At 42.0% G+C, this 72,089-nt stretch overlaps 1 protein-coding gene across 1 annotated transcript; it reads left to right on the top strand.

Moving 5' to 3' along the window:
- Positions 1 to 27,956: 27,956 nt before the first annotated feature.
- Positions 27,957 to 56,193, top strand: gpr37b (G protein-coupled receptor 37b). The gene is made up of 2 exons (XM_050036014.1): positions 27,957 to 29,855; positions 50,470 to 56,193. The coding sequence occupies exons 1-2, from the start codon at positions 28,809 to 28,811 to the stop codon at positions 51,286 to 51,288; spliced, it is 1,866 nt and encodes a 621-aa protein (XP_049891971.1). The 5' UTR covers positions 27,957 to 28,808; the 3' UTR covers positions 51,289 to 56,193.
- Positions 56,194 to 72,089: the final 15,896 nt, after the last annotated feature.

The following is a 72,089-nucleotide window of genomic DNA, read 5'->3' as shown; positions in this document are numbered from 1 at the left end:
GCCGAAATGAGTTTCCTCAGAAGGGTGTCTAGGCTCAGCTTCAGGGAAAAGGTAAATAAACATCTTTTTAACCTTGTAAAGCACTTTGTGCTACATTTATGTATGAAAAGTGCTTTATAAAGATTGATTGATTGATTGGTTGATTGATTGATACAAAACCCCCTTAACTTTAAAAAAAAGAAGAAAAGGTAAACAATTTCTACACATTTTTATACATTTGAATATGTAGCATGGACTCATGAAGCCATAACATATATAAACAGTATTTTGATGGTAGCGTTTTATATTTATTTTACCAGTGTTTAATTGATGCTCTGTAAGAGATATTCATATGACAGCTGTGTGAACTGTTTTGGCATAAAGAATCAGTTTTGAGAAGAGAGAACATGATTTCGATTGCAGCATTTAATTTCGCAGGAGATTTGTGGAGTTATGACAGAATAGTTAACTTTTCAGTGTTCAGTGTTTTTGAAAAATTTAATTATAATTCCACAAAATGTGTTTAAAAAATTGGGAAAAAATGTTATACCAGCTTTTGGTAACCATCCCTAGTTGGGCCACAGGGAAGTTGCTTCTTGGTCAGATTTGGCCTGCGTGCTGCAAATTCATTTCAATTCAATTCAATAGAACTTTATTTATCCCAAAATGAAACTCGCTTGCTCTAGAGAATGCTTCGAATTACAGTAACACTGAGTACAGCAGCCACAATTATAATGATTCACAACCAGTACCAACCAAACAACCAGTGGGTTCCCTGGGTCCGGGTCACTCACTGGGCCCAGTTTTGGAACAATAGAGTATTAAATTTGGCAAAATATACAAATAAACAGGACAGAAGTGTTTTTAAGGAGCAACAAGTAACAATAAGAGTACGATAAGTACAAGCGTTACTGAAAATGTTTCAAAGATAGTGCCTAAACACTAAGAAACTGTAATCTGTGTTGTGTGCCTGTGCCATCTGTTGATACTTTACATAGTTATGTGCCAAAAAAGGCAAGCAAGTGGAACACCCAGGTTAACGTTCATATATCTACAGGTGAACTTAAACAGCAAAGCCAACAGTCAGTGTGAGTCAAAATGCCATAACAGGTGTTTATTAAATTCGGGGTTCCTAACAGCAACATTATAAAAGCAACTAAAAGGTAGAGCATTTTGCTTCAGGGGCCAGTGCACTGGAAGTATATTATACATGGATAACCAAAACTAGACACAGAATAAATCCCTTTTTCCAACAGAAAAAAACCCAAACTACTACCAGTGACACATCAAACCTTAAAATATAGTACCACAACTCAACAGGTGAACTCCCACTGCACCAGCTGCACCTGTGACAAGAGCCAACACCAACTGCAGCACTAAAAGATAAATGTACTAGTTTACAAGTAAAATAATTTGCAATGAGTCATGGGAAATATAATGGAAAATAAACAGCGAGCAGCACTTTGCCTGTGAATTGAACACATGTTAATCTTTGTCCAACCACAGGCAAATGTTTAATATTAAAAGACACTCATACCTTTCCTCTGCCACCACTCCTGGACTGTAGACTGCAGACTCATATTTTGTAATTGTAATTTTTGCAATTAAAAATACAGCAAATTTAATATTAACACTTAAAAAGCCAATACCTCGAGGTGTGCTTGCATCACTACACTACACTACAAAGTTTGTTTGGCTCACCAGGCAAGCATGTGCACAGGACTGATCACAGATAAAGGATGAGGCTCGCACAGATCTGGTACTAAAAGATGGAGCTGTGAACACTGCAGTCTGTTGATTGGTCAATAGCAGACGGTGACTCTGCTCAGGGCTGAGTTGTGGCTGGTGTTGTAAACACTGTTCATACTGTGGAGAGTTTTACATTAGTAAACTGTAACTGCAAAAATAAAGGATGTTTTGCTGCCGGAGTCGGAGAAAAAACATTACTTGATTCACTGGGCTGACTGCCGGCGACTTTTAAGGTAGAACATTAACATGTAATGTTACTCAATACACGAGTTGATGACGTGAATCCATCAACACACCTTAAATTTCACTGTGACAACTTCGACCATTTCATTAGTTTTTATATGACATACACTTTAGTATTGAGTGGATCTTCACGCGAGTTAATTCATACCATGACAGCACATATCCCAATCCTCACTCACAGAAGAAAAAGCGTCGTGGAGCGTTGTTCCTGTGGGCTACAGCAACACTAAACCCCTGCGCTTGCCTGAGAAGGACTAAATACACAAACCTGCTATTTTTAAATATCCCATGGAGATAGACTCTCACTGCAGCCGGTTTTATTTTGTTCTGAAAATGTCTGTGTGCAAACTCAGTCTGTGGACGATAAACAAGGTGCAGACTTCCATCTGTGTCATCGGTAATGAGGAAATACAGTGAGCGCTGGACTGAGCAGTGAGTGACAACAACCCCGCCCACATTTAAGAGTGTTTGCAGTGGAAACACTAGGGTCTAGGTACCATGTCTGAAGGGTTACTGTTGGTTCCAGAGGTACCATACCGGTAGTGTTTGGTGGAGACCGGGCTAAAGATGACATCTTCTATAGATGGATAAGAACTGATAGCTGATTTAAAGAGTTGTGCAAAGGAGTTTCCCACTGGTGCATTAGAGATTCATAAATGCAGAAGTAATTTTATCAGCTGTGAAGAGATGTTCTTTTGTTTGACACAGTTTATCCACGAGTTTAGTGGGCCAATCCCAGCCACTCAATCAAGGCCAGCATCTTTAAGTGCCCTGCCAGCCTGTCAGTCCGGTTGGTGGCAGCTCGCCTCTTTGTCTGAGAACTTTGTGTTGTGGTAGACAGCCAACTTATAGCATTGTAACTTGTCATAAGCTTTTGTAGATTTTGTGAACCTTTGAAGTGTGGCCAGGTTGTTAGAAATTGTTACCCTCTTGACTGATTCCAAACATTTCCATCCACACTTGGATAATTATTTGTATGAGAGACACTAGGCGCAGGGGTGCTGTTTTTTTGTTGTTTGTTTTGTTTTTTTAAAAATTAGAAAATCAGAATTTGTTTTCCTTTTATTTTTGATTTGTTAGATCATAGGTTAAGCTCCTAGTGAGTCCTCTTTTTGTTATATTTGGTTTTTGAGTTAAACAGCACCCACCAGCCCTTTTCCTTGGTTTGTTCTCCTTTTATTGTTAACCAGTTCTCCTTAATTTGACTTACAATAAACTGCTTTACCTTTTAACATCTGGGTTTTTGTGTTGCTTCCCTTTCCCCTGCGAGCTGGGTTGTAACATCTGCTTTGAAAATGTGTGAAACCAATAAAAAAGTGTTAACAAGAAAAGACTTCTGCTGCACGAGGAGGGTAATAGTGAAGACCGAGTGAATCCCAGTTTCATTAAGCATCTTTTAGTAATTGAGAAAAACTGTAATAATGTGCATGTGCAGTAGGCTGCATGACACAGAATCAAACCAGGAGGCAGCAAAACTTTATTGGCTTATCCACGAGCCAGGCAGTTTTCATTGAAATGAATGGACACCATCTTGGAGTCCAACATCCAGTTTATATATTATATCAATAATCTTGTGCTGGAGGGTATTGGACATATTTTGATGGATGGATGGAGAAAGTTGGTGATGTATTTTCTGTCTGTTGACTGATCCATTAATAGCCTTATTGTAGCAGCTCCAAAATAAAGACCAGGCAGTTAATAAAGGAAAAAATCCCAGGTTAACAATTCACCTTGTTGCATAAAATCTGCTCAAGACCCTGAACAACCCTGTCCCAGAATGTTTGTATTTGTATACATGTGATTGGCACTCTCCTGCTCACACTGTCTCCAGCATTGCTGTTGTGGTTTCCCCAACCTCTAGCATGCATCGGGGCAGTTTGAAGCAGAGTGTGAAACGGTCAGAATGAGTGTCAGTACCTCCAAGTCTGAGGCCATGATTCTCTGCTGGTAAACAGTGGATTGCCCTCTCTGGGTTGGGAGAGAGTTAATGTCCAAAGCAAGGGAGTTCAAGTATCTTGGGGTCTTGTTCAGGAATGAGGGTAAAATGGAGCATGAGATGGTCAGGCAGTTTGGCACGGCATTAGCAGTGATGCAGGCGTATAGTCATGAGCTTTGGGTAGTGACTGAAAGAATGAGATAGAGGATACAAGGGGCCGAAATGAGTTTCCACCATAGGCTAGCTGGGCTCAGCCTCTGAGGTAGCGTCAGGAGCTCAGACAGCCAAAGGAAACTCGGAGTAGAGCTGCTGCTCCTTTGTGTCGTAAGGGGCCGATTGAGGTGGTTGAGGCATCTGTTCAAGATGCCTCCTGGGCTTCTCCTGGGAAAGGTCTTCCAAGCACATCCAACTGGTAGAAGGCCCCAGGGCAGACCCAGAACACACTGGAGGGACGCCTCAGGATCTTCCAGGAGGAGCTGAGGAGAGGGACGTCTGGAGTACCTTCCTCAACCTGCTGCCCCCGCAACTTGGCCCCCTATATGTTGATGAAAATGGATGAATGGATGGGTGGATGGACAGATGGATGATTAGTTTGGTGAAAAATGTTAATCAGTGTCTCCCAAAGCTCAAGATGACATCCTCAAATGACTTGTGTTGTACACAGCCCAGAGATAATCAGTTCACTGTCACAGAGGAGTAAAAAAAAAAAATCACAAAATATTCACATTTAAAAAGCTGGGATCTGAATTGTTTTCAGATCCATTGATTACCAAATTGGTTGGCAATTATTAAGCAGAGAGAAAATGTGTGGCAGACAATTGCAGACCGACTGAATGCGAAAGTAATCTAAAAAATATACACTCGTTGCGCAAATGAATCTGTCATAATTACAATAACGTTCCTTTCACAAATTAACAGTTGCACACTTTGCCTAATATTGTGAATGAATGACTAGCTAGCGTTGGCTGGCCAGCCAGTCATAGGGATAGCTACTAGCATACTCTAATTACCAAGATGGCTAACGTTACCTTACCTTACAAAGCAAAGTTAGCAACCTGCAACTACATAAATAAACTAAAACTAAATGTAATGTTAAGGGTTTATATCGTTGCAATCAACACATTTGCTTTTATAATGTTACTCCACTGGCCAGTAAATACAACGCGGGTAACTTATGTACCGTGACACACTGTTTTCGAGCGACGCAGCAGGCATGAAGCATGGATGTAAACAACATAGACATACTATGAACAGTTTGTAAGAACTGATGTGCAAAAAGACAAAGAGTCAAAAAACTAGAGGTTGGCCTTGATGTCTGTACCACAGAGGAGATAAATAAACAGATGTGTAAATTGTTATAGTTAGTTTTTAGGCAAAGCTGTCACTTTGTGATGGTTCCTGCTTCTAAAATGTGAGAACCTGCTGCTCCTCTTGGTCTCACTTTACGGTAAACTTTTTGGACTGTTAGTCATAAAAAAAACTCAAGATGTTTACGTCCACAGAGCAACAGTGTGTGGCTGTAGCCTCTTACTCCTTTTTTCCATTTTGTATGTGTGTGTGGTCTGCACCCAGGTTTATTCCCTGTTGCAACATCATCATTACTCTCATTCTCTGTTCGTGCCCTAATTTTGAGCTCGACTCTGTTTATTGCAACGTAATGTTTGGTTTTGTCATAAAAAATGACACTAGCACTTTCCCATCTGCAAAACAAACTGTCTCTGTAGCCGTACAGTGCACTACACACTCTGCACGCGCACACTCTGCGCGCACACACACACACACACACACACACACACACACACACACAATTGAGTGTTTCACCTCCTGAATTGCTCCTAACAAATGAGTGTAAATACGGCTGTTTAGGTGTAAGTGTGGTGCTTCATCATTTTTCTGCAGCAATAATTATTGGACTCTTATTTTTTTTGGTTTTTGGGGGGTTGTTTTTTTGTGCTCATTTCCACTCAATGCAGAACTGGCTGGCTGGTTGAATTATGCATGTTTGTTTGTTGGTTTCATTACAGAAGCAGATGTCTCAGCTGAAATAATGGAGGATGTTAGAGTGTTATTATGTTGTTGTGGGTTTTTTCCCCTCCTCGTGCTCTCTGCTTGGAGAGACGATGAGCACTTTGGGGTCTTTTGGCTCAATATGGATGAAAACTTCAGACGCCGCTGTGTAGAGAAGGGGTCAGGAATGGGTTTGTTGTTGTGCTGCCAGTATGGTTCCAGCTTCATTTCCATGTTTCTACTCTTGATTTCTCCGTCATATCATCCCTGAACTTTAGGCCATAATGCTGTTTCATCCAGAATTTAATATCTGAATGGTAGTCCTCATTTCTCCACACTAACGCATAATTTAACAATGTGATGAGGGCTCAAACTCAGATGAAACAACTACTGTACATCACGCATCTCTGAATTACACACACTGCTTCCCATCAGCCACAAACATTACAAAAACAAAGAGCCTGCAGCAGTAATGAACACCAGCACAGACTTCATCCGTATCTATGAGTGAGCAGCGTCGACAGCTACAAACTTATACTTTGTAATAATGCAAGTTATATCATACTTCACAACCCCTGTGGGAATTTTCTCCACTTCCGCCAAACTAATGCAATAAGGCCTTAGTGACCTTTTATAGCCTGCTCTCACTCCTTCAAACCTTGTAAACTGTAATTGTGTTTTCCTCATTGAGGCTGTGAGGCAGTGGCGCCCCTGTTGGGGGGGTCAAAGGGACTCGAAGCCCCTTGCCTCCGAAATAATTAGAGGCTGTTGTCTGTTGCTGTCTTTAAGAGGCTGTGGTGCACTCATTTTTTAATCTAGCACAAAGGTAGTGATATCTTGTGAAACTAGACAACCAAAGGCATCCATTAGTACCAACCATGTGGGCATAGGTTGTTGGACAGGGGGCTACATGATTCCTCAAATTTAAGCTAAACTGGCTTGGCCATTTTTGAAGGGCTACTTTGAACTCTCACCTCAAAATATCTAAATGAAAATGGGTTCTATGGGTACCCATGAGTCTCCCCTAGACTTGAGAAGGCCTGTTGCCAGTAAACGTTTTTTTTCCGCGCAAGCAATTTACTTCTTCAAGTCAAAGCTCTGTCTATTTTTCTCTCATTCAAACATATCAGATTTAAACTCTATTGAAAAATAATTCCATGTAGCTGTTATACAGTGAGGGAGAGAAAATTGCTATGATGTTACATTACATGGAAAGTTATCCTCGGAAGATTATTTTAACAGTTAATTTCATTACACTCACACTCTCTGCCCTTCCACACGCATATGAGGAAAGCCTGAGGCAGAGAGAGCAAACCTCCCTGCCCTTCCATGCGCCTACATGGAAAGCCTAATGCAGGGAGAGCAGCAGCAAAGATGCCCCAGGAACAGAACAGAGCAGCATCAATGACAAACTGAAATGACACTGAGAAGTCAGACACAGCATGAAAAAGAGGAGCTGGGGTGGAGGCGGGTTGCAAAGTGGCTTGCAGAGGAAGCAGCAACAGTAGGCAGGTCAGAGCAGTTTAAAAAGGGCGCCCTGAATGAGATTTGGATGCAGAGAAAAGGAATCATGTGATCTATCAGCTGACTCCCTTCCATCAATCAGCTGCTCCATCAGTTGATTGGACTGTTTAAGATCAGCTGATGCAGCTGGGATGTGAGCTGAGCTTGACATCGTGTCCTGCCTGAACTAATGCTCTGCTCAGTTTATGGCTTTTGGTTTTGGTGTGCCATCCCAAAATTTGCAGAGGTCCCATCTGGCCACCCTTATGAAAAATTTCTGGGGGCACCACTGCTGTAAGGAAATATGTAAGCTACAGCACAAATAAATGATAATTTCACTGAATGTACAAAATCTGCCTTAAATGCCCCAAGCATCAGCCCTGCTTCCATAGTCCAAATCCCAATTGGCTAATAGCATTAAAAAAAAACCCGTCTCTAATATGTCTGCTTCTGTTATCTCCATCTGCACTTTAATTCTAAGTTTCACCTCCTTCTCCACGCTGCCTCAAGGCTTAAAAGACCTTCTTCAGCCCATCTCCTTGATCATCATCATCCCCCTCAGGCCAAGCTTAAGTCCAAAATGTGTTAGACATACTGTGTTGCACATACCTGATTTAAGTAAGATGTCTGATTTCGGGCGGATACGCAGATGCACTTTTACTTTGAAAATAAAAACAAATGATACTCTTAACTAAAAACATGTTTGATAGTGGAAATCTACAAGAATTACTTTGGTGTGTGATCATTACAACCAGTTCCTGCTCACAATAGATGAAAAAAAAAGCCTTTTCTATTCCCCAAATCCTTAAACCAGCAACATTTTTTAAAAAACAACTATTTTGAATATCTGTTTTCATGCCTGACTCACATCTCAGTTTGAACAAACTCTTGAAAGTACAGTATCAAAATTTCTGCCTTTGGTCACATTCTCCTCTCCTCACAGCCGGTTAAGTTCTCATTCCGGCACTCGTCACTTGTCATCTTGATAACTGCCTACTTTGAAATGTCATCTAGCCTGAGGTGAGAGTAATCCTCACAGACACCACAGCTTTTAAAGAGGTAAACAATCAGCATAGCTTATGTGAAGTGCTGATTTTCAACAGTTTTTGTCTGATGTATGTTGGTGTTTTCTGTCACCAGCCATGCTCATGTCTCACTCAGAATAGATTGTGTCTGCCAGAAAGTGTCTCAAAGATCACTAAAAACAACATTACAGCATAATGAAAGTATTCTAACCTGAACACACATGGTTATATAAGCAGAGGCTGATCTTACCAACTAAAAGGAGCCAAGCTATAGACTTGATATTGAAGGAATACTTTGCAGATTTTCAACCACCTTTGTATCAAAAAATGTAGGTGAACTGTAGGACCAACTTCTTCCAACAGGCCCAACTTCACCCCATACCACATTTGTAACCTGCTTGATCTCTGTTTGACCACCACCTACTTTAAAGTACAGCGAGGGTTTCTACCGACAAAAGCCCAGCTGTGCTATGGGCTCACCGGTGTCTCCTATAGTGGCCAACTTTTACATGGAAGATGTAGAGAAGACAGCCCTGACCACCTTCACAAGAACTGCTCCTAGCCACTGGTTCAGATATGTGGATAACACCTGGGTCAAAATAAGGACATGGAAGCTTTCACAGAATACATTAATGCAGTGGACCCCCACATCAAATTCACATGAGAGGATGTCAGAGGAGACAATCTACCCTCCCTAGACTGTGCAGTACACATTGAAGGGGACAGAAGCCTGAACATCGAGGTGTACAGAAAACTGTCACGCATGGACCAATACCTGCTGTTTGACTCTCACCACCCACTGGAGCGCAAGCAGGGAGTCATCAGAACCCTGAACCATCGGGCTGAAAACGTGCCCACAAGGACAGAGGGGAAGGTCAAGAAACAGAAACACATAAGGGAAGCACTTCAAACCTGTGGCTACCCCAACTGGGCCTTTGCAAAAACGTCAAAAAGACCCAGAACGGACAGAGAGGAAGAGACACAAACAGCATCGCCGTTCCTTATGGCACAGGCGTATCTGAGAAACTCAGGAGGACCCTCCCCAGACAGCTGAACACCCATTCACACCTGGTCCCATCTAACCCTAACGACACACATGATGGCCAGGTGGGTCTACGACTCATATGTGACCTTAACGACTCTGTAGGGTTCACATCCACATAAAGTTTAAGGCCTGCGACTCCGCATCAGTCAGTTAGACCTGACGAAGCTTCTTGGATGAGAGGTGAAACGTCTTCAAGAAACACAAACAAGTCAAGTTGCCTACGATATAGCACTTATGTTAACTATAGGTGCTTTGTGCAACCGATATTTCATTTTACTTGATTGAAGTAATATTTTCAGTGCAAGACTTTAAATGTAGTATTTTTACAGGGTGGTATTAAAAGCTGTCTGAGTACTTCTGTCATTGCTGATACCAACATTCTTAATTAGAGAAATGGCGAGGCACTCAGGAGGCCCCATGTCTCTTAAATAACTTAATGCGCCTATGGTCATAGGGTCCATAATGTACTGCGTAGTATTGTTTGTACACATCCTGAAGCCTTACTGTATCGTATGCTGAGGTAACTATCAACATAAGCAACATCTAATATCACAAAATCTGATACTGCTGCTAATTTAATTCACTGAAAACCTATTAAGGAAAGTCACTTCTAAAAGAAGTACAGTATTGCTGCCATTCAATAAAGATACAATATAAGAACTCAAAATGTTCAAAATGTATGATAACTACCTGCTAAAGCCACTCCTACATGAGCACAAAGTAAGGTAGGAGTGCAGGGTGAGCAGTTTGGAGCTGTCACTGTAGTAGATAGTGTGCCCAGCGGGACCCTGGCAGAGTTCGCTTCTCCTTCCCAGCGACTTCCTTCATGTTTGGGTCACGCACTCCTCCTCCTCCTCCTTGCTAGTTGGAGGCCACAGGACTCCCTAGTGGTCTGTAATGAGCTGTGGAGTCAGCAGCTTCTACTGCACACACAGAAATGTGTACACACATTGACATGCACCCGTGTCTCAGGACAGGTTCACAGTAGAGCGGTAACAGAATGAGCAAAGACACACATGCAGTGTGCACGCATCATGCCTAACACATGGATACAGATGGCCTTACCTGTAAAGCAGCATTGTGGCACACAGTGTATGCACGCGTTTGTGCACACAGTTGTGTTGAAGAGCAGCCCTTTGGAGGCAGGATTAATGAAGCAGCAAACAAGGCCACACTGAGCCACCGTCTCCTCAAGCTCCTCTGTTTCTCTGCTTTCCTTTCTCTATCTCTTCATTCATAGGTTGACTCCACATACTCTGTTCCACTGCTTCTCTTCTTCTCTGTCACTCTGTAGCGTATACCTCTCTTTTTAACCACAGTAAAATTATTTCACAACCAGAAACCATGGATTTCAGAAACACAAACCTACAACTGGAAACATGGACAGTTGTAAAGCAGCAGCCTACAGTGAAAGAGCAGGAAGGGAATATATTGCAAAACGCAAATTGAAGGAACTGCAGAGTTTGCATGTCACTGGAATTGTACCTTGTATGATTTGTATTGATTGATTGAATAATTGTAACTTTGCTTGTTTCATCGGCCGTCTGAAGTCCACGGACTATTCAGAAGAACTGTTAACATACAGAAGGAACTCAAAACTTTTAAGTGTTTTGGAGTCTTTTTAGGATCTGTGTTTGTCCTCTGGTGACTGTTACTTTAACAGAAAAGTAGACTGGCTTCCTAGTGTTTCATTTTACATCCTTATCTCAAAATTAGCTGTTGATTGAAAAAGATAGCTAGCCAGACACCTAGCTAGCTAGATTAAAACAAAATTTCAGCAAATCTAACCATACCTAGCTACCTAACTTACTTCCCCCTTCCTTCTTTCTCTTATGCACATACATCAGCAACGCACCCTCATACAACGACATGTATGATATCTAACAAATTAGCACCCCATGATCATGTACTTAACGTGAAGTTACGTACTTTACGTAAAGTGACATTGGTTAGGTTTAGGCAAGTAAAGCTAATTTAGTTAGGTTTAGAAATGAGAAACATGGTGGGACTACTTTAGCTTTAGGAAAATAAAGTTACATACAATAAAACTACAGAGTCCCTTTCACTCGCCCAGTGTGGCTACACTACTACTGCATTTTGACAAATAAAGGCCTGCCTCAATTAGAAGCCTGGTCTGGTTGCCAAGCAGTTAATTTTTTTAGTAGAAGTTCTTGTTGGGCACCTCAAACTATGTGTAAGGGCCCTCAGATCAAAACAATCAAAAGGGCTTTACATAAAAAAATAATGCAAGTTGTGAGTATTGTTTTAACAGGATTCAGTGGGGTTGTGTTGGTATGCCAGGTGCTGTAATCCTTGAGTGCCATAACTCTCTGATGCGCTGTCTGTCAGAGGTAGATCAAATGAATGACTCATAATTGATATATTATCTGAAGTCAAATTTTACAAGTAACATTCATACTGGTTTAAATAAACAATTTTAGTTAGTTTAAGTTTGTTTTGGTAATTTGGTAATTTTGGTAAGTAAGTTAGATTCAAGAGAAGAAACATGGTGACAACGTATCTTAAAATAACTCAAAGTTCACACCATTCTGAACACCAGTCTCCTAGGGGAAAGTCCTGTATTTTGTGACACATCCCACTAGAAGTCCTGACCGAACCCAAGCCAAGTCCGAGACAGTTATAACTGAGCCCGGCCCGCCCCCAACAGAATTTCAGATTTTTTAGTCCAAACCCGACCCGAGCATGACGCAGATTGTTACCTGACATAATTATTTTTAACATGGTTACAGCTTGTCTGTTTACCATGATCATGCATGGACAGTGTGTAAATAACCATCAAAAGGCTGCTGTTATGCACAGTCAAACAAGCTGCACGCACAGTGGCGCAGGACAGCATACACACTCAAATAAAGCGGCGTCTGTGTTGCGTTCAGGCGTTGTCACGTAAGGAATAAATTCCAGCACTTGAATAGGCTATAGCACAACACAGCAGCATGTCAAGCGGTCCTAAACCGAACCCGAGAAAAATGTCTGATTTGTTATCCGAAGCTGGCCCGATACGTCGGAACCCATCAGGTCCCATCGGGACCCATCGGGCTCAGGTCAGGTATCCACACTCTACCGCTTCTTTTTTCACTTTCATCAGTGCTTTGGTCACAGGATTGCAGCCTTACCAAAAACATGGCTTAAACACAAATTTCTGACTCATCATTATGTGGGATACAGGAAAATGTATGAACAGTCTGACAATATCCAGTCCCAATCATCAGAATAAATGTTGGCGCAGTACTTTACTGCAAACTATGGATATGTTACATTTGTAGGTTTCACTTAGGTCAATTTGTACATTTCATATGTAGCAGATATGTTGAATGTTTACATTTCTTTATGTTTAAATTCTAAATTTTATATTGTTGCAACCCTGTGAGTAACATGTGGTGAGGTATAAGCACAAAACCCACCAAAACCACCTAGTTAGGGTTAGGAAAACATGTTTGGCTGGAAATATCCTGAACTCTCATAAACCAATACCCGCTCTTGATGGTCTTGAACAGAAGTCTGCTACTTGGTTGCCATCTCACCTAGGTCCTCTTGATTAAAAATTCAGCACACATGCAGTTAATCTGAACTACATCATGTGTATGAAACATACAAAAGTAACATATCCACGGTTTGCAGAGACGTACAATAACAACATTATATTCTGGAGACGGAGCTGCAGTAAGTAAGAGTGCTGGTATCGACTGAGGCTGCTTATTAGCAGATCCCCTATGGCCAAGCTGAAACTCAGGATATTAGATTTCCCTCCTCTAACCTCTATACTGGTAAAGATAAAACTATAGGAAACACAGATACATAAATAAACTCATTAGAGTATAGGGATGAGCATGGAAAAAGACAGTCATAAAACATAACACACAGAAAGCACACACTTGGGGATATTCCTCAGCCATAACACCTAATCGATTTCCTCTGCAGTCATGACTGTATGCTCTGTCTCTGTCCAGGGAGGGTGGTAAATGGAGTCATAAACATATTACCAAAAAAGTACATATCAGTGTACACATCCTGATCAGCTGCATTTAGCAAGTATTATGTAGAAAACACATGATCAAGCTGTGAAAAATTAGCACTGTGTTGAATGTTTTAATCCAAAATTTCTCGTCTCCTCTGCCTGCCTTTCTTTGCTCTCTCTTTCTATGACACAGTGACACCTGCTGGCCAACTGAGGAACTACATGCAGGTTGTTTAAAGAAACATTAATCATGCTGCAGACAATACATTCCAGCAATTCCCCATTTGCACACACTCAGGCGCACTCATATGCAAATGCACACAGACCCACTGCGCACACACTTCACACTACCTTAAAAAGACAAAAACAAATTTATCTTTTCTAAGACCTCTATGAGAAAAAAATATGCTGAAGATAAAAACTGGGATTCATTTGGTGCTTCTGTTTACTTTCTCCACCTGAGCAGGAAATGGTATTCCCACTGTGTTTAAATAGGCAGTGTGTGAAATCTCAACCATCTGTGCTATACTGAATTATAACAGAAAAGCTGCCGTGCTCCTTCAGCGTCAGGCAGACCTGTGCAGGGAGGATGAAAAGACAAAGAGAGAGCATCAGGTGGGTGGCACGGTGCCTTGGTGACCTGTCACCTCTGACAAAACTTCAATACCAGCAAAGAAATAATGGAATTCATATAGGAGTGACATCAAATGACTGCACAGTAAAGGCAGCAGCAAAGCAGCAATAAACACTTGCTGTAGGTTTCCCACACATTCATCATCATAGTGCACAACGGGCCATGAGGAAACACACACAGCAACACAAAGCAAGGAGCAAACATTCAATCAAATCGTTCAGCTGGGATCTACACTGCACTTTTTAATAGAGTTCGGGGAGAAACTGAAGAAGATTTTTAGCTTGCAAAGCAGATATTAGACACAGCCACAGCTAAATATGACTATATTAGGTTAAACGAGAGGAGCATCAACATTGTCATCAAGGCAATAAAGTCTGAGATCGAATAAGAATTTCAGTCTGGGGAGAAGAGTTGTAATATTGTTAAGGTTTTCATATTTTAAGTTGTCAAATACACACACTTACACACAGATAGATGCAGCAAGCATGGTCATGATCTAACCAACAGGGGGTGCTGTTGCTCTTATGTGCTAGAAAGTAAATCTAGGCTGCTGCAGAGTATAGCATGATGTAACTGTTTCTGTTTATTTCTCTTGCAAGGGTGAAGGTTTGCATACAGATTACAAATTGCATCTTGTATTGATTCACTAAGGGACAGTGCATTTTCAGTACAGGAAGATTATGCTTAATCAAAAGTACTTTCAGTTAGTTTCTGTATTCCTCCTCTAATGAAGAGCAGCGCACAGCCACTTAAATTCTGCCTCATTCACAGAGTCCCAAACGGGAGTCTGTGTCTCTAAGATGGTCTGATGGGGAAACTACCATATCAGCAGAGTGACAGACCTTTTTAGAGACGACGTCACAATGACATCAGTTTGTTAGCTGGAGCCAAAACATGATTCTCCACCACAGGGCTGTAGGCTACATAGGAGTCTTAAAATGTGGTCTTGTTGTGTTATTGGGAGCCAGAATAGAAGGAGTCATGGCTCAAAACTTAAATTTGATCACATACCAGCCGCCATTGCCCGCCAACAACAACAAAAGACAACTATGGTTAAATGCGATAAGATGAAAGGACTGTACGGAGGTGATCATCAAAAATGCTTGCACTTCATATCAGGTTAGGGAGAAAGTATTTCCTGTTGTAGGAATGAATAACGTTATGTGTATTAAGGGTTATCATGTCCACCTCATCAGAAACTGGGGAGGGATTAAGATGAATATTGGATTTCTCCTTAATGCTAACTTTTTAGCACATTAGCTAACGTTAGCTTCAATAACAAAACAAACTGGAGGAAACCGTTCAAGTGTCGTCCTCCTTTGTAAGATTAGCATAGTAATCAACCACAAAGCTTCCTGTGACATCATCCATCCACTGAGTGAGAGCATACAGGTCGGCCAGTCTGGTCCTGTTGGTCAGTGTTTACTTATTCAAATAACACTCGTGGTCCCAGAGAGTGAGTGACCTGACATGGTGCGTTCGTAAATTCATAACCGAATGGTATATTTCGACAGCGCTCAGAATTTGCGAACAGTCCAGTTACTCCGGCACTCAGAATGAGTATTTTTGAACGCACCACTTGTATCATCATCTTCCTCCATTGTCTTAAACAGGCCAACAGAACTTGGTAGCTAGCACTAGCTAATGTCTGTGGAGAATTGTTTTGCCTCCAGCTGAGCCCTGCCCACCAAAAACATCATACTGTTTACTAATGGTAAAAGGGTATACAGTGTAATGCACAATGGACTATAGGGCAGGTCAATTTTTTTTTAATAATATTATAATATTTTCATTTTATTCTTGACTTATCAGAGAACACCGATATGAGTAATATTTTTTAAATGTGCAGAAAGTTTTGAACATGAGCAGAAATCTTGCTGAAACACATATGAGCTAAAATCTCAGGGGTTATGAATTAATTAAATCAATTCATCATTGATATGAACAGGTGCCACATGCACATATAAAGAGATTACTTCCCCAAATGAAAGACACAAAGGAGGGAGGAAAAGTAAACTACAGGTGTGTTGACTCAGCATGGATGACATTAAATGAGAAGTTGATCTGCAGGAGAACAAATATCTGAAAGCAAAAAAGAACGCCTGAGAGCCTTTGTGTATTATATTTAATTCTATTTTCAACTGCCACCATGGCACCTGAATTACGTGTTTTATTTTAAATAAATAAAGACATTTAGGAAGGCGGAGGAAAGAGACTCAACAATCAACTGTCTGTCTCCAGAGTTACATGCAGCACCGTTAATGTTCAGTCCGCTACCAAAGCACCCCATGCAGGTATTGTTATGGTGTGTGTGTCGGTGTGTGTGTGAGCACTCCAAGCCGTCAAGGCTTTTTACACTCCCTAAATCTTGGTCGGTTACTGTGTATGAGTGTATATGCATGAGCACAGACGTTCAAGTAAATCCATTTGCACATATCTACTTATTTTGATTTTGGATCACTGCTAAATGAGAAAAACACTCAACTGGAAGATCGAGAGAGAAAAAACCCAATTATGATGAAATAATGATCATAATAAGATTGCTGAATACCATTTAAATACTTAATAACCACGCACTTAACCCCAATCTGCTCCAGCGAAGCTACTCCAATGACAAAATACAAGACTGTGGGAGTTCTGGGTAGCTTCCAAGTGTATACAAAAGATGTGCAGAAAGGTTCAACTTGCTAATTAGATACAGCATAACAAATATCACAAACACAAGGAGAAAAGTAAGAGGGATGATAAGAAAAACATCTCTGCAAAACAACTTATCTAATTTAAAGCTGTTTTCAACATCATTTGACCACCTGCCACTACAGTCCTGTAAACACTACAGTTTACCTACAAGAGAACAAAAGAGGCACAGATGACGCAGTGGCTTCTCTCCCGCATTCACTCAGACTCTCTATAACAGACCACTTCTCATTGATTTCTGCTCTGCTTTCAATGCCATCCAGTGGCATCCAATGATAAAGCACTTAAGCATTTTAAAGTTCTCAGCAGTTTCCTTTAACGCACTCGGAGCAGTAAAGGTTGATAACACGCTGTCAACCACCGAAGTCACTGTCATTACCCAGGAATGTGTGCTCAGCCCTTTCTTTTTACTCTCTATACAAAGGACAGTCACCTGTTGCATCTAACACTCATGAAATGCAGTTACACCTATCAACAGTTTTTCTTTTTCAAGTTAGTGTTTCAGAGCTGCCTCATCCATTTGTGTGGTGTTGAACCAGATCATCCACACTTAGGCCCCGTTCACGCCTGGTATTAACATGGGTCTCAGGTGATCAGATCACAGGTGGACAGCTCTAAGTACAGCAGGTGTGAATGCACCTAATGTGTCCTTAATGCATATAAAGATCCAATTGCCCAGACCACATTCAGAGGTGGTAATGGCAGTGTGTTTGTTGATGTGTCCTGGGAGGTGGTAATGGCAGTGTGTTTGTTGATGTGTCCTGGGCCACATCTACTTAGCTGACATTTTCTGCGTAGGCGGAAGTACACCCTTCTGAGGAAACTCGTTTTGGCCTCTTGTACCCACGATCTCATTCTTTTAGTCATTACCCAGAGCTCATGACCATAGGTGAGGGTTGGGACGTAGATGGACCAGTAAATCCAAAGCTTTGCCTTCTGGCTCAGTTCCCTCTTCACTATGATGGTCAGGCAAGCACCTGCATCACTACAGAGGTCATCTAACACTTCATTATACCCTCACTTGTGAACAAGACCAGCAAAAGGTCACTATTTATGTTAATCATCTAGTGATGAGCAGGTCAAACCAACAAACCGCAACATACACAAACCTTGGGGAGGTGCTCCTTGTCTCTGCCCTGAGACATAAAGTTAAAGTCAAAAGGGACCTAATGTGCAATCAAGTTTTCACCATCTTAGAAATATTTAAAAAAAAAAATACAATCCCTTTAAACACTTAAAGACACAGAGACAATTTTATTACATTCACAGGACAGAATGTTACATGAATAACTTGCATTTATCTGTAGGGATATGTGTATTTTGTACATATCAGCCTGTATGATTTACGCCTAGAATGTGATTACTTTTTCCTGTTTTCCTGTTATTATATTTCCCAGGAACCAGGAAATTGTTTGAATCCTGTTTCCTGGGATTGAACCCTAGTCCATCAGTAGCATCTGAAAGCAGGTGATTGTTGCTTTTGCGTCGGTAACATGTCCGTACAGCCATGTCTTCTTCTTGTTCTTCTCTTCTTCTGTTAATTTCTGGCAGACTGGTCACTGGAAGTTCATTGCTGATTTTAGCTGGTTAAAAACAAGCTGTGAACAAGCATTTGGTATTTGCAAACAGAAATGATGTACTGTATGTGTTTATTTTCATATAGAGTGACAAGTTGTGAGAGAGTTACAGCCTCAAGCAAGGGAACCCACAAAGTATCTCGGGGAAGGTGAAGCTTTTGATTTACTGGTCCATCTACGTCCCAGTTCTCACCTATGGTCATGAGCTCTGGGTAGTGATCGAAAGAGTAAGATTGCAGATACATGCGGCAGAAATGAGTTTCCTCTGTGGGGTGTCTGGGCTCAGCCTTAGAGATAGGGTGAGGAGCTCAGACATGCAGAGGGAGCTCAAGAGTAGAGTACTGCTCCTTCACATTGAAAGGGGTCAGTTGAGGTGGTTCAGGCATCTGATCAGGATGCCTCCTAGGCTCCTCCCGTTGGAGGTGTTCCAGGCATGTCCCCATCATAGGAGGCCCCGGGGCAGACCCAGAACATGCTGGAGGGATTACATATCTCATCTGGCCCGTGAACACCTTGGGGTCCCCCAGGAGGAGCTGGAAAGTGTTGCTGGGGAGAGGGACCCAGGAGGAGCTGGAAAGTGTTGCTGGGGAGAGGGACGTCTGGGGGGCTTTGCTTGGCCTGCTGCCACTGCTGATGGATGGAGCGAGAAGAGAGATTCGATCACAAGTGGTCATTCGAGACACGTGTGGAGACACATTCTAATCCCAGGTGTCAACAGACAGACATAGAACAGCCCACTTCATCGGATCACTTGATTAAGTGTAAACCAGCTGTGAACAGGGCCACAGACTACTTCATTGCTTCTTCTCTCTTCTCCCTATTATGCACTGAGCTTAATATCCAAAACTCAACCCTAAATTCACATCAACCAATAAGTGTAAAACTGTCACTTCTTGCTTAAAAAGCATTCTTCTCATTAAACCATTGTAACTCTATCGTAAGAGTACATTTATTTTGCAGTCAATAAAAAGCACGGTAAACACACAGTTAAATATAAAACATGATGACATACATTAAACACCCACCAGTTTTATATGGAAGTCTCATTAACAGCATAATCACAACAGCTAACAAGAACAGTTACACAATGTATTTAGCACTGCTTTATATTTTGTGTCTCCTGACTCTTTTATTTAGCTGACCTTAATTTGGCAGCCACATAAACGTATGTTAGTTAATTAAATGTCAGGATCAGGAAGTCAAGTGTTTCTGTGTCGGTAAGACCGTAAGATTAGAAAAAAATGACTGTGATTGTATCTCTGTAAAGGCCATTCACTGCAATCATATAGTCTTTGGCTAACGTAGCTAACACAGCTATATATGCAAACAGCTGTGAGAAGAAAACAGTGTCCCTCCAACAACCACTTCACAGTCTCTTGCGGTAAGGTTGGGTTTGGTGACCTCAGTTTTGTAAGGTGTATATAAAAGGGTGTGTGAGCTTTTGGGTTCATCATGGTGCTTTATTTTATATGAGTGAGCTGTTTCATTCAAGAACACTCAAAGTCACCTCTCCACTGCTACATCTCCTTTCTTTTCTTGTACAATATCACTTTAAATGCTAAATAAAACCACCTTTCCACCTTTAACGGTTGAATAATTATGCTCTCAATCACATGTGGGATGAAATAGAGGAGCGAGAGGAGAGTAACCAAATGGGGTGAAAGACAGGACGAAGTGAAAGCCAATAACAAAGAGAAAAGACATCATGATAAATTCTGGAAATGCTAAAAGAAAGGATATTTATACGCTTCTACCAAAAAGTACGTGCAAGAGCTAAAGTGGGGAGGATGACAAGGAAAAATAAGCAGTGAGACTATTCGTACAGAAGCCCTGAGAGTTCATGAACACAGCTATATATTTTAGAATGATTCAGTGGAACTACTTACTCAACTGCATAAAGGCTGTGTGAATAGTTCAAGTTCAGCTAAATTACGTAGCTTATTATGTAGGTATGTTCATGAATAGTCACATGTCCTCCTGAGACCCGAACTTTTGTTTGGAATGCATTTTTTATTTCTGCTAGCTATTTGGGATCAGTAGGACCTGATAAGTATGAAAAACTAAGCATTGTCTTTGAACAGGAAGTAGTTTTTGAATGATGCTCTCATATGGGGACACTGGGTTTATTTTTAATAGCCACAAGTGTGTTACAAAGTATAAAGCGGTTCATTTAAATGCCTGAACATTGTTAATTCTGAAACTCTATGAATTTTCCTTGCTCCATACTCCAAACTAGGAATGTCCTTTTTGTGTGTAGGAACAGTCTGTCACACCTAATTGGCCTGTGTGAAAGGCTGCAATAATAAAGTCCCAATGTCCTCAAACAATTATTTCCTAATTAACAGTGTCTTCGCTTGTGACTGTTGCTAAAATTGGTCAAATTTGTATGCGGTATGTTTTGTCCCTTGTCCATGTTTGTGTCAGGATCAGTTGCAGACTGACTTGGCAGAAATGGCTGCCATCTTGTCTTTACATGTACTAGTGTATCGAGCTTTTGCTACCACTAGATGGTACAAAAAAGTGTCCATGATCGAGGACAACAGGTCTAAGTTAAGCATAGTCTCGCTCACCAGACCTTTCAAGAAAAGAAAGGTCTGGCTGGGCCGACTCTCACTTTAAGATTGGAGAAAAAAACGCCCCAGCTGCTTGTATTTCTTTCAACCAATCACAATCGTTCTGGGCGGTGCCACAGCAATGGTGCGCTTGCAAAAATATTGCCGGGGGGAAACAGGTTTTGGTGTAACACGCCCACAAAAATATCGCCTACAGGACGCGAACCATGGCAAAAAAAATGGCTACATCCCCGCAAGATCAAACACAGCAAAAGTTAGTAAAGGACGTGTTGAAAACGGTTGAAAACTGCGACACAACCGGAGGTGGTAGGGCGGGACTTCAGCGGGTGGCTCGTTCCGCCCAATGAGAGACTGATCTATGCAGCGAACTTCCGCCCACTCAGACTAAGTTAAGCACAACTGAGTATAAGGTGCAGCATACTCAAAATGTGATGTCCTTGTATGAGGACGAAGGGTCTCAGGAGGATATATTTTATAGATGATCTATTAAACATCTACAGAATAAAGCAAAACAGTTGAATTATTGTGTATCAACTAATAAGCTGTTGAAATGCTACAGATACTTCATAAACTATCAGTAGACATACGTGATGCACAGGTTGACCCAGGATGACTGGTGGGTCGGGTTCGGGGTAAGCCTGTAGGAAAATTTCGCAAGTTTCAGGCGGGCAGGTCAATGAGTGACGAAACAGTATGACGTTATTAATAACTTAAAGAAACACTTTGCAGTAATCAAATTTACACTTTCTCTTGCCAGCTCTCCATCTCTCTGTTTCATTCTCACAGCAAGCAGCTTTCAATCAGCGCTGCAGCACTTAGGCTTTCCGTAATTCGGCTTTTGACCAGGAAAATCTGCTGAAGTCCGACATATTTAAATCTCTCCGTTCATAAAGTCTGGTAAAATATTTCCCTCTGCAAATATGCAGGCCTAACACCAAGTCCTAACAGCAAGCAAGTGCCTCTCTGTCCGCGCTGAATCTGTTACATAGGCACTTCCGTAACATCATGCAGATAAAGAGTTAATACTGTGAGTGTGTTCAGTGGAGGACCTGGCCACATATGGTCAGATAATATTTGACATGTTTGAGATTGTAGGACATTTATGTGCAGTGTTTGAAGATGCAGCTTATGTTTTTTTTTTTAACACATGTTGTGTTTTTGTGTGCGCTTCACCATGGTCTGTGACTTTATTGGGACCCAGTATGGCTTTTAGTAAAGTACAGTATGTCTCATCACAAGTTGACATGACTTGAAATATGGGGCAATGTGAAAAGAAGTACAGAGATAGCATCACTGCTAGCAAGTTATCCATTGTGCTAGCTAACTTAAGTCAGAATGCCATGGCATGTGGATTGATCATATATTTTCCCCAAACCTTTAGTTAGCAACACTTGTGTGATCAAATTTCACAGGGCTTTTATCTACCAGTATATTTCATCATCTAGTCAAACCACTGTACCTATCAGCTGTACGTTCAGGGTATCTGCTGTACACTCCAGATCATACTTAAGACGTAACTACTTAAGATCAAGGTGAGTACTTGCTGTTTTCCTATGTTTGTACTTTTTAGAAAACAGAAGTAATGTTTTCGATTGTGATATTTACTGGAAATGACATACAATATAGTCAACAGTAGGCTGATATTAGCAATGGTCATTACCAGAAAATTTGGGTTGGAATCAGGTCACTGATTAACACAAATGTTTATAGGTCAGGCAGGTCAGATTGGCTCCCATAAAGGGCCAGGTTGGTTTTAAAAAACCCTGACCCATTCATCACTACTTGGTGGACTATCCAAATAAAGTGTTACCTAAATGGCTTCTCCCCTGTGCTGCTGACTTAAGAACAGGGAAGGAAAAAAAGGTTATGCCAAGATAATCTTTCTAAGTTCATTATTTAAATCTGTGAAACAGGTGGAAAAAGGAACTTGACAACTTGGCCCTGATGTGTCCTATTTAGAGAATAGTTTAGTGGTGTACTTAAACCTTTTTTTTTTTTTTTTGTCAGGACCATTTGTCTGTTTGTTGCTGTAATACTCATGTCGGCCACATGAGGCTGAAGTGCACCACTACCCCATGTTTTAACAGGACAGAAAAGCATTCATGTTTTCCTCCAGGTGAGTTTATAGATGGCTGGACATCCACTTTCTTTGTTGTGCTGTTACACCTCGGGAAAAGGTTATCTAGTTCTTTTTTCCAACTTGTTCACAAATTTGAAAAGAAAAAAAAAAAAGTACCCTAGAAAGATTATCCTGGCTCCCGACTGAAAAAATGGATCACCAGAATTGTTTTCCGTATCTAAGGATCTGAATCTGCTCTAATGTCTGGAAAATGTTATGTTTGAGACGCGCCCTCATTGAGGACTTGGCTCAGATTCCGGAGTAACTCACCTATTCTGAAGCCTCCTTAAGGAATCTGATCCCATTTGGTTCGGTGATGGGAACCCTGTGACCGCATGCCTTTGCTGACATCGACCCCAGCAGGATTCGAACCCCAGACCTTCCGCATGGAAGACGAGTGCTCTAACCACCAAAGAACAAATAGAAACAAAAGGAGACGTAATAGAAAGAAGAGTGACTTAAATATAAGGAGGCAAAGACAAGAAATGACGAAAGAGGAAGAGAAGAAGAGACAGAAAAGTTAGGTAATAGGAAAAATATGCCATAATTAATTTGTTGGTATGGACAGGAGGATTCATAAAGTACCAAGGTACCAAGCACGTTAAAGTTTTATTGAGGAAAAGTGATACATTCACTTGATGTGTCCACCAAATTGTTTTAAAAATGGGTCAACCTTTGATTCTCCATTTATATATTCTCTTAAATTAAATCTTGGTTTGATTAACTTGGGTGTTTTAGTTGGATCAAGATCAGGCCATGATGCTTGAGGAGTTCAGAGAACTTTTTAGTCCCTGCTACTTCTTCATGTAACACCAGATGGCAGCATTTGGCTATATGTTGGCATGTGCTAAGCCACTGTGATTCATATGTTTACCATGGCTACAGCCTGGCACTCATCATCACTGAGAGCCTCCTGAAGATGTGCTGACACTGTTGGAAGATAATAGTATTCACCATAAAGGGATTGAAGCTTAAAGGATAACAATGACTTTAGTGAAAAGCTCTCAGAACAACAGCCCATTGTATTAGATTGTAAGCAGTGTGATCAAAGCCTCACTGTGAATGAATATTGGACAGAGAGAAGTGAAACAAACAGTGAACACATAAATCTAAAAGTCTCATTGATATGCCTGCGATGTCAGACGCTGAACAAAACAGCTTAATGGCTATGAAATCAGACTTTTTTTTCCCTACTGCAATTTCAGTTAAAGACTCTCCCACTCATCCTGATAGTTCATCATGACAATTTCACAGTGACATGGTCTTACAAATTGCAGCTACAGGCTAGCCGATTAATACAATTCCCGCCCCCCTATTGATTTATTTAGGAGAATAACTTTTACAGACAAGACCGCAGGGAGGTGGAAGTGTAAATAATTCAAGGGAGTAAAAGTATGAAAAGTGTTTCCCCATTGCACTCTAATCAAATTGAATCACACTGACTGCTTCTATAATTCATTGAAGCCTGTGTGCACTGCAGGCTGGTGTTTGTGGGTCTGCCGTCGGTTTTGTTTAGCCTGTGTGAATGCACGGGGCGTCGAGTGCCTCTGTGTGTCTCTGAACAACACTCCATTCATAGTGGGTCAGTATATTGTGTGTGTGTGTGTGCAGTTGTGTATAATTTATTTTCCACACAGCAAATATGAAGTGAAATCCATGAAATCTTCATGGTCCTAGCATGTTCATGTCGCCTGCATGCCCTACTAACCTCATGACTTTATGTGTGTGTGTGTGTGTGTGTGTGTGTGTGTGTGTGTGTGTCCTGCTGTGTGCACTTACTGCTGTATTTGTGTGTACACGCATGGTGTGCGCCCTTGATGTCCTTCTGCGTCTGAACCATTGAGCGTTTCCATGCATGAGTACATCTGTTAGAGAACCTCTCTTCTTTATCTCCACCCACACACGCCCAACAAGCAGAGTCTCGGCGGACAGCACGCACAATAGACATGATAATTACATGTGGAGTGTTGCCCTGCGCCTTCCAGCTGATTAAAATGGCACCGCGAGTTGCCGTGGTGGTATTTTCAAGGTCAGATACACAATGTAAATTGAAGGACTTAACCTGTGAAGCCCAGTGGATGCTGAACATTTACTGAGTGACTGGCTTTAGTCAAGTAATGGACGCATTTCGTGATCACAGGGGGGAAAAAAATGTTTACATTAATATGGATGTAACCATGCGAGAAAAGTTAACATGTAAAAAGTGAATGAGAAATTCTCCCTCCTTCATGTTTATTCTTTTACTTACTCTTTTGTCACAGAGATCATTAAACTTTCATTGCATTCAGTATACCTAAGGCGCTCCGTGAATGTTGTGGGTGCTGCTTCACATGAAGAACTTCTTTCTTTTAAACTGAATCCAGGTCAGATGAAGATATTGGCAGAGGCAACTCGAGGTATCTATCTTCAGTTTTCTCCCCCCTGGTGAAACTTGGCTGTGTGGTGTACATGTGTGTATGTGCATGTGCATGTGCGTGTGCGTGTGTGTGTGTGTGTGTGTGTGTGTGCGTGTGTGCTTCCCTGGTTGGAATTGGCTCCAATCACCTATTTGATGTAGAAGGTCACCAGCGAGATGTCCGCTACGTCTGCCAATTCACACCCGCCTCTCTCCGGCTCCCTCGCTACCTGCATATGTTTTTGGAAAACATGCACACGAATACACAAGTCAGTATGACTGCAAATATGTACATATTTGTATGAGTATACAACCACATGTTGGTGTTTGTACAGTACATTTTGCACATATATTTATATAATGTCTAAATGTCCCAATTATGTGCGTGTTTGCAGATGTGTGTGTCTGAATGTGTGTATCATGATTCAGACTGCTGTGTGTGTGTGGTCTGAGACTACAAGCAGTGTGAAAGCTTCACTTACAGTACTCAGAGCACTTGAGACATAATGCGCTCATTTCATTTAGACCTGGGAGTCTCTTGAATTATTGACTGAGCGACTGGACATGCAGTACTTAGCCACAGGTTTTGGTTTGTGTTTGTATTTAATCACTGTAGCTGCACATCTTTGAATAGTCTAGTCTTGGAAAGAGAGTCTTTGAGTTTATCTGACAGGGTGTGTCTGTGTGTGTGTGTGTGTGTGCGCGTGTGTGTGTGTGTGTGTGTGTGTGTGTCTGCTAGCTGCAAGTATGCTCCCCTGACCGCTGCAACTCCACTGCTAGTTCTGTCAATGCTTCGTCCTTCTGTACATGATCATTGTAAGAGCGCTTCTGCTGCCACAACTCAACAAGGTTTTCTTCTTTGCTGGAATCCAACACATTTCTTTTAGCGTGTTTTGTCTCCATGGCGAGCTGCTATCTGTCTGTTTATTTGGGTTTAGCGCCAGTGCGTCATTTCATGCTGCATTTGCATTGGTTGGTTAGTAGACGTAGGTCACAACAGACGTCACACAGTGAGATGGTCATCCCAAATTGCAAGATTGCATCAAATCACAAGACTGTGACAAAGATCATCCTTGCACCTCTCTCACTGTGCGATGTTTTAGAGCCACAATCAAAGATATCACTACATTTCTTTCACAATGGTAATCTGTTGTCTGGGACAGCCCAAAATCGTACAGTGTATACAGGGCTTGATGCTGTGTCAACCACTGCCAGTTAGCCTACAAGCTAACAAGCTAACAAACAACACAACTCTCACCATTCTGACGCGTCTGCTAGTCGACAATTTTGGTTCACAACAGGCTCTTCATTGGAGTCTGAGTCTAATTGAAGCCATTGTTTGGCTGAATCTCTCTGATGTTTCCATTAATGCTAACGCTAGCCATGCTGATGCGTTCTGCTCTTTCACCAGTCAACCAAGTGCAAGCAGCGCGGGAGAAAGCGGAGGGCGAAACTAGTAGATTTACTTCCAACCCATTAGTTATTATGTGAGAAAACCATGTTAACAAAACATTAGTACGAGTACATATTTCAAAATGTGTGTGTGGAGAGGGTCTTTAACCATTTATCCACCTGATATTTTCAGACTATTTAAGCTAACCGCTTACTGGGCACAAGTACAGTAACCCTAGTTTGGAATTTCTTGCTGTAATTAGTATTTTTGGGTTTGAAAACATGTCATTATGTCAAATTGAAACCTAAAGAAATTACAGCAAGATACTGAGAAATGCCGACATGTAGGTATAGAGTCAAATCAAAGTTTAGATAAAGTGTATTATCACAGCAAGAGGTCAGAATAAACTTTACAATCATTATACTGCAACACACCTACAAATGTTTCCACGTAGTTATATACAAGTCTAACCTCTATGGTGTTTCAGAAAACCATTATAAGTTAGCAGGTGTATTCATATAGCCTCCCAATAAAGCCTACAGCAGTCAGATGTCTGTCTGATAGGCCCATTAAATGACCTCAAGCACCCTTTTTATGGAAGAGCAAATTTTATGGAGATATGGCGCAGTTATTGATACATGTGGCTGCTGAACAAGCCACAATCAATGCCCATATCCCCTACAGTTAGTCAGATCAATCCAGAAAGCAGCTAAAAATCACTTTTAGAAATGGTGGTGCTTGCAGCAGAGTACACTGAGGAGGTTGGGGGTTGAATATGAATGATGGGGGGAGGCGGGGGCTGAAAAGGGACACTGGGACATGAGAAATATACACATATGAGCTGCTGGTGAGCTGTTTGCAAGATTTCTAGAAGTAACTTTGCAGCAGCAGTGAATAATGCATCTGCATTTTACAGGTAGTCTTGGGTCTTAAGCTTTTTTGATAGTTGCTTTTCATTTAAAACTGTCCCTGCACACAGACAGTTAATTCCTATTTGCCTTTAAACTAAATAGAGAAGAAGGAGTGCCTAAATGATGTCCAAGTGCGTCGGTATCGCAGCGCCGCCTGTGCGTAAATATAAAAAAACTGGGTAATATATTTATTAGCACGTCTGTCGGGCGTGGCTGGCTTGTCTGCCGGGGGGGCTGTAGCCGTAGCCTGCTCCGGGGCTGCTGGATGCTCCGTGATGGATGCGGAGTGACAGATCGGGGTTAGCCGCCAGGGGAGTCCATTTTCTTGCAGCGCACGGTGCTATCCGAGGAGAAAGCTGAGGAGGTGAGACACTGGACGCAGAGGAGGAAGGGACGAGAAGCAGACCGATTTCCACCCCTCCTTTCTGACTCTCTGTCACACACATACACACACACACATGCACACACACTCTCTCTCTCTTCTCCCGTGCATCACAACCTAGTGGGCTTTACCCGGACTGCACCGCATTGACGCTGCTGCTGCTGCTGCTGCTGCTGCTGCTGCTGCCAGCCGACCCAGCCCACTAAACTAACGCACTAACATACAGAGAGGGAAGCAGAGGGAGAATCTGTGGCTTTACATGCAGTTACGCACAGCTGCAAACTGGATGCTGTGCGGATTGTGTGCGTGGATATGCAGCAATCCCCTCTGCACATCTCTTTGCTTCTTTCTCTCTGGATCCGGACTCTGATTCGCTGTCCTGCTCGGTAATGTCAAGACTTTGGAAGCGGGAGTGACTCGGGGAGTGAGGCGGCGGTTTTGGAGATTACTGCATAGAGCAAGGCGAGAGAAAATTAAGAGATAACTTGCAAGTTTTCCAGAGCTCGCATCATGAATGTAGGTGTTTACTTGAGCCCAGTGAGCTCCCCGCTGTGCCGTCTCCAACATGGGTGTTGACTGAATGGAGGAGTATCCCCGCGCTGCCACAGAAGGTATGAAGATGCACTTGTGAGGATTAAAAACTGCGCTCAATAATTCCCGGACCATGCAGATTCTGCCGCCTAGGACGTTATTTGTGTTACTAGCCCATGCACATGTGTTGTTATCACTGAGAAATAATGGAGAAGCTAAAGAGGACAGCAACACCAGCGCGTACTCTGCCAGGACTTTCCACGGGTCACTCCGGGAGAGTCATCAAAACAAAGCCTGGGACCGTGCGCTCTCGCCGGGGTACGCCACAGGTGCGTCCTCGGCGGAACTGCAGGCGATTATCCGAGGGCCTCTTAACTCCACTCACCCCTGGAAGAGGGTAATTGCTGGAGAAACGAGGCGAATTGGACACAACAAGCGCGACTTCAGTAGGACTGTGACACCCGTGGAGGATCCCAACGCTGTCTCACATTGGGACCCGACGCGCCACCACAATAAGAGGATAAAGTTGAATGGCGGTCTTAGTAGTACGAGGACGCCAGCAGGTGGACACTACAATGCGGCTAAGCCGTCTTCAATGGGCCAGGGAGACGGAGGAGGGGGACCCGAGGAGGGCGACAGGCACAAGAGAGGCACAAAGGACGAGCAGAAGAAAGCCTCGAAGAGGGGGAGAAGCCGGCCGAACAAAAGCGCGGGGGCTTTGGCTCAACCTCACGCGTCGCCGTGGGAACCCATCCCCAAGCCGGTGGCCCTCACCTCCACCGACCTGCCCTTTGACCTCTTCACCAGGAGGACCGAGTTCTTCACTTTCAGAGAGGAGAACCCCTGGGACGCCACGCCGATCACCCCTCCCAGCTCGCAGGATTTCGGGGATGAGATCAAGAACCCCTTTTACCCGGTGACAAGTGAGACTTATGGCGCGTACGCGATCACGTGCGTCTCCGGGGTTATTTTCCTGGTGGGGATAGCGGGCAACATCGCCATCCTGTGCATCGTGTGCCAGAACTACTACATGAAGAGCATCTCCAACTCACTGCTGGCCAATTTGGCTGTCTGGGATTTTGTGCTCATCTTCTTCTGCCTGCCCATGGTGGTTTTCCATGAGCTGACTAAGTCCTGGCTGCTGGGGGAGTTCACCTGCAAAGTGGTGCCCTATGTGGAGGTACATTTATTCTACTCTTATTATGCTCTGAATGTTTCAGGCACAATTATTTCATATTGTTGTGGAGTTTGAAGCAATGCCACAGGCACAGGCAGCATTGCCTCATGGCAGATGATAAATGGGGCTTAACAGAGCCAGACCTAGCAAATTAGGCACCCTAGGCAAGCCCCCCCACCCCACCCTCCAAAACAAGAACATGAGAAATCAACACAAATAAACAACTTAGCTTAAAGCAATAAGTAACAAACAACAAAAGAATAGGGTATGCACAAATTTGCAAAATTCCCTATTTTTCATCGTTAGTACTCTACCCTGTATGGCTGTTGCCTTTTCATTTTCTCGTACTCTCATGAGCCTGGTCTCACTCCAAAGCCGTTGAAATCTGGTGCTTGGGCGGTGAGTGGCAGCATCAGGAAACCAATGAAAAAAGCCGTCCTCTAACATCAGCATGATATATGGCCAGTTGCTGATTTAGTTTAACGCCGCCTGGTGGCATTAGGGGGAAACGCGGCAGGACAAGGATGAAAGTTAAGGCGGCGAAAGTCCGACTGGGGCAGGTGGATGGGTCCAACAAACATTGACTTTCACCCAAGAGAGCAGTGTTTGTGTCCCGTACGATTCTAAAGCCAAACCCTGTTTTTTTTTCCTAAACCTAACATGTGCTTTTGTTGCCTAAACCCAACCACGTTTGTTTGTTATTGAAGGGGGAAAAAAAACGTCAATTTGTGGTGTTGTACCAACGTAGTGCATTTATTTTGAAAGAGACTGTATGTAAACGGTAAATTTCCTGTGAAAATTTTGATTCTGATTTTAATGATCACTATGATTCAACTACACGTAGTACCCCTACTCCAGACCGTCTGTAAGCATGACGGGTGGCGCCCGAGGCTGCTGCCTATGTCGCCTGTAGTAAGATCCATCACTGGGGCTCAACCGGTGTCATTTACACATCCTCCATCTTCTAAACGTGATCACACTTCACACACACATCACACTCTTGAGTGACAATAGGTATAATCTGTGTGACTGCGGGGCGATGAAAATGAAGTTTCACACTGTCTGTGCCTAAAAAGGCTTAAAGAGTTGAGTTTCAGTTTTTAAGCCCTGACTGGCCAGAAAGTACACAAGCACAACTATAGGATGTCACCTCAGCCAATAACAAGGACAGACTGTTTGTCACTTGGATACCTGCGACTGGAGAGAGAGCCTCACCTAGCCCTCGAGGCATGTAGACAACACACACACACACACGCACACACACACACATGAATACAAACCAGCTGTAAGGTAATAGCTCACTATCTCCCCTTCACTCAGACATACACATAACACTCCTCTCCTGTTGCTCTCACTGTATATACAGTTGATACAACATATTACAGGTAACCTATATTCCTTCCCACACACTCTCAGGCTCTCTCCCTGTCCTTGTTTTCCTCTTTGTCTGTTCATGACTAGATGGATGCTAGACAGGTTGTTTACAGCATGTCGATGCCTTTCCCTTTGTGTGCTCACTGCAATTACACCAGTGTCAGATTCGCCAGCAAGGTGGATGTCTGTCTTTTGTGTAAAGCAGGGGTTTCCAGCTCAGGGGTCTTAAGCTTGTTTTGAATGGCCATTGTCGCAACCTGCCTGAGGGTGGGGCAAAGAAGAGGGGAGGCAGCACATATGATTTTTAAGGGTTGATCTGAAGCTAAATACAGCATAAAATAAATTAAACATCTAACCAATAGTGAACTTGCAGTATGGGTGGCGCCTGAGTGAGTGAGAGGTGTGCTGTGCAGTGCAGCAAAGAGAGGACGGCAAATGTAACCATATCCAAGAAAAGACTGGATGTCAGGGGAGAAAGGAGAGTGTGACGTGCTCCAGCTTCTATAGACAGGCGGTGAGCCAGAGCAGGTGACCAGAATGCCACTCAGGCACCGCCCTCAGGAGACTACAGAGCCGGCAGACAGGGAGGGCTGTCACATCAGGAGGTGAGAATATGAGCAGGTGAACAGTCTGTTATTATCCTCCAATCAGCTTTTGTTGCAAGGTTGTCCATACCTGATTAAATTGTAGAGCTGCAGTGACTAATCATCATCATCTGGGCCCAGTTTTTGACATTTTATAGACCAACTAATTGATTAATTGCAAAAAATCAACCAATTAATCACAAATAAAAATCACGATTAGTTGCAGCCCTATTAATTTGTTGAATGTGAAGCACCCACAGCTTGTTATTACAGACAGATGTGAGGTTTCTGGAGCTGCATCAAGTTAATATTTATGTCAGTGTGAAAGAGACTTGCATAAATCCATTCCCTTTCTCGGGTCTTTTGAAATGCAGGTGTATAGCCTAGAGTTATAGAATGATACTGATATTAGTTCAGCAAGAAAATAGGTCACAACTAGAGCAATGTGAATATGTTGTGGCATCACAACCTACCTAAAATCGGGGTACAGTCTGAGCAGCAGCAGCAGCCCATATGGCTCCAAATTACTACCAAGATTGCTTGCGTTTGCACCATCTTCTTTTTTGCAGTCTCCGCTTGCCAGGCTTTGTCCACTGACCACATACTGTAACACTCACAGTATCTCATTTGCAATTTCATTTGCAAACACCTTGTGAGTGTGTGCGTGTTTTAATGACTGGAGGATCAGAGGGAGACGGAGCCCCTCCCTGTGTTATTGCATATGAGCTACAGAGGACCACGGGATATTATCTAATAACTTTAATAACCTACTTACACTGCATAGAGCAAATGGCTATTCTTACTGCAGTGTGTGTGTGTGTGTGTGTGTGTTTGTGTAGGAGTGGTATTTGCTTGTCTCCATGCATTTATTTTTGCATGCGAATATGTGTTTTGTACAGTGTATATCTATCAGGACATGTGCACTGGGGCCTGTCTGTGTTCATAGTGTCTGCAGTGTGTGTGTGTGTGTGTGTGTGTGAGGGTATGTGTCAAAACAGGCCGTGAGTAATGCAGCCTGGGGTTCACTGTCTCCCTGTGGAGCATTCAGAGAAACACACACACATTCACACGCGCACACATACGCACTCACATACCATGGGGTGACTTTATTCTTCACTTAACCTAAATTCAGTCATGGGGAATATCAACATTTGGCCTGAAATAAAGACACACATACCCAGTCACACATGCCTGCATCTACACACACGCACTGTCACTCAGACATGAAGCCCAACTTCACATGTCCATGCATGCAGAATCAGACGGTGGTGCTTATAATGTATCACCGTCCCCCCTGAGAGAGGAGCCTCCCATCGTGCTGCCTTCAGTAAACCTTGTTTTATTCAGTGTTTAGTAGAGCGTGGAATCATCCAAACCTCAAAGAGAAAGCAATTTTAGGTGTGAGATGTGAGAAAACACGGCAGGGAAAATCATAAGAATGCTGCACAAAATAAAGATGTGGGTTACAGCCAGCCTGCATTATTTCGGATACGCTCCAGTTTCATGCTGCTGTCATTGCAGACGACCCCTCTAGGCAGTGATGCACAGAGCAGCAAATTCAGGCAAAACTAATGGGCAATAATTGGGTTTTTGCACCTGGCAGTTGATTAGGATAAGACTCGAAAGTAGGCTAAAATAACAAATAACCGGTGCAGTAAGCATTTTATAAGCCAGCGGGGGAAATGAGTCATTTGTAAAGGTTCATTCAGAGCTGTGCTGCTGTAACACAGTGGTTTAAAAAACTTTTTGTCTTATTACCCCTAAATAAAGAGATGCTTACGAATCACCGTGTAAAAAGAAAGGCAAAAAGAATGGTGAGCTCAGATAGTAATAAAAAATCTGTATCTTTGTCAAGCCACATTGCTTTTTATGGGTGGATGCCTGCAGGCTAAGGGTTTTATGTAACAGCATAAAAACACAGGTGTTCATTGGAGTATAATGCTAGCAAGTGGGGTAGACACCACACAAGTGTTTGTAGAGCAATGTGGTACCTGAAAACATATTTGCATAAAACATGTATAGACTGTATAGATGTCAATCTAAAAGTATGTAAGTGTAATATACAGCATAATGCAATATATAGAATCAACAATCCATTGTATGCATTGTTGGCATTGTATGTTTCTGCAAAACTCCTACAGTACCCAATGACAACGTTAGCTTATATCAGGCTCACTGTCAGGGGGGTCAAAGGGTACAGATGACCCCGGCCATCATGGCAGATGATGTGGCTGTTTTGGCTTCATCACACCGTGACCTCCAGCACGCACTGGGGTGGTTTGCAGCCAAGTGTGAAGCGGTCAGGATGAGAGTCAGCACCTCCAAGTCTTAGGCCATGGTTGTCTGCTGGAAACCAGTGGTTGGGCGAGAGTTACTGCCTCATGAGAGTGAGGGTGGAATGGAGCGGGAGATGGGTGGGCTGTTTGGTGCGGCTTCTTTAGTGATGCAGGCGCTGCGCTGGTCCATTGTGATGATGAGGGAGCTGAGGTAGAGCTTTCGATTTACTGGTCCATCTACTTCCTAACCCTCACCTATGGTCATGAGCTCTGGGTAGTGACAGAAAGAATGAAATTGCGGATACAAGCAGCTGAAATGAGTTTCCTTTGTGGGGTGGCTGGGCTCAGCCTTAGAGATAGGACGAGGAGCTCGGAGATCCAGAGGGAGCTCGAAGTAGAGCCGCTGCTCCTTTGCGTCAAAAGAGGTCAGTTGAGATGGTTCGGGCATCTGATCAGGATGCCTCCTGGGCGCCTCCCATTAGAGGTGTTCGGTCACGTTCCACTGGTAGGAGGCCCCGGGGCAGACCCAGAACACGCTGGAGGGATTACATATCTCATCTGGCTTGGGAACACCTTGGGGTCCCTCAGGAGGAGCTGGAAAGGGTTGCTGCGGAGAGGGATATTTGAGGTGTTTTGGTTGGCCTGCTGCCCCTGCAACCTGTCCCCAGATAAGCGGATGAAAATGGATGGATGGATGGATGGATGGATGGATGGATGGACACAGTTTGACCAATATTTAATTAAAGTAGCCCTCAAGCTTGAATGAATAGGCCTGAATAAAGAATAAAAATATGTGCACTCCTGATTTGATTTTATGATTTAATGCCTCGCAGTTATTTTACTCAAACAATGTTTTAATTTTACTTTTGTCTAATCATCATTGGAGGGCACTTTTTCCCTTCAGGACACACGTTACTACCTCTGCTTTAAAAAATTAGAAAACAAAGTCTTAACAGTAGATACAAAGTACTTGTGGAAATATGATTAATTGAATTATATATCACGGGACATACCGAAATGTATAGGGATCCCCCCCATGGGTGTGGATGAGGGGCCCACTTTTGAAAATATTGTCCCCCTACCTGTATTTACCAACGGATGGCCTGGCTCATATACTACGTCACTTTAGAAACACTGATATGACATTTATGAAACATAAAAAATTAAGTTAAGTATCCTGTGTTTGCCAAAACTTACAATGCCAACATTTTCTTCTGCCAACTGGGCTGAGAATTAAAAGGCACTCTGTCAGATTTGAAAAACGCAGTTTATATGGTAATCATGCATGTCCCTCAATTATTAAAGACTACTCCCATTAGTAGACAGAGGTGGCCGTGTTCACACCTTCTTTAAAAGTGATTTACAGCCAACTGCAAATCTCCATCATGGGACATAAATCCAACGACTCTCTACAGACTCATTGTCACCTTATGGTACATTGGCAATTCCACTAACAGTCCTGCCATATTACTGTCACCATGTGCTATATAGTGTGAGCCATAATGGCTTGTAGTGATTGATAGTACATATGCAAAAATGTGTTTTCTTATTTTGAAATATAGTGCAACTTTGGTGATAATATATGTCCCTGCTAAGAAAATAGAAAGTTAACTCCACGCCTCAATGTTAGTTTTCTGTCAATTTCCAGATGTGCTGGTCTGATCCAACATACAAGCTTTAACTGGTTTGATATGAAAAATGGCTTTGATGACTGTGTCACGGCGCTTAATCCAACTTATATTGCATTAGTAAAAAGCCATGTGACAATGTGATTAACATAATATTATGTTAATTAATGGACTAACAGAGCTACTAGTGTCTGACAGGCCGTGTGCAATTTACTGCCAAGCCGAGGCCGGCAAAATAACATTACATTTCAGCAGAGGTGAGTGCGAGGAAAGTGTGGCGCATGGTGTTTGCTTGCTAGAAAGTTCATGTGTTTTTTAGGTGACAGGAGAGGAGACATGACAGAGTTTGTCTTTCAAGAAAACTACAACTACAACTTGATTTGTCGCCTACGAAAGAGGTGTCATAACTGGTCGTGAGCAACATGGTGCACGGTTTGGAGCTGAACTTTTGTCAAACAAATGCCACTTGCTATTAGGACACAGCCTTCTTAGGTTAGACTCTGGAGCGGCCGCTGAGTCAAAATTTCCATGCAGGAAAAATCCAGGAAGTAAACCAAACGTTGAAGAAGAGTACACTTGCAAGATAAATGTGACACTTTCTAATGTCACAATGGAGGGACAACTACGCAGGTTGATTTTAGCGCTGGTCATCGTGGACTATATTGCTGTCATTGTTCATTTTAGTCAAACCATACAGTTTGAAAACGAGGCGCGGCTCCAACTAGAAAACAATGTTTTGATGCATTGGATGTGCTGAATGTGCATATTAAGGCAGTACAGGAGGAGGTGCACATTAATAATCCTCCAGGACTGTAACATGCTCATGTTTAACCCAAACAATGTGTCATGTGACTGCAGTTGGTTCGGATCGAGGTCGGAACACGTTCTCACCACAAACGAACTGCACCAGAGTTCGTTTGTAACCAGGCCGAGACCACCTCTTCAATAAGGTCTCGGTCTGGTTGTTTTGATGCACACCTGAGTGGGATTGCTGTGTTCACACCTGCCCAAACGAACCGCACTTAGGGGGCAAATGAACTTGAGTTCGACTGAATCGAACCAAACAGGGCAGAGGTGGCTACAAAGGCTACAAAGGTGTACTGAAAGAACTGAAGCTCCAAGTAACATTTCACTCAAATTCCCTCTTGTGCATTGGTCTTCTCAGTCTTTACCATATTACACTCAACTGTCCGATGAATCCATACGTTTGTGCGCCTCACATAAACATTTGATCTGGCTTCTACTGTGCTGTACAAAACCCTGTAGTCGGAAACTGTAGGCCGTCCTTGCTATGGTACAGTGGGCTTGAGCAGGCAGAAAGAGAGAAACAGACCATTGAAGCAGAGCAAGAAAGAGGCTGAGGAAAGAGAAAGAGCGATAGATTGAGAGAGAGAAAGGGCCACATGGAGCCACAGAGGGCCGGAGGTAGAACCATATATTGTGCTGAAATTGGTGGTAATGGCAAGACATACATCAGCTTGACACATTCACATTCACTGTTCCAACTCACACATGCACACACACACACTTTCAAGTTACTACATCAGGATTACAGATTCGGTTTCTCTGCATGGTTGTGTAACGTCCAAGAATATGTGGCCATCTCACAGTGCTTGGTCGATGAAAGGAGGTCGAGTCTCTCACTGCATACATTTCTATACCTCCATCCCCATGTCTGTATGTATGTACGTCTATCTATCTAGCCTGTAGACACACACTTACGCACATGCACACATGCACGAAGTCAGTAGGGTGTGCTGATCCTCCAGATGGGTGGGATGGCCTTCTCTACACTGATCACTGCCCACGGCTGTTCTCCCTCTCCCTCTCCCTCTCCCTCTCCCTCTCTGCATCAGCTATCTGTGATTAGAAGCAAGCCTCAGGGGATAGACACACTCACTCACACACTTGCATACAGTATGGAAGCATTTTGGCACAGACACATTTGTGCTTATACAGTAAGCTGAACGCACACAGAGTTACAGTATAGACACTCTACAACAACGCGTAAACACGAAGTATACAAACACGCTCGGTCTCGTGCCCTCTCAGGTTCTCAGTCCGTCTATCAGGCACGCGAATGATAGTTAATTGGAAGATGTGTAAATTATTCAGGGTATATAATTAGTAGATCTACATAATTCACGATGGTGAGTCCATTCACTCAGCTCTTTGTCCGTGGATGAGTAGATACTGTGCTTTGAATGATGAGACGAGACCACACAACAGCATAAAGCACAGCTTAGGCTTGCTGTTGGATGCAATTAACCAAATTGATAATTATCCATGTAAATATGAAATATTCATTGGATAATTGCTGTTATGAATCAGGTGTGTTGGGGAAATAAAAATGAAAAGCATATCAGTTTCAGATCAACACAGAACAGGTCGGCCTGTAGCCAGCCTTAATAGAATACAATACAATAGAAGAGGATATGAGAGCTGCTGCATTTTGTATTGCCTGCAGCATGACACTTTCAGGCAGAGATCAGTGATCTGGAACTGGACCCTTCCATCAGCTACTATACACAGAGAGTGAGTGATTTTTTTAATGTCCAGGGGAAATCTGCCACAGGTCAGGGTGTAATTTAATAGAGGAGAAATTTATTGTGCAGAAGAGACTGCATCAGACACACTGGCTGTGAGAGGCAGAAAGCAACAGGACAGAGTGGAACACTGGATGGACTGTTGCTATTGATTTAATTAAAGAAAAGAAAGATGAAAATGTATGTGCTTGCCCTACTTATTTGTGAATTCTGTGGATTCTCATTCCCGGCTGGTAGAGACAGTTCCTTTTGTTCAGAGGATAGAATAGGATTGAATTGACTGAAAGTTCATTCTCTACCTCGGAAACAGTGGACAATCTCAGCACAGGGTCCATTCTAGAGCTTTCGATCACATTACGCAATCGTCCTCAGCTGGTTGCCTGGCAACCTAATGATGATGAAAAGACTACAGGAAGTTTGTGCACCCTGCCAAGAAATAGTCTGGCATGGAACCTCCTATAAAACACAAACTATGGCACTTTCACGCTTAGGTTTTTGTACAGATTACACATATGTAACGTGTTAATTGGGGAGTTTTAGAAGTGCTGGTAGGTCAACTTTGTTGCTTCTGGACAGAGCCAGGCTCGCTGTTTCCCCCTGCTTTGGTCTTTGTGCTAAGATAGGCTAGGGGTGGGTGGTATAGCAAAATCTTATATCACAAAATATGTTATTTTATGTCACGGTATACATCACGATACAGGAACTGTTCTGTAAATTCAATTAAGAACTTGTTTAAAATAATTATCAAATTCTATTAATTTCCTCTTTTATTTAGAACTTACTAACAAAAAATGACCTCACGTGAGAAATCACTTGAGTTAACAACAAAAGACTAAACACTGTTCAATAAAAATTCTTCTATAATCAAAGCTTTAAGTATTCCTCCCCCCTGAACGTTGAAAATCATCTACATCTGGGGACGTTTTGATCTCAGCTACAAACTCAGGTTGAGTCTCTGTGAGATGGAGGTAGCCGCCCGGAGGAAGAGAGGCTTGGCCTGGTTAAACTCCTGGATAACGTTACCTTCTGCCTTCTGCCTTCTGCGTAGAAGTGGTGAATATACAGCTCACAGCTTAATACGATACAGTCTCTGGCTTTTGTTGTACTTCTGTTGTTGGTAAAAAAAAAAGTTGCATTTCCAAACCACTGTTAGCGTAGTTAGCATGCATTAGCTCGGTGGGCTAACTGAGCTTGTTTACCATAATACACAAACCTGAAAGTCTCGCCAAACTCTGTTCGAACAAAAGCAGAGTGTTCAGGTTCCTATAATAGTAAACAATAGAGGTTTCTGCATTCACAACTTCACTCTCCATATTTGTCCAAATTAAGTAACATTTTGAGGCACCTAGCTTTGTAAGATCATGCAAGAATCCAGGCCTGATTTGCTACATCACCTGCTTGAATGGCTCCCAAGGTAGAAACCAACTTTCTACTGTTGGACACTTTTCTAACACCACATGGTATATACCCTCATGTCACCCTACCCTAAGCTAAGCTAACAAGCTTCTGGCTCCACCTTCATATCTACCATACAAGATATGTGCATGATATTGATCTTCTCATCTAACTCAAGATAGGGAATGAGCTTTTTCCCCGAAATATCAACCTACTCTTTTGAAGTAGTCAACGTCTACAATCCATAGCAACTGAGTGTCTACATCTGCTGAGGAAGATCATGTGATATGATTGAGAGCTCCAGAACAGCTACTAAAAAGCCCTGCTGAAAGCTTTCAATACATAAAGTGGAATTTTTAAAAAAAATATTTTTGTCAGGCTAGAAAAGAATAGAACAGGGTAAAATACAATACTGTATAAAAGAGAGCTGTGAGCTCTATGCTCTAACATCATCAAAGATGAATCTTTATCAGCCCACAGCAATGGATTTAGTCATGTGTCTGTCTGCCATTATCTCACACATACACACACACACTCATACATATGCACCATCCACACATGTACTCATATATACACACCCACTATTAAATGCACATTTTAATAATTCTGCATAAACGTGCACAGACACACACATATTAACAAATGAGCGTGCATGTTCACATACATCAGTTTTCTGTCTCTCCCCGACACACAGCCCAGCTGTGAGACGGATGGTCGCTGTCAGTGCCAGGGTCTCTCTGGTTAGAGTTATGGTCTGCTGGAGCCTGCACTGGGTCACACACACAACCTAGAAATAGGACTGCAGCTGGAATAACCCTTTGTCTCCCTGTGTCATTGCTATAAGACTGTGTGTGTGTGTTGTTGTGTCTCTGCATTAGCCCATTCATCACCTGATAACACCCATTACCCCTGACAGTGGCTGTAGTCACAGTATGGCTGCACAGGCTCCACCAGTCCTTGTTAAAACCCAATTAATAACACGAGGCCTTTGTGCCACCAGCTCACAGGACCTTTAATCAGGGAGTTAATGGGCCGTTATTAAAAACAGCACCAGGGGAAAATGTCTTTCTCACCTGCTGCGCAGATAGACGGTCAGACCCTGGAAAACACGTGTTGTAGATGAAAGGTCTTTTAATGTCCGTTTTTATTTATTTATTTATTTTTGAGTCCTTGAAGTCCAAGGTTGAGAAGAAATATGTAATATGAGGTGGGAAATGGTTCTTAACAAGCTGTATATCATCAGTATGGGAGGTGACTTTTACAATCTAGTTGGCAAATTAAGGGAAGTCAGAGGAAATAGTTGCAATTATAGCACAGTTTAGAAATAATTCACAAAACTGTACATTAAAGGTACAATGTGTTGGATTAGTGGCATCTAGAGGTGAGGTGTGCCAAGCATGTGTAGAACTACGGTTGCTAACACGGAAACGAAAATGGCCCTTTCAAGAGCCAATGTTTGGTTTGTCCGTTCTCGGCCACTGTAGAAACAATATGGCCGACTCAGTGGAAGAGGATCTGTTCTGTATGTAGATATAAGCAGTTCATTCTAAGGTAACAGAAACACAACAATTAGACAATGAGACACAAACTTTTGTATGGTATGCATTTTTATTTCTCCTAGCTATTTGGGATCAGTAGGAACTGATCCATTTAAAAAAACGAAACATTGTCAACAATAATTAAGTCCCAATGTCCCCAAACAAGATGATAATAAAGTCCCAATGTCCTCAAATGAGACGACGAGAAAGTCCTAGTGTCCTCAAACGAGACAACAATAAAGTCCCAACGAGATGACAAGAAAGTCCCAATGTCCTTAAACAAGACGACAAGAAAGTCCCGGTGTCCTCAAATGAGACGATGAGAAAGTCCCAGTGTCCTCAAACAAGACAACAATAAAGTCCCAACGAGACGACAAGAAAGTCCCAGTGTCCTTAAACAAGACGACAAGAAAGTCCCGGTGTCCTCAAATGAGACGATGAGAAAGTCCCGGTGTCCTCAAATGAGACGATGAGAAAGTCCTAGTGTCTGCAAACAAGACAACAATAAAGTCCCAACGAGACGACAAGAAAGTCCCAATGTCCTTAAACAAGCAGACAAGAAAGTCCCGGTGTCCTCAAATGAGACGATGAGAAAGTCCCAGTGTCCTCAAATGAGACAAGAAAGTCCCAGTGTCCATAAACAAGACAACAAGAAAGTCCCAATGTCCACAAACAAGACAACAAGAAAGTCCCAGTGTCCATAAACAAGATGACAAGAAAGTCCCAGTGTCCATAAACAAGACGACAAGAAAGTCCCAGTGTCATCAAATGAGACGACAACAAAGTCCCAATGTCCCTAAAGGAAACGTTAATAAAATCCCAATGTCCTCAAACAAGATGATAATAAGGTCCCAATGTCCTCAAAGGAGGTGATAATAAAGTCCCAATGTCCTCAAACAAGATGACAACAAAGTCTCAGTGTCATCAAACAAGACAATTATTAAGTCCCAATGTCCTCAAACAAGATGATAATAAAGTCCCAATGCCCTCGAACAAGGCGATAAATAAAGTCCAAATGTCCTCGAACTCGGCAAAAATAAAGTCCCAATGTCCTCCAACAAGACGACAATAAAGTCCCAATGTCCTCAGACAAGACGACAATATAGTCTCAATGTCTTTAAACGAGTACTTTCTAATAAACAGTGTCTTAGTTTGTTACTGTTGCTAAAATTGGTCAAATTTGTTGCCATATCAAACTATGAATATTATTAACCATAAATAAACAAGTTTCAACCATAAAATGTGATCAGGTTTTGTACCTTGTCCACTTTTGTGTCGGGATCAGCTTCAGACTGACTTGGCAGAGATGGCTGCCATCTTGTTTTTACCTATCTTAGTGTATTGTGGTCTCACTACCACTAGACGGCACAAAAAAGTGTCCATGAGCGAGGACAACAGGTCCAAGTGAAGCAGAATGAAGTATAAGGTCAAGTAAACCCAAAATGTGATGTCCTGTTAGCACACAGGGTCTCAGGAGGATATTATTTTCAGGTACTAATGAAAACACACAAAGAATACTGAAAGAATAAATGTTAGCTACTACCAAGCTAAGCTAACTGACTGCTGGCTGTAGCCTTTTATTTAGTGTACAGACATGAGGGTGATATATTCTCATGTAACTCTCTGCAAGAAGCATGGGTGTATTGCAGAACAGACCCAGGGGCCCTTGGGCTCAGGGGGCCTCTAACCCAGAGCCTCTGTGTGAAGTCGCTGTTTCAACTCTAACTTAGTATTTCTTTTCAAAGGTTGTAGTCATCATGTCAATAACTGAGCCCCAAAAGTCTTGAAAAAAGAACAACTGAAGGAATAAACTCAATATTCACTTTGAAGATGTCACAAGAAAAAACCCATCATGATACATTTTGAGTGTTTCTACCCTCTCAGTTTATCTATAGGACCTTCAATGCACTGAGTACTCTGTAATATGTGCCCTTTAGCGCTGTGGAGAAAAACAACAGCATGTTGTACCTGCCCCATCGGGGGTAGAGGTGCCTTTTACGCGTTCTGGCCAAGGAGCCCGTTGCGTCATAATCCACCTATGGCAAGACAGAGAGCAAATAGGCATATATCCCAAAATGTCAAACTAGTCCTTTGAAGGAAGATTGGGGCATAGAAACCATAAAAGGTAAATAAAATAGCATGTATTACTTCTTTGAATACGAGATAAGATTTAAAATATGATATTTTTGAAGCATCACTTCCACCCTGAGGCGAGCAGGCCTGACATTTTGCCAGCAGGTGAAATGAACATGACAGGGTCAAGGCTACTTTTTCTGATCATCATTCTGAAGATGTTGCGGATTATTTCTCTCTGTCACGTTGGACTGTCTTGAACTCACTGATGTGTTCTCCTACTATTGTCTTCTATTCACTCATGTCTTTCTTTCTCCCACTCTTTTCCCTTTCCATTCCTCTGTCCCTGTTTCTGAGTTCCTCATTTGCATAACCCCCCTTTCAACAAACACACACAGCTTCATCACCCCACCAGGCTTGACTCTTGGACTCTCTCGCTCTCTCATCTCCTCTCTAGTACAAAGCTAGGCTTGTTCACCCTGCCCTTGCTCTCCGCCCCAACACGCTGATCAAAGCTGTGTCCCCGGGTCCTCCATGACAGCCTTTAAAGCCATTCCAACCCTGTTGTTCAAGCCATGAAATATTCACTATGTGCAAGCACCTGTCCATTCGTACTGGATCGGAATTTGTGTGTGTGTGTGTGTGTGTGTGTGTGTGTGTGTGTGTGTGTGTGTTTTCACTTGAAGGCACCACATATGGGAATACAGATGTGCCTGGTGTGCATGTTTACGGAGAAAAAAGTGGATCACAAGTAGAGCTTGATATGATATGTCTTTAATTATACTGAACAAAAATATAAATGCGGCACTTTTGTTTTTGCTCCCATTTTTCACGAGTTGAAATAAAAGATCTAATATTTTGTCTGTGCACACAAAGGGCATAGTTCTATCAAATGCTTATTTCACTACCATAAGCCATCTCCAGTGTCATTTCTTGAGAATTTGGCAGTACATCCAACCATCGTTACAACCACAGACCTTGTGTAACCATGCCTGAAAGATGTGGCATATCAAGATGGTGATAAAACAGCATCATTACTACACAGGTGTGCCCTCCCTAATATTTCAGTCTGGAATTTGCCTCGACTACATTAAAAAAATTGAACTTTTGCGGTGGATTTCGGAGAGACTGTATGACAGTGTGCTAGCATAGCTAACAGGCTGCTAACTAGCTAACAGTCTAGTTACTTAAATTCAGTTGTCGGTACTTACTGTCAAGTGAGTTTGTCTGATTAGAAAGAACTTGTTTATCTAGTTTTAACACTTTGTGAATCTGAGTGATGTTATTCTGCTTAAATATGGTTATACATTATAAACAGTCAGATTGTCATTATGACTCGTTCAACCATCCATACGTCTTTTTAATCAAATATTTCACAAAACATGCCATGTACCTGCAACAGGTCTTGTTTCTGTCCTGCTAATGCTCCAAGCACATATTCCAAACTACTGCATGGCGAAAATCTGACAAAATTAGCCTCTCCCCCATGGTTACAGGTAGTTTCTATCAGGTTTCTATCCATCCATAAAGAAATGCACTTCCTTGCATTGGACACTAGAGGCATCATCTGTACATTTATGGATCTACGGACACCAGTCACATACGAAAGTGGAAACGAGGCGTAAATGGTCACTTTAAAATGTGCTGTTTTAACACACAACACAATGCCACAGATGTCACAAGGGAGAGTGCCATTGGCATACTGACTGCAGGAATGTCCACCGGAGCCATTGCCCATGAACTAAATGTCTCCAGTGTTGTTTTGGAGAATTTGGCAGTACATGCAACTGGTTTAATGAGTCAGCCGAGTACCTCCACATGCAACGTCTTCATCCGCAAGATGTTCTGAGGCCAGCCACAGAGATGAGCATCCCTAAGGCAGTTTTGGCACTTTGTGCAGAAATTCTTTAGTTTTGCAAATCAACTATTGCACACACTGTCAGGTGTCTGGTCTCAGATGATCTTGCAGGTGAAGAAGCTGGATAGGAAGGTCCTGGGCTGGCTCACTAGAACAGATGGATGTACTGCCAGATTCTCTGAAACAACACTAGAGACATTCAGTTCTCAGGAAACAGCTCTGGTGGACATTCCTGCAGTCAGCATGCCAATGGCACGCTCTCTCAAAACTTGAGACATCTGTGGCACTGTGTTGTGTGATAAGTGACATTTTAAAGTGGTGTTTTATTGTGACTAGCTCAAGACACACCTATTAAATCATCATCTTGATATACCACACCTATTAATAGGCCCATTAATATGGATTTAAACATGAGAACTTTGCCTTTTGTGTGCACAGAAAACTTTTAGATCTTTATTTGAACTTTATTTACTTTACTTTATTTGAAAAAATGGGAGCAAAAACAAAAGTGCTGTGTTTATATTTTTCGTTCAGTGTGTTACTAAAGAAAAACAGCTGTATTTTCTAGGGATGTAGGGCCAATCCACAGGGGCCAATTAAAACACTTTTAACTGTTACTGTAATATTGATAAGAAGTCGGATCTGTGGCTGAACCGGCTGCTGACAAAAACTCACTGTTCTCCAATAAAACACTAAAATCTATTCCTAACACCAGCATTATAGTTTGTAAGCTGCGGAGAGGGATGGAGAAATAAAAAGCAGAGAACAATTTCAGTAAATTGTATCCACAATGACGGATGAGTCAGAGAATTAAGTGAGCAGAATTGCTGTGTGTCTGTAGCAGTGTGTTTGGATTGTATTCATAGTGAAGATCAGGAGAGGCTGTCAAAATCATGTTTTAAACTTAAGTGCCATAATGGCTCCAGACTGACACTCATCTCTTCATGGATATTACACAAAACACACCAGGGCACAATAAAGAATTTGATGTTCTGTACATTATACATTGAATAAGGGCTGCCCCTGACTAAGAATTTTCCCAGTCAACCAATATTCGTCACTTAGGGCCCTTAGTCGACTCGTTGCCAACATGTTATTACACATGATATTAATTTAATGATTAAATGATATATTTTGGGCAGGGCAACACAATGGTTTGAGTTGAAGGTGTGAGAAAGAATAGTATCAGTAACATTGTTAACACTGTGCTACATTACAGAGAAATATAAAACCGTACTAATGAACCTTCATTAATATAGGCCTATATTTTATCTACAAGTGCACGTCACACACTGAGCGAGCTGCCTGTTAATGACGCTGTGGGCTAATGGGCATGTAGCTACCTCCATGTTTCAGATGATACGTCATGTTTGTAGTCGACCAATGAAGATGAGTTTACATGTCACCTTGGGTTCGTCCTTCACCTTCTCAAAATGATCCCACACTTTGGATTTCCTGCCCAACATGTTATTAACTAGCCTGTGGAATAACCGCAGGTACCAGCCCTGGAAATTAATGGCCATACACATGCCGAATCTTTAACCGCCTGGAAAATGCAAGGTCAGGCACTGAGCTTTCAAGAGGTTGCGTCTGGGGTTGCTAAGCAACCTTAACAAGCACCGTATAGCCTATTTACCTGAAACCCTGAGTGCAGAGCTGACCTTCCTCCAGGCGTTGTTTATAAGTGTGTAGGCCTGTCGTCCGTGGGAGAGATGTAAAGCTCTGGGTAACCCTGCACTAACATGATCAACTTTTCTGTATTAATCAGACTGAATATTTACAGAAGAAGGGAAAGATATCTGTTGGCTGTGATTGGTTTGTAACATGACTCCTGTCTGACTGCTAAGTGTGGCCTCTTCCTGTGTCTGTCCTTTAAAATTAAATTCCCACATGGTCCAGTCATATAGTCTCCTAATAGAGTTTCACATTTGCTTGTTTATTTTTCTTCTGCAACTAAGCGACCAATGAAATCTTGCCAAACGATTGACTTTCCTGGTCCACTATCATTTGGTCGACTATTAGGGGGCAGCCCTACATTGGATTGGATGTTGATCGTTTTCCTTGGGTCAAGGTGCCAGATTCACTCTTGTCACTCCATATTTGTTTTTGTTTTTTTCAGCGCTGTGGCTGCGGTTTTTGTAGCTTCCTCTTAGATCCGTGCTGCTTATGGTCTGGCACCTAGTCCGTATCTTTTCGTACCTTTTTCCCAACCTCACCTGCACACTGTGCCCAGAAACATCTCAATCACAGCAAAATGAGAGGTAAATAAGAAAATACAGGCAAAGGGCAGAATCTCTGCAGATAGATACAACATCACACACTTCTAGTGCATCATACGTAAGTGATGATTGAGAAGGATTGCTTTTGTATGAACCTTTAAATTGTTTTTTAGGAAAAGAGTTGCTGCTTAGTCACAGTAAAAATGATCCAACACATCCAGGAGGCTGGGGTTTTTTTTAGACAGTTTTAACAACTTGTGTTCCTGTGATGCAAGATTTTTGAAGCTAGCGTAATCAAAACAAATGCAAATCCCTGAACTTAGCAGGAACATGACTTGCTTTCTGAGCTCTTCATATTTTTTCCCCTTTTCTGTTGTTCATAACAACACCTGTAGACATTGATGAAAATAAGCTTAGCTCAAGACTGCTGCACAGGCTCCTGCATTTATTAGATTTTTTGTGTGCCTGGCTTTCCAAGCATGGGTAACTAAGTGTAAGACGACAACATCTGCGACGTGCACTCAAGTTTTGACACCTGCTCAAATCACCTGAAGGATTAATCTGTCCAGAGTGTGAATAACATAATCATGCTTGGCTTAAATCTACTCCAAGTTGCTCTGAGAAAAAAAAAAGTATCAGTTAAAAAAGCTAATGAATAATTGTTGTTCTGCTTTAACTGAATACTAAAACAATTCACTACAGTGACAGTTACAAGATTGTGGTGTAGCGGAAGATAATGAACAGTTCTGGTCCAAAAAGCAGTCACATTGATTACAGTTACTGTCCAGAGTGCTGGAGCATGTTGGTGGTTTATATACCCCACTTAACCCCTCGCCGTTTCCTTCATTAGTCTAGTTGGGCAACCATGTGTGTCGGGGGGTCAGTGTGCGTGTGTGTGTGTGTGTGTGTGTGTGTGTGTGTGAGGCCTAGATACACAGAACATCTTGCAGTGTGTGTACATCTATATCTGTCCAGGAAGTATGTGTTTGGAGCACTAAAGCTGTGGCTCACTGGGGCCATCTGGGAAGCTGGCTGTTGTAATTAAATTTGATATGAAGGGAGGAAAGGAAGGAGGGATGCATGAGGGGGGACAGTGGGTGAGGAGAGAAAGGAAGTTAAAAAAAAAAAAAGGTGGGGAGAAAAAAGTGAGAGTCAGAGGGAGAAAAGGTAAGCAGCGTTGAAGGATGGTTGGGGATCAGTAGCTGTTCTGGCAGATTTTTTGTGCCGGAGGCAAAATCGTGGAAGGAACTGGTTCATGTAAGGACAGACATGCACACACACACACACACACACACACACACACACACACACACACACACACACACACACACACACACACACACACATCCCTGTACTTCTATCTTTGTGAGGACCTCATTGACATAATGCATTTCCTTGCCCCTTACCCTGAATTTAACCATCACAACTAAATGCCTTACCCTAACCCTTACCCTAACCCTAACCTGAACATTAAAACTAAGTCTTTACCATACACTGCAAAAATAATGTACGTAGCTACTGTGACATCAACCATTGGCTTGTAGGCTCCGGTTGTAAAGCCTCAAGTTTGGCATTTGGCATTTCAGCCGTTGCCATCTTGGATTTTTGGAGCCAGAAGTGACCATATTTGGGCAAGAGTTGAGTGGATCTGAATGAGAAGCTGAAGACCTGTCACTCAAAGCCACCCTCCTTAATTATGTGTAACTTTAAGCCTTAATAAAATACAAACGGGGGAGTTGTATGAACATTCACCCCAGTACAGTAGGGATTAAGAGGGAAATTAGCTAAAGAGACCAAAACCATTTTTTGTATCAGGCTGTAAACATGTTTATTTCTGCTGTAAAGTCTGGCATTTTAACATGAGGGTCTATGGGGATTTGACTCGCTTCTGGAGCCAGCCTCAAGTGGCCATTCAAGGAACTGCATTTTTTTTTGCTCTTCTGTGCTGGCATAATTTTTCAGGCCCAGAGATTGCCGCTTGGTCTTAACCCTCAAAAAGGTCTCAAAGAAGTGAGGACCGGCCAAAATGTTGCCTTTTTCCAAAAATGCCCTCATTTTGTCACTGTAACGTTTACTGGTCCTCACTATGTAGTGAGAACAAGTATGCTAAACATAATCATACATACACACACTCCAGCTGCAGAGGAATGTTTTGCAGGGTGCCCACTCTGCCAAAATGACTGTTAATCCAACAGATGCTTTCCCATGCTGAGGAAATTTGTGAGCTCTCTGACAATTTGCAGTTTTGTTTTGTTTTTCTTCTCTTTTTTACATCGAGAATGTGGAGGCAATGTCAGGCAATTAGCTCGTTACATGAAGGCTTTGAGTGAAACACTAATAGGAAGACAGTGGAATATTTAGGAAGTTTGTTAATTAGTAAGACTCGTTGAACAGGAGGTGTGAAAATACACTTGAATAAATGAGCGCAGTGTTTTTAATCCACCATGTCACTTGGTAGCTGTGTGCGTGTGGTTTCTGTCTGTCTGTCTGTGCTCTCTCTTCCCTCACACCAAATTCAGGGATGCTACACAGTGCTAATAGCAGCTTACAGCCTGCCATTGTGCTTCTGTTGCCCCACTGCTCGTAATTACAGCAGTGTCAGGTGCACCGAAAGGCCAACGCCATTACTGTGCGTGCCCTGCCATTTATTTGTGGCGGAGGCTGACTTGGCAACTAGCAGAGAGGCCTTTGTTTGTGTGTGATGGGAGGGGAATCTACTGTTTTACTTCACTGGCAGCCCTTCTTTAAGATTCTGCAAGATAATGTTATACATTTTCTACACTTGCAGATAAATTTGTCAGTTTCTTGTTATTCTTTTATTAATTTAAGACGAGGGACCTGACAACCTCGACAAGCGCAGCCCATCTGGCAGCTGAAATGATTGTAGATTATCTCTAGTATGAAGCTATTGTTAGCATCAACTCTAAGGCTTTCTTTTTTTTCCTGTTACTCTCCCCCACAGCCTTGTGCTGGTTCATGCTAGATATAAACAGTGTTCTTGAGGCACTATGATTCAGTCAAGTAAAGCCTCTACAGGCAAATTCTGTACATTTATTGTGCACAAAGACTAAAAGGACTTTGATTGTGAATGACGATGTAAAAATTTGTCTTATTGTGTTTCCCCAGGTGGCCTCCCTTGGTGTGACAACCTTCACCCTGTGTGCTCTGTGCATCGACCGCTTCCGTGCAGCCACCAATGTCCAGATGTACTACGAGATGATCGAGAACTGCACCTCTACTACTGCTAAGCTAGCTGTCATCTGGATCGGTGCTCTCCTATTGGCCCTCCCAGAGCTCCTCATCCGACAGCTGGTGGCAGAGGACACAGGAATGCCAGACGAGCCTCCTGTTGAACGCTGTATTATCAGGATATCCACCTCCCTTCCTGACATGCTCTACGTACTGGGCTTGACCTACGAGGGTGCTCGGTTGTGGTGGTGCTTCGGCTGCTACTTTTGCCTCCCCACCCTCTTCACCATTGGGTGCTCATTGGTGACGGCACGTAAGATCCGGCGTGCGGAGCAGGCCAGCGTGCGCAGCAACAAGAAGCAGATCCGGCTGGAGAGCCAGATGAACTGCACCGTTGTGGCGCTGGCAATCGTCTACGGTGCATGCGTGGTGCCTGAGAACATCTGCAACATAGTTTCTGCGTACATGGCGGCAGGTGTTCCTGAGCACACCATGTCCGTGCTCCATCTTCTCTCCCAGCTGCTTCTCTTCTGTCGGGCTGCCGTGACACCGGCACTGCTGCTTCTCCTGTGTCGCCCGCTGGGCAGGGCCTTCCTGGACTGCTGCTGTTGCTGCTGCTGCTGTAACCACGCACCGTCCTCGGCCACTGCCAGTGACGATAACGAACACGAGTGCACCACCGAGCTGGAGCTGTCGCCATTCAGCACCATCCGCAGAGAGCTGAGCAACTACACACCTGCTGGCTCCAACTGCTAAACTGACATTCCTCATCAGGGATGGAGAGTTCATTAGCTTTTAGCCTCTGGCTAGCATTTTTCAGACTCGGCTAGGAGCGATATGCCTTACCTAGTCTAGTTACATTTTTAAATGGGTGCATGAATGAGGTTGGACACTGAATAATCACACTCAGCCAGTGTCCTACATCTTTAACATCCATCCCTTACAATAATTCTATATATTTACAGTAACTGTATAACCCTAATTTTCCAGGAAAGCTAACAAAAAGCAAAATCTTCTTTCACTCATGCCCTGGGGTGCTCTTAAAACAGGGTCAGTACATATTTTTAGCATACCTGCCTGAAACCTTTAAAACTTAAAACCTCCCTGCTGTAGACCTTTTATGCCTAAATATGTTTGGACAGTTCGGATGGCCTCTTAACCTGTCTGTCTGGTTCCTCACAAGAGGTCGAATCAGGTTAATGTCTTTAGATTTTCCGATTCTGAAGCAGAAAAGCTGTTTCCCACAGGCCTCATGCTTTAAGTAGCATTTAGAGGTGATAATATTTATACTGTACAATGTACATAGAGAAATGATTGTACAGACTATGTCACAGTATGCTCTGTTATGATTAATAAAACAGTTTGTGATGATATGTGTATTTGGCCCCCATAAATAATATTTATGTATGGGAAACTGTACTGCATATCTTAAGGTAGAATAATCAATGCCAATCACCTTCTAAATGTGTCACAAATTATGGGGACGTGGCTAATTAATCATAAAGTGCAACCTTTGTATAATAACTCAAATACAGCATCCAGCTAAACACGTGGGCTGACACTGCCTATAGAAATACAGGACTCAATTTCATCAGCTGTAAAGGTACAGTAAGTGTAATGCTGCACACATGGGAGCAAGGCTTACGATAATTAAACTAGCGCAGGGCGTCTCTGCAGTAATGACAGTTTGCAAGTGGAGGACACAGAGGGGAGAGTGGATTAGAGAATCCAAATGTACACAACACTGACACTGTATATTAAAAAAATATCCAGGCGACTCAAACACAACTGGGCTGGTCTCAGAGATACATAAACGCGTACGGTGTGGAATTAAAAGGTTTCGGAACGGACTAATTGAAATCACATTAGAGTTGAATGGAGTGGAATGGAATCGAATGAAACACTCCAGATTAAATTGAATGGAGTGAATATGAAAAGAGTGGAAAAGTAATGGAGCATAACACCGTGGAATATAATGGAAAAGGATGGACTCAGCGTGGACTGGACTGAAAATAAATATCTGCACTACACTGTTGTATCATGTTACGCCTTACACTTTGGGCTGTATATATACTGTACACTTTCTTTGGTGCTCTTATGATGAATGCACTGTAAACAACAAATCCATTGGGTCGACTTAAATTCGCAAGTAATTGAGCTGCGCACTATGTTTTTGATCAAGAAGACAGATTGTCTGAGGAATACATGAACAATGGTCAGGTGAAAGGAGAAAAAAATCAATGAAGAGTTTCACTGAGCTGCCGTAGACACAGTTTAGTGGGATCATCTGAGTCTTTGAGTATAAATACTGCCTTTGTTAACAGTGATGGTACTTTGACACCTACACAGCATGGTAAGTATGGTAGCACTTTGTTACAGTTCAGTGATTACTCAGTGTTTACTAGACACTGATAAATGAAATACTAATTAACTTGTAATCAACATTATAGAGACGTGAATAGATGCAATAAACTAGTGTCTACATGTTTTTATTTTACATTGGTACAGAAATATAATTTCTGGTAGTTAGTTCTGTTATGTAACATATTTAAATATTAATCATCTAGGTAATTACAACATATTAAATTATTATTTAAAAAAGAAAAAAGTGCCAATACTGCATACTATCATTGTAAATACAATTGCTGGACTGTAATTATAATGGGATTGTACATTTGTACAAATAACTACTGCAAAGTTACAGTAAATATAAAGTAGCTGTTTCATTTTCATTATTTATTCACAACTTCTGAACTGTAAAACAAAGTGCTACCACAAGGGTATAGATTAATTAGAGCGCAAAACCATTGGTCGTTGGCTAAACCCCTACCCCGATTGTCCAATCGCAACTTAGCAACCATAACTAGGCAGGACTGGTGAGACTGGAGATGGGTCTGATTGCATCCGTGGCAGAATGCAAACATAAATCATCGGTTCATGTAGGACAGGAATGCCCAGTGGTTGCTGACCGCTCTAGTAAATTTACTGACTTCTCGTCAGTGCAATCAAACTCTGTATTTTAAATGCTTATATCATTTTATCACTACTTGTGAATTTGATAAACCAACTGGGGCAAACTAGTAATTCCTTAGTGGTACATTAACATAAGTAATTTGTACTAACTTGATCTTAACAAAGCTAGCTTGCTTACCATATTGAGCTAGCTACCTTAGCCAGCATTCATTGATGCTTATAATGTAGCAAAACGTTTAGTGTTAGCTTGCTAGCTAGCTTGCAGGCTATATTCCCAAAAGGGTGATTCATTTCATTAGTAGACATGGAATTCTGTTGGAATGGCACCAATAATTTCAGCCAGGTTCTCTTTGCTGCTGCTAACACGAATCTTAAAATCCGAGATATGTGTGTGCCTGAACTTTGGATGTTTAAAGAGAACTGGACACAGAGTTGGAGGTGGGCCCCTGTTCATTCATGAAAGTTGCTCAGTGGCACATGAAGCTAAAAAAGCTCAATTCCTGCAGTATGAAATTACCCTAATCTTTTGCATTGTGGGGCCCACAGAGCAAGTGTGCCAAAGTCTTACAGCGGCCGCTTGAACTTGAATGGGGGTAAAATGATTTGATCATGCAGCTCTTCTGGAATTTCAAAATGTTATTAGACTAAATGGATCAAATCCCAATAGTGATGAGTTATTTCGGGGGGTTGTGACGATCAAAAAAAAATGCCTCCACTGATTTACAGACGTCTCTTTCACAGTGTAAGGCTATGTCTTTGTGTGACCCATGGCATCACATGACGGACCACGTGGTGTAATTCCACTTTTGACCAAAAGGCCTATAAAAAATTTGCTTCAAAGCCTGAGGCTGTTTCTTGTGGCTTGGCTTAAGCTACCACATTAAGCATCCACATGAGCGGATGCTTCTAAATAACAGTTCTTGTGCCCCATGAGCCAATCATAACAGTGGGTGTTCTTGTCCTATCCTAACAAATAATCTACAGGTGGCTGCAGTCAGACTCTACTGTAACAATGCATACTTAATGCCAGGGACATGCAACTTTACTCTCAGTCTTTCAACACATGATCATGTATGTAGCCACCAAGTGCATAATTAAGAACCCTGTGAAAGGATTCTCATTTGAAATGAGTCAGAGAAATAGATTAAAAGTCAGCTGGATACTAGCTCATGGTGCTAATATTAGCTTAGTTACCTTGCTACAGCTCATAAAATCCACCAGTAGCAGTTGTTATTTCAGCTGGCAAACTCGATCATCACAGCTAGAAATTGGTTATTACTAACTTTCAGTGCTATATCTGCCACTGTTATCTTGTAAACTGCATGTGTGCCGAGAATAGAAAGCTTTATAGGCATAACCAAAGTGGGTGGGGCTTTATGGAAGGTCAACAAAAGTCGTGGTTCTTGATGTCTGATACCCTTTGCAGCTCGATTACTTGAGTTTTTAAGGAGAACCATTGAAATGTTTTTCACAGTGTATAAATTTACAAGTGTATTGTACTGTAAATCTGTTTTCTTAATTCTACCAATCAGACTGGGGTCAAAACAAGGTTCAAACCATGATTACAACTCATTAAAGCCAGAACTCTGGTACAGGTGGTATTATGGTAGAGGAAAATATGCTTTTATGAAGCTGTTAAGCTATGAAGAAATCAGTTTCTTTAATTATTCATAACAAAAAATAAATGGAGTTGAACTCTGTGATGACCCAGGTGTGATGCTCATTGGTATACTGTATATTGCGATGAATCTTTTGCATACGATTCTGCACTGCCAAACACCTTCTCTCTCTGTCTGTCTCTTGTGCTCTTGTGGTAGTAGCACACTATCTCTGGGTGTCTCTCTCAGCGTGGAGGTCAGTTTGCCCTCAGCTCCATCAATACAGGAGGAAGAACTTTACTACAAATCATAAATCACAAAAGGTTTGACAGCACCCAGGGCGAGTCATACTAAAAATATACACATAGTGAGAATCCGTGGATAAAGGGTGTTTTTTTCACCACCATGGCCGGAGGCAGCAACCCTTAATGAACTACAGTTTATGAGCTCCAAGAGATCCAGGTGGATGTAGCCTCTGGTTGGCGGTGCCTGCAGTTCTTCAAGTGAATAGAGGAAATAGGCAGAAACACAGCAGCTCTGCACCACAATGCCCTGCAGCCTGTTTGACAACTCTTTTTATTACCATCACTATCAGGCTATTGTGGGCCAATGTGTAAACCTGTCCAGGGATCTCAGTTTATATGCCCTTGCACCAGCCCAATTTCTACCAATAAATCCCTCCACAGACTTTTTCTGTTTAGTTCAGTGAGCTTTAGTCCGGATTTCTCACCTGTTTTTTGATGTGCTATAAATGTGAACTGACCTCCTCTATCTGATTCTCTTTTTCTGCATATTTCTGGGAGTATAGCTCATTCTAAATGGCTCGGTGTGTAGTGACGTGGTTCAAACTATTGATGAAGTGATTCTTGTAAATCAGTCAGTGAGACGTTTATTCTGAATTTTGTGAGTATCCTCTTCACTCTGAGCAAATTTGTGTCTGTATTTGATACCTGAAAATGTAAGCACACGACCACTATTGTCTCAAAGTCTAGTCACTGGTTTCTAAATAGCTTTTTATATAGCCAAAAAAACTGTCCCTTTGTTTATCAAAGAACTTTATCTTGAAAACTGTATATTAAAATCCTAAATGTACTATTACTGTTGTGTAGGTTTATTGTGTGTATTCAGGTCATCTTTGTCTGCAAAACTGTGTCTGTGATGAGAGCACACCAAAGGAAAGTTGAGCATTAGAGTGCCATCATGTTTAATCACTTGACTGAAACATAAGTCTTTATAATCCAAATATCTCCTCCAGCATATTCAAAGCAAAGAAATAATCCAGCCTCTTGCCTCCATGCCAAAGGGCTGTTGCCATGGATATAACTGATGTTAAAGGGGTACTCTAGCAATTTAATATTTCAACGCCATAAAGTTTGGAGACTTGAGAGAGACAGATTAAAAAAAGCATTGTTAAATCAGTTCAGCAGAGGCTGAGAGATCCTGACTTTTATTCTCAAGTATGGATCTGGCTCCAAAAAGACAATTCCCATTATGCAGCTCAAAAGCTGTACAATGAGAATTGTTATTTTCTCAGATGCTGCCTCACAACCACAGAAGGCATTACACTGTTTCCACAGTCTGAATACCTCATCATTAGTTGATAGTGTTTTATGAAGGCTTGAGTTGTAGCACATTGAAGTTCACACATTTCTTAAAGTTACATTTCTCACCGAGTGTTGCTCAGTGTTCACACCTCTTGGATCAAAACAAAGATGGAAAATTATGCATTGTAACTTCTTAGGTCTAGTCTGTTCAGGATTCTATGGAAGCAAGAATGAAGTATGGATGACTAAATGGGCTTACCGGGCACAAGCCCAGGGGCCCAAAGTTTCAGGGACTTCCCCCCGGCTTTCACCTGCAAATGTCATGTAAATGAGCACCAACTGACCAGAAAGAGACCCAAAATGGCCACAAAGAGATGCAAAGAAACTGCAAAGAGGCACAAAATAACTACAAAAATATGCATCACAAAAGCAGAGAGATGCTAAACAATAAAAAAAAGAGGCAACACCACCTCAAAGTCTGTATGTCTTGCTCCTACGTAGGAGAGGTGGTGGGGCCTTTTGCATATCTGTTTAAGCGAAATTAATCCCTATATATTTACTGTATATATGAGATTATTTTCTCAGAATTCTGAGAAAAGTCTTAAGAAAAAATATTCTGCTTTTGTTTTCTGTATTAACAAGATACTCTTCTGGTAAACTCTCTTTGTTGCATGAAAACTTTCCTCAGAACTCTGAGATAATACCTTAAAATCTGCATGAAATATGGACAGACGGAGGGTACACCGAGCTGGACACAGGGAGTACCACCAGCTGGTCCAGGAGCTTCATCTGGACAATGGTTAGTTCAAGGCTTATTTTAGGATGAGTTGGGAACAGTCTGCTAGTCTGCTGTGAATGGTTGGAGAGTTGATACAGTTGGTAAAATGTTTGAAAGGAGATGAGGCTACAGTTTGTGTATTCATGTCTTGCAGCTTGCTTAATTAAGCAAGACACAACGCACAAGTATAAATCCATCTTAAGATGGATTTATACTTGTGCGTTAGCTCTATGCAGACCCTCACTGTAGCCTACGCCATTGTGAGCATTTATACTTGTGCGGTGGTGTGTCTGTGTCACTCTGCAGTTAGCCTACACCTCCAAAACACCAGTTGGTCGCAGGGTTTTTGTGAAGTGTTGTAAAGTTAAGTGGATTTAAAACACATAAAACACACAGTAAACATGGCTGAATAGAGACAGTTTCAAACACAAGCACACAAATCAGCTTCACTATAACTCGCAGCATTCACAGACAAAGCACTTGTCTTTATCTGGACACATTTTCCCACAAATACAACATGCTAATGTTTTTAGCAAAAGCCTATGGCATTTTAAATTGTATACATTAGCCTAGTGGCTAGCAGACTTTTCCTCTACTCATATGAAGCCAGGGACAACAGCAACAGTTAACAAAGGTAACGTTTCAAAATTCACAGGGCTCTCCGACAAAATAACTGTCTTATACTAAACACGTTTTCCAAACAAATATAACATGCTAACGTTATTAGCAAAAACTCAATAGAGACAGTTTCAAACACAAGTACACAAATCAGTGTCACTTTAACTTGCAGCGTTCACAGACACATTTTCCCACAAATACAACATGCTAATGTTTTTAGCACAAGCCTATGGCATTTTATAGTGTATAAATTAGCCTAGCGACTAGTGGAGATTTCCTCTACCCATATGAAGCCAGGATAAATCACACACAAGACTTGAAATGCTATTTTTGTGGAGGCTTTATTTTCTTCACAATTTATTATTTCTTAAATGTGAAATTAAAGGAAATAAAAGCTTTGTTTCCACTGAGGGAAATGGTTTCACCTTACAAAAATAAACAGGAGGTCTGTGTCACTGTGACGTGTAGTTACATTTCTGGGGAGATGCACGTCAGACTAAGGCGTAAGGTATGGCGTCGATTGGACAAAGAAGTATAAATTCCGTTTCAGGGTGAAAATGAAAATGAGCTAATGTTAGCTAACACTATACGCTAACACTTGCTGTCAGCACCACCACAGAAGGCTTGCTTCTCAATTCATTTGATTGAACGATTGAACATTGCTCTGTTTTGCTCTGAATGGAAGTTTTTTTCAACTCAAAGCATTCTGGGCACTCCTGTAAAAACACCAGATGCATAACACATCAGCAATGCAAAAGCAGCGAGCAAAATGCTTCACTCTTGGAAACAAAACAAAAAGCCTCCAAGACTGCTAAAACGCACTCTGTTGGATTGGGGCCTCTGCAGTACCTTAAATAAACCAACATGAAGTCACACTGATGGACAGGTGACAATTATTTGACAGTTTTGGTATCTTTCCAGCCTGTGTCGTGTCATCCCTGCCATTACTTCATGGAAGGAAGTCAAAAGCTATCTAGAGACTGACAATGTTGCACTTATTTATCTTCTCTAGTGGTCTGACCTGCAAACAGGTGATGACTGAGCTACACTGTGCATCAGTGTAGAGACTAGTCTGCAACTTCATCTGTCAAAGACGAACTAGAGACAGTGATGCCACAAAGAATTTTAAATACATAAAACAGAATGTGGTAATTCTATAATGTATGAAAGAGGTATGCAGTTTCACAGCGCAGTAAGTGAACACGCTTAACTAGAGAAATGAAAGTGAAATTTTCTTTTGAAACATGAAGAAAAAACTCTAAACTTCATCCCTCCTTGGGAGTAAGTCTCAGTGTGTGTCCTCATGTCCTGGATTCCTTAATATCCTCCCACTACAGCTGTACTATAGCAGAAAGTGTCTTCATTTTTCTCCATCATCACAGAGGACCCTTTAAAATATTCATCAGCGATGTATCACTGCGCTCTGTTCTCCCAACACATCCTACACACCCTCTCTCCCTCTCCTCTCTGTTGCCTTCGCTTTGTCTGTTGCATCCAAAGTGTTATACAACGATGACGCTAGCGGCCGACGTCCTGGGTCTGTGTGCGCGATAAGGATACACAACAGAACTGTTTATACCTCCTGTAACAGAATTAGCTGTCGTGTTGGAGCACTGAGCAGATGCCAGAAAGCTTCTGCAACCACCAAAGATGTCTTGCTCGGTCCCCAAGAGGATGCTGCTCACTCCTACTGCTGTGAGGAGGTGGTCTCTTTCATTTTATCTCTGTTTTCTTACTCTGTGTCATGTCAAGACAGAAAGTGAGGGGTTGGAGAGAGACATGGAGAAAAAGTGAAGAAGAAACAGACCAGAAAGGAAAAGGAGAGGTTGTAGAATTTTTCTGTAAATACAACGTCTGTGCTGTGACGTTCAGAAGAAAGATAACAGAGAAAAGCATGTCTCAAATATAATGGAACTAGATGGCACTCGGCTTGTGGTGTACAATGCACCAAAAACATCCCAGTCTCACTCTAAAGTTGTCAAAATCCCAACTTGGGCATGACTTGTGGTGTCAGACACTGACGAAAAAGCCGTCCTTTAATGTTGGCATGATTCCCAGCCAGTCGTCGTTATAGTTTAATGGTGCTCGCAGCGGGACACTAACGAAAGTTAAGTCCGTGTAGGGCAGGTGGGAGGGGTGGCAGATGGGTCTAACAATCACCGATGTTCACCCGGGAGAAAGGTGTCTGTGTCCCGTAAGATAATTAAGCCAAACCCTGTTCTTTTTTCCTAAACCTAACCACGTGCTTTTGTTGCCTAACCCTAACCACGTGTTTGTTGTTGAAGGCAAAAAAACGTCAATTTGCATTGTTGTACTGATGTAGTGTGTTTATTTTGAAAGAGACTGTATGTAACCAGAAAATTTCCTGTGAAAACTGAAGTGTATTTTGAAAGAAGACAATGCATGTAACAGACAGAACTTGACACCGCGTCCCAGAACGTCAAACACCAACACACCCAGGGTACCTTGCACGTCGTATCTGGACCTGGAAAGTCCATGACCAAATATCGATATGTGACGAGGTTGGAGTGAGAATGTGTTGCCAAAAAATACATTTTAAATATACAGCAATGTCTCTCTCAGAAATCATGACCTGATTGCCTAAAATAATCCACAGAATTTGTTGTGAGCAGTTTCACGTAGGAACGATGTTTTTTCGACCGAACTACACCGCACAAACTGTATCACCGTGCAAAGAGGAAGTGTGCATCTGCTCATCAACGACAGGCTAGTGCTCATGACAGCGCGAGATGCAAACATTAATGGCGTCCTCCTTGGCTGAGCTGTAATGTTAGCTAGCTCAGTGGTGCTAGGTGAGCTAGCAGTTTTTGCACGCTTCCTTTTGTGCAGTGATACCGTTGGCAGGTGTAATTTGGTAGAAAGAAAATAGCTCCTATATGAAACTGCTCACAACAAGGTCTGTGGATTATCTTGAGTAACCAGGTCTGGTTTCTGGAAAGAGACATTGCTGTTGAGTTTTTCAAATGTATTTTTTTGGCGCTTTGAGCATCACAAGCTGAGTGCCATCTAGTTCCATTATATTGGAGAGAAGGCAGACATCTCTAAGAGGTAAGAGGAAACATATGTGTTTGATTTTAGTGTGAACTGTCCCTTTAAAGCTCGTATAGCTTCAACTGGGCACACGCGATGTATTAAAATGACACATCAAGCGTTGGTAACATCTCTCTAAAAGTGTGAAATGCATTTGGGCAGTCTTATTTTTAGCCCATTGTTGTGAGATCAACTGCTTGTTTTGCACTTTGAATCAAATCCACCAACTATCTGTCATTTATCTCTCAGAAGGAAAATGAGAAAGCCCAATTATGAAACGTCTGATGAAAAATGAGGAATTGTTCACTTTGAAATGCACCACAATTCAGGCTTTTATCTGTGCTCTCCCTATCTCCTCCCTCCTGTCACAGAAGAAGCACTGGGTAAGTGTGTGTGTGTGTCTGTGTGAGTGTGTTACAGGGTATCTAGCCCCAGAAAAGCTGACAGGCGATGTGCCACTCATCTTAGTAATTTCCCCAAAACACTTGGCCTCCTGCCAGTGCACTCGCTCACGCTCAATCAGCCTCAATCAGCAACATACTTGGTAAAGTGTCTGCAGCCCCGACTCTGTGTGTGTGTGTGTGTGTGTGTGTGTGTGTGTGTGTGTGGCAGTCTTTTTGTTATTTCATTATGTGATTGTCTTCAAAAGCCTTTTCCCCCCAATCCAGCTTCCCATTGTAGAAAAGTCTTTTCATGATCAAACAGTGAGAAGTTCTGATCCAGCTTTTTTCACTGTCACTTTTAAATCTCTTTCATTGTGCTTCTATTTTGGGGCCCCCGAAGGACCACATCTAGGCCTTGATTACTGCTATACAACAATGTACAGTAGTGTGGTTGCATTGTTCACAGTACTGGAACGTTTGATGAACACTTGATTTCTATGGGAGACAAAAAACTTGACAAGCTTCCAGGAAACAAAAAGATAATCTATTGTAGCTGGAAAAATAAAGCTGACAAAATACAATAAATTTTTTATAATGTAAAAGAAAGACTCACTTTTTGTTTGCTGTAAATATATCATTATCTTCACTAGGCATAAGCCTGCAGGGGTATGTTTGGTCATGTGTGCATCTGCGTGTCTTAGGGCTGTCCCCTAATAGTTGACCAAATGTTAGTCTACCAGAAAGGTTATTAGTCCGCAAGATTTCATTGGTCCCTTAGTCACATTAAAAAGAAAAAAAAAAAAGAGAAGCTAACTTGAAACTATTAGGAAAAAAGAGCAAAAAAAGCACAAGGGTAACGCCTATCGCTCGACCTTGGGTTATCCAGGCGGTTAAAGATGTGGCATGTGTACAGTCGCTAATTTCCAGGCTAGTTAATAACATGTCGGGCAGGAAATCCAAAGTGTGGGATCATTTTGAGAAGGTGAAGGACGAACCCAAGGTGATATGTAAACTCATCTTCATTGGTCAACTACAAACATGACGTATCATCTGAAACATGGAAGTAGCTACATGCCCATTAGCCACTCAGCACAATCATTACTGCTTTGCCGACAGCGTCATTAACAGGCGAGTCGCTCAGTGTGTGACGTGCACTTGTAGATAAAATATAGGCCTATATTAATGAAGGTTCAATAGTACGGTTTTGTATTTCTCTGTAATGTAGCACAGTGTTAACAATGTTACTGATACTATTCTTTCTCACACCTTCAACTCAAACCATTGTGTTGCCCCTCCCTAAATATATCATTTAAGAATTAAATTGATATTGTAGACATGCGGGCGACTAGTTGACTAATGACCCTAAATGACGACTATTGGTCGACTAGGACAATTCTTAGTCGGGGGCAGCCCTAGTTTGTCTGCAGCTAGTATCGCAAACTACTGGACCAATTAGCCTAATATTTGTGTGCACGTTTGACTGTTTGCTGAAGGACCTCTTGTGGTTGTGATGATACACACTTGTTTTGTTATTCCATCATTGATTGCTAACTCACTCATGTTAAGCGGCCAGTGGGAACAGCAAGTCTTCTTCAAAACAGCAAGCTTTATCGTCTGTTGCCTTTGTCATGGCTCAAAACTGAATCCATGGAGAAGTTTGTCTTATATTGAAGCAGGGCATCTGCAGATTAATTTCATACCTGATATTTTATGATCCACTAAAGTTAGGCATGTTACAAAATAAATTTGTCCCTGTTTTTGTTGTCTTCACCGCCATCTTGACGTGAGGGGAAATTCCACCAGGTGCAGCTGTGACCTGGTTTTGTTCTGTCCACTGCATTCTGTCATACCACAACAGAAGCTTTTCAGAAACGTGAGTGTTTTGCCTGCCCAATTTTGTAGACTTGCAGAATTTTTAATTTGGTAATTTTTTCTTGATATTTGTGCTTCTAAGTAAGTTAGCAGGCCATGTAGTTGGGAGTTGGTTTAATTTTGTGTATATTTTAGTTGTGTTTATTGTCTAGAGTGGCCATGATCAGCCTGGGCAGCTGCCTGGCACAGGTTTGCACTTTTGTAGGTGTCTTTTTTCCGACTTTCATATTAGATTAAGAAATTAAATGAGTCAGAAGATAAGGTTTCAGCAAGATGACAGAATTTAAGTATTATCAGCATCAGTTGCTGGGAATAAAGAGTAGCTCGGGTTACATCAATGATATGGCAGGTGACTTCATGTGTACTACTGGAACTGACCACTTTTCTTCTCGTAAGCAAAGGGATCAGGAATCATCTGATCAGAGAATTCAACCCATTTAAATATACAATTTCTTGAAATACTGTTGATGATTTAAAAGTATTTTCATCCAGTATCCATGTTACAGTAGTTTCTGCTTTTCAGTGTATCAAGAGGAGACAGACTGTGGCTGGTGCTGAGGGATAAAAGACTAAGAATAGAGGAAAGATGGCAACCATTGTTGCTGACAACTTGTATTTATCCACTCAGGTTTTTTAGTGTGTGCAGTGCTTTTGGTTGCACACAGTCCCCAGTCTCACTGAACATCTTGGTATAGCTTGTGTAATCTGTAACATATTTGTTGTTTCAATCCATGGGGGGGAGTACATAAAGACTATTTTGAGGTTGCTCTTTAGAGATTCTTCTTCTTTCTGCAGGTTTTCGTGTTTGTTCAGACACACTCCCACCTTTCTGTTTTTCTCCAAGTGTAACTGGGCATTCAGTAAAAACAGGAAGTCCCAGCCAAGCAATCTGGCTGGGCTAAGGTTTTGCTGGCTGTGCTTTATGAATGGTTGCTAGGTAACCGGGGAGTTAAGTTACCATCTTTCTAACTTTCTCCTATTTTCCTTTTTCTGTTGTGTATCTCGCATTGACACAGAGCAGCCATTCAGGAGCCATGCATTAGTAACCCCTGTTTGAAAGTGATGGGAGCTTTTAGAATGGTATGGTTGCAGGGTGCAGCTTTGTTACAAGTCACAGTTAGTCTGAGATACTAAGGTATTAAAGCTGCACTAATCGATATTTTTATATTAACCACAGAACGAATGAACATGACACAAACAGAAAATTTGCATCCAGTTCTGCAGCTCTCAATGTATACTCACAGAATGGTTTGCATAATATCCTTTGGAAAATGCATGCACAACAGTTCGTATGATATCCTACAAATTAGCGCCCCACAAATGTAGTTATATCCTTAACACTATCCCTGCCATTGCCAAGTTTTGATCCACATTCTGAATACGATTGGACAAAGAACCAAACAAGTTTGGTGGGATGAAACGGGATCTCCATGACAGTGAGACATGGACAAGACGACCACAAAGGAGAGTGAGACAAAAGTATCAACAGAGAGTTCCACTGTGTTCACCAGCTAGCATTGGCTTTTTGGTGCTTGGCAATTAGCTTAGTTCGCTGAAGACAGCTGCCTGCTTCGGCTGAAAATGCAGGTGATGAGAGCCTTTTAGCTAACGTGTGTATGTCAGTGTTATGTTTTGGTTTGCTCAACTGCCCTCAAATAGCCAAAAAACAAAAACCCAACTGATACTGATTTAAATAACGGAGACATAAACTGTCACAGACAAAAAAATTACAAATACACCTTTTTACAAACAGAGAAATAGAGTGATATGAGTTTTCAGAGTTTGGGCATTTTGACTTATATCTTGCTGCTCATCCTACTGATCTAAATGTAAAAATACTAGTGGCAAAAGAGATGTCAGCAATTAGAAAGAAAGCCAACGTTGCCATGTAGCAACCTCTTTCTTTCACAGTCACACAGTCAAAAAAATACTTGCAGGCCTACAGTACATGCATGCAAAACAAGCAGACAGACCCATGAAACCATGCAGCAGTGGCAGGCACACACGTGTGTGCACATGCAGCACATGGACACACACACTACTCTAGGCTAAGGTTTATATCATATTTCAGTATTTACTAAGTGAGACTTTTCATTTTCAAGATTGCGCTATATTGCCAAGATATATTGAGATTGCCCATTGGGAACTGTTCAGTAATATCCCTCCCTATTTCTCTGTCAACCTCCCACTCCCTCTCTTTCTATACCTTTCTGCCTCTTCACCCATTCATTTCTCATCTTCTCCGAGCTCTATCCTGCCCTCTCATACATTTTAATGGCAGCAGTTTGATCCGCCTGGTCAAAAAAACATTCAAATGCGTCCGCTCGTGTTGAATAAATACATAATTTAGCAACACAAGTCAACTACTGTTCAGTGTTGTGGAAAAGACAAGATAAATATTTCACTTTCTGAAGAGTGGGTAGAATGGGATTTAGTCAGAGATGAGATGCTGAGTCGTGTGTGGCTGCCAAATCTAAGAAGTGTTCTGTTTTTTTAAATGCAACAGAGAACCACTGTTGGATGACTGTTCAAATGTCACTTGCATACAATTTTACCTAGCAGGCGCAAAATGAAAATGATGCTATTCAGTTAGTAACTGCACCACTGAAAATGCATGAGCTCTGTCCATCCATTTTCCCAGTACTTGTTTGGGCCAAGCTGAGCGAAGTAGTCCATATGTCCTTTGTCTTTCCCCCAGTCACGTCCTCCACCCCCTCCTGGGGGATCCAAAGGCATTCCCACGCCAGATGGGATATATGATTCTTGGAGCGTGTTCTGAAACTGCCTTGAGATCTCCTCTTATGTGCCTGGAATACCTTCACAGGGTAAGCATCCTGATCAGCTGCTCCAACAACCTCAAAAGGTTCTTTTTAAAACAGAAGCGCAGTTTTTCTGCTCCAAGTTCCATCAAGATATCTGAGCTCCTAACCGTTACCTGACCATGGCCCCAGACACCTGTACAGCTTTTCTTTTTTTTTAGCTAGCGGCGTGACTTGAGGGATGAAAAAGTCGGCCGTTTTATCAGTCCATCAGTCGCTCCGTTGGTCTTTCTCTACAGCCCGGTCACCAGAAGAAAGTGTTGACACTAAGTTTCTGCAAACCATTCCTACATTAGATTGATACGTTTCGTTTGTATCATATCAGCGTTTCTACAGTGACATAGTTCTCGTGATATGTATATAAGCTGACTTTGTCTCTAAGAGGTGGGGAGGATGGTGAAGGCTTGAGAACTAGGCAAGACAGCTGCCAAGCTACAGACTACTGCAGACCATTGTTTGAGACCAACAAACAAAACAAAATGTTATTTTTTAGTGAGACGTTGGCAGCATTTCCAGCGACTATTATGGCAACAAAACATGTTGTTTTTTAGCAAGACATTACTGCATTTCCAGCAATTATTATGTCACCCAAACCGTGTGTTTCTTTTGAGACATTGATAGCTATTCCATCGGTGATTGTGCCCCCAAAACCTGGTGATTTTTAGCGAGACACTGGGGCTTTTCAAGCTCTGATTGTGCCACCAAAATTGTGTGCTTTTTAGCGAGACATCAACAGTGTTTCCAGCGGTCACTGTGCCACCAAAACCTTTTGTTATTTATTGAGATGTTAGTGGCATGTCCAGCAGCGACTGTGGCACCACTACTTGTTTTAAGCAATACATTGCTGGATTTCCAGCCATTGTTGTGCCAACAAAACCACCTGTATTTAGCGAGACATTGGCAGCATTTCTAGTTAGCGGCAATTACTACATTTCCAGCTTTGATTGTGCCCGCAACATCGGGTGCATTTTAGTGAGACATTGAAAGCATTTCCAGCAGTGATTGTGTCCCCAAAACTTTTTGTTTTTTTATTGAGATGTTAGCAGTATGTCCAGCAGTGACTGTGGTACCAAAATGTGTTTTTTGGCAATACATTGCTACATTTCCAGCTGTGATTGTGCCACCAAAAGCGAGTGTTTATTTGCGAGACAACAGAGGCGTTTCAAGTGGTGATTGTGCAACCTGAAATCGGGGTTTTAAGCAAAAACATGACCACTTCCTAACTCTAACCAAGTGGTTTTTGTGTCTAAACATAACCACACAATAACCATAGTGTTGTTGAATCATAAAGAAATATCAAGTTTTAATGTATGTGCTACATAATAATGTACAGCTTGCTATAACTCAGTAGGAAAGCAGTGCTTTGTCGGGTTGATGAGTTTTATGGACATATGACAGTAGGCTTGTCAGGTCTATTAAATTCTACATTTTCCATATGTATACAGCATAATTTCCCTTTTTCTTGAAGTGCACCACTCTCATCATTTCCACGCTCGCACATTAATTCTCGATCTATGAAACATTTCATGCAAAGCAAGCAATTCACACATCTCGAAAACCTTTATTCTTTAGAGTGCCGTGCAGCATCACCCTCACACAGATGAGCACATACACAAAGACAGATCAGGTCGCACACACTCGCTGCTCATCATGTTTATGTATAAGACAGAACTGGTCGAGATTTGACTCAGTGGGTCGAAACCTCATCTCCTGCTCATTTCCAGTCTCTGTGAGTCGACATGTCAGTTGGATGTAAGTTAACGCGGATGAGAGCGAGGGCACGCTGTGTCACGCTGTGCAGTGTGTCTTTTGATTGTCTCCCTTTTTTCAGCTAAAGACAATCTTCCTGTCCCTTCACTCTTGTCTTGAAATGAAAAATGCACTTAAAAGAGCGACATCCGACCCTGTTCTTTACTTTTGTTGTTTTAGTTATTTACCGTGTAAACTTACTAGGATTGTAACGTCCTTGTGGTGTCAAGGAATGTTTTTTTAATCACTGTGTGTGCAATTTTCAGATGGATGTTTTCTTGAAGGAGGGAAAGTGTTAGATATGCATTCATTTTATAAGAATTTTAACCTTGTTCCATTAGTGCATCTAGTGTGCGTGTTCAGAGCAGATGATAAAGGTAATGAGAAAATGCATAACAGAAGCCTGTGCTTACAGTCATTAATATAAAATAGGACAGATGGGTCATAATCATCACACTTTTGTGTGCACAGCCACCTACTTTCCTGTGGCACCTGATTACTCTTGTTGCTATGGATACTATTCAATACTATAACCACCACGTCTCATGCCAATTAAGGATATATTCAAGTTACCTCGACTCCAGGCAGGTTTGCTTCCCAATTAAGTATCTACATTACCAGCACAGTTTCTTCCTTCATGTTTGATTTAATACTAAAATCTTAGCTTTAAATGAAAATGTCCTTTCAATCCAAATTGTTCCTTCAGCAGCAGGACATTTTTCAAGGATCTGAAGGTTTGTCACATACACAAGTAATATGTGTGGTAAAATGTATGCAAGAAGAAAGATGTACATAATATGCTAGAAGTGCAAAACTGCTAGAAGACAGAGTTCACCATCCTGATGAGAATTTAAAGATGACTTTTCTTAGTCTCTCTGTGTTGGACTTCTAAACAGGAAGTGTTTGCCAGAGCGTAGAAGCTACTCTTTTGCAGGGGTGGTAAGGGTCCTTCATAATCCTACACTCTGGCTCTGTCCAGCAGAGTGGGAAGTATAGATCCAATGAGTGAACCGCTCTAAATGGCTGTTCTTTTTTAAATGCAAGATACACAACAGACTAAGGAATATTGGAGGAAGTTGGAGGAGACGAAATTTTGAGTGATGGTGGAGTGCTGCTCGGATGGAGATGGACGGTATTTTGCAGCCTCCTGTCATTGTATTGCACTGGAAAAGGGGTTCAAATTGACTCGTCCACCTGGGTGTCATATTCTCTTTACTGATGATTGGAGCCAATTGGAGTTGGAGCTCTACTGCAGAGTCATTTGAACTATGAGTGAATGTCGATTGTAACCTTTCCCATTAAATGCAAAAGCCAGATGTTAGTGGGTGTTAGTGGGGTTTTTGTCTAGTGGGAAAGGGACTTAATGAAGATATTCCACAGACTTTGACATTCGCCCTTTTCAGGGGGCACAAAGCTTTAAAGAAACACTTCACCTTCAAAATGATCATTTGTGTATTAGTTATCCACCCTGTGTTACCTTGAATTAGTGAAGAAAACTTTGTTTTTCTCGCATGCCTTCACAGTGAGCACAAAATCCAAAAACTGAGAAAATTCTTGATGAATTGAGGTAAATGGGGGCCGCAGTGAACAACAGCAAAACTACCTCAAAACATCTGTTTACAAACTTTCAACCAAGCACATGCATTTTCACTAAAACATACTAGTTTCAAACACAAGTAGCTTATGCATTCCATTAATCAGAGGCACACTATTCATGTGAGAGACTGTTTATGCTCAAGTGTTTTAGCCAAAATGTGCACGAGCATACGACTAGATAAGTCATCGAATACCTGCGCTTGGGCAGTGACTTTTGCATCAGACAATGATGAAGTAGCTATTCTTTCACATTGGCCTGATACACAACCGAGCGCCATCAGTGTGTAACAGCACCTGACAGCGTCAGGGAGCACAGTCTCACTGCAAAGTTGTCAAAATCTAACGCTTGGGCGGTGACTTGCAGTGTCAGAAACCAACGAAAAAAAGGCGTCCTTTAATGTTGGCGTGATACGCAGCCGGTTGCCGGTGTAGTTTAACGGCGCCAGGCGGCATCAGAGAAAAACGCGGCAGGACAAGGACAAAAGTTAATTCAGCAAAAGTCTGAGTGAAGCCGGGGCCTGTATCACGAAGCAGGATTAATGTCTTAGCGAGGTAACTTCAGGGTTAACCCTGGGTTTTCGGTCTCACGAAGCCGGTTCAGTTCTTATCGGGGTAGATCACCATGGTAACTTACTCTGAACGGCTATCCTGCTCCGGAGCAGGGTAAGTTCAGGGTTGAATCTGATCCTATAAAAAGCACCACCCACTGGCCAATCAGCTGTTCAGGAAAAAAAGACTCCGCTGACAGAAATGCAGCCCAGTCATGACGGGAAGTTTAATTCATTTGATTGATTTTGATTTGAAAGTTTATTTTGAACATTAAAAAAGAAAAGAAAGCAACAACAACAGACAATGAAAAGATTGTTCAAAAAGGAGTGGAAAGAAGTCGAAATTTCATCCCACCCCTTCATAAGAAAGAAACTGATCATTTGCGGACACTTAATAGCACCATTAATTAGTGCCAACATTTTGTTTTGTTGGAGGAAATGATCCCTGTTAAAGATAATGGGCCTAATTGACAGCTTTGCTGCTGGAAATGTGGAAAGTAGCCTATCATGTCTACACTTCATGGTGTTTGAGGGATTTTCCTTTTTGTTTTTTAAAGAGGGACACTAGGTATATTTCTGCACAGCTGTTAATTTCTAACACAGCTCAATATCAGGATGATTTTATTCAGACTATCAATTTGGTGTTGATATGATTTAATTGTGGCGTCAGCTTTAAGCTTTATTGTAGCATATATAACGTTATGACAAAGAAGACCAATTTATCAGACGCAATGATGTTAGACGATAATTGTAATACACGCAATTCATCTGCGCAGCATTGATTTCATGGGATTCAAGGGTGTGATCAGTGTCAGATGTACAGGTACAGGTACTGTAGCTACTTGAACCAGTGATGAGTCATTTAACCTACACATCATTTTATTTGCTGCCTTGTGTTGTCTTGATTTTTCCCTCTCTCCTCCTCTATTCCTTCTTTCCTCACCCGTTTCTTTTTCTTCTCTATTATGTGATTTCATTGATGTTTTGACAGGGGAATTTCTTTGATAAGCTTTTAGTGGCTTCTAACCTCTCCGGCACTTTTCTTTTTTTAATCTTGTAAATGTTATACTGTCTGTTTTTAACATTATGTGCAAATAAACTAATCTAAACTAAAACTAAACATTATTCATCCCGTTATGCGTTGCCACGCATGTTTCCTCCTCCTGCAGCTGCCACGGTGTTGGCCTTTTCTGTAATGTTGCTTTTCTCCTCCTCATATTTTAGTAGAATTAATCTCTGAGCCTCACTACAAATATTTTTTTTTCCCTCACATACGGCGCTCTGTGAGGACGCTCAGTGAGGACGCTCAGTGAGGACGCTCAGTGAGGACGCTCAGTGACGCTGCGCTTTTCTCATGATTGTGATTGGTCTGCTGCGTGCGCGTTCACGGCTCTTGATAATGCAACCCTGGGTTGAGTTACCGAGTTGATATCCAGCGTCGTGATACCGATTATCCTGATTGCCACTGTTAGGGTTAGTCAACCCAGGATAGGTCTGGGTAACCATGGAAAGGTTGATCTCGCTTCGTGATACAGGCCCCAGGCGGGAAGGGTAATAGATGGGTCCAAAAAACACAGACTTTTACCCAAGAGAACAGTGTTCGCGTTCCATAAGATTCTAAAGCCAAACCCTGTTCTTTTCTCCTAAAGCTAACCATATGAATTTGTTGTTGAAGGAAAAAAAAACACGTCAATTCCCAGCGTAGTGTGTTTATTTTGAAAGAGACTATATGTAAACGTTAAATTTCCTGTGAAGACGGAAGTGTATTTTGAAAGAAGAGAACTTGACACACTGTCCCAGAACGTCAGCAACCAATGCACCCAGGGTACCTCTCACATTGTATGTGGACATGGAAAGTCCATGACCAAAACGTCAATATGTGACAAGGTCGGAGTGAGAATGTGTTGCTTCAGGGGAAAAACACAGCTGGAAAGCAACATAAGTTAAGGTGGCAAAAAGTCAGAGTAGGGTGGGTCAGAGGGGTGGTGGGTGGCTCCACTGACTTTCCACATGCTGTGTTGGCTAAAC

The sequence above is a fragment of the Epinephelus moara genome, chromosome 23 (genome assembly GCF_006386435.1).
Source record: "Epinephelus moara isolate mb chromosome 23, YSFRI_EMoa_1.0, whole genome shotgun sequence".
Taxonomy (NCBI): Eukaryota; Metazoa; Chordata; class Actinopteri; order Perciformes; family Serranidae; genus Epinephelus; species Epinephelus moara.
Note: the sequence above shows the minus strand (reverse complement) of the source record. Positions and strands in the feature narration are given on the sequence as shown.

Bases quoted from the DNA above. Each gene is read 5' to 3' on its own strand.
- gpr37b (XM_050036014.1), top strand. From the start codon at position 28,809: ATGCAGATTCTGCCGCCTAGGACGTTATTTGTGTTACTAGCCCATGCA. The intron at 29,856-50,469 runs GTACATTTATTC...GTGTTTCCCCAG, and splicing joins AAGTGGTGCCCTATGTGGAG to GTGGCCTCCCTTGGTGTGAC.